General features: G+C 37.5%; 3 protein-coding genes, 3 long non-coding RNA genes and 1 other non-coding gene across 46 annotated transcripts; 4 read left to right on the plus strand and 3 right to left on the minus strand.

Moving 5' to 3' along the window:
• Nucleotides 1-2,357: 2,357 nt before the first annotated feature.
• Nucleotides 2,358-5,891, plus strand: LOC131016618 (rop guanine nucleotide exchange factor 7-like). The gene is made up of 7 exons (XM_057945325.1): nt 2,358-3,177; nt 3,277-3,393; nt 3,486-3,640; nt 4,268-4,342; nt 4,428-4,718; nt 4,793-5,152; nt 5,246-5,891. The coding sequence occupies exons 1-7, from the start codon at nt 2,907-2,909 to the stop codon at nt 5,669-5,671; spliced, it is 1,695 nt and encodes a 564-aa protein (XP_057801308.1). The 5' UTR covers nt 2,358-2,906; the 3' UTR covers nt 5,672-5,891.
• Nucleotides 5,892-6,253: 362 nt separating this feature from the next.
• Nucleotides 6,254-6,325, plus strand: TRNAD-GUC (transfer RNA aspartic acid (anticodon GUC)). The gene has a single exon. It is a non-coding gene; the product is annotated as a tRNA-Asp (tRNA).
• Nucleotides 6,326-14,385: 8,060 nt separating this feature from the next.
• Nucleotides 14,386-16,947, minus strand: LOC131016626 (uncharacterized). Of its 3 annotated transcripts, none has more exons than XM_057945337.1 (5): nt 16,528-16,947; nt 16,363-16,426; nt 16,090-16,211; nt 14,592-14,652; nt 14,386-14,513 (listed from the first exon to the last, which is right to left on the minus strand). In XM_057945337.1, the coding sequence occupies exons 1-5, from the start codon at nt 16,636-16,638 to the stop codon at nt 14,497-14,499; spliced, it is 375 nt and encodes a 124-aa protein (XP_057801320.1). In that variant the 5' UTR covers nt 16,639-16,947; the 3' UTR covers nt 14,386-14,496. The 3 variants fall into 3 exon arrangements, with proteins under 3 accessions (XP_057801320.1, XP_057801319.1, XP_057801318.1); XM_057945336.1 differs by having other exon boundaries at nt 14,592-14,661; nt 16,528-16,889; XM_057945335.1 differs by having other exon boundaries at nt 14,386-14,652; nt 16,528-16,839.
• A 9,061-nt stretch (nt 16,948-26,008) lies between these two features.
• On the minus strand, nt 26,009-29,194 carry LOC131016629 (uncharacterized). The gene is made up of 2 exons (XR_009099143.1): nt 28,812-29,194; nt 26,009-26,878 (listed from the first exon to the last, which is right to left on the minus strand). It is a non-coding gene; the product is annotated as an uncharacterized LOC131016629 (long non-coding RNA).
• A 23,397-nt stretch (nt 29,195-52,591) lies between these two features.
• Nucleotides 52,592-67,579, plus strand: LOC131016641 (uncharacterized). The gene is made up of 2 exons (XR_009099155.1): nt 52,592-52,821; nt 67,121-67,579. It is a non-coding gene; the product is annotated as an uncharacterized LOC131016641 (long non-coding RNA).
• LOC131016627 (uncharacterized) lies at nt 57,817-66,108 on the minus strand. Of its 38 annotated transcripts, none has more exons than XR_009099135.1 (7): nt 65,436-66,033; nt 65,199-65,346; nt 64,854-64,950; nt 64,646-64,733; nt 64,486-64,545; nt 58,555-58,653; nt 57,817-58,074 (listed from the first exon to the last, which is right to left on the minus strand). XR_009099135.1 is itself a non-coding variant. In XM_057945338.1 (3 exons), the coding sequence occupies exons 1-3, from the start codon at nt 65,570-65,572 to the stop codon at nt 64,897-64,899; spliced, it is 339 nt and encodes a 112-aa protein (XP_057801321.1). In that variant the 5' UTR covers nt 65,573-66,031; the 3' UTR covers nt 64,552-64,896. The 38 variants fall into 38 exon arrangements, 1 of the variants encoding a protein (XP_057801321.1); XR_009099132.1 differs by having other exon boundaries at nt 58,555-58,684; nt 64,646-64,745; XR_009099133.1 differs by having other exon boundaries at nt 64,643-64,745.
• On the plus strand, nt 59,340-61,380 carry LOC131016635 (uncharacterized). Its single transcript, XR_009099149.1, has 3 exons — nt 59,340-60,025; nt 60,146-60,287; nt 60,431-61,380. It is a non-coding gene; the product is annotated as an uncharacterized LOC131016635 (long non-coding RNA).
• Nucleotides 67,580-72,089: the final 4,510 nt, after the last annotated feature.

The raw sequence follows: 72,089 nt of genomic DNA on the forward strand, positions 1-72,089 counted from the left end.
GAAATTAGAAATCTGTAAAAAAAAAAAAAAAACAGAAGAAGAAATAGAAGAAGAAGAAAAAGAAGAAGAAGAAGAAGAAGAATACATGTTGTGCTGTCGGAGCTCGGTTGCGGCGCAGTGACCGGTGGAGGCATGGAGTGCTGCTGGCTTCTGCGCGGTGCAATTTGACAGAAAACGGCGACGGGAAGTGGGAGGCGCGCGGAGGGACAGCCGAACAGGGGGGAGGCCGAGTGGAGGCGCGGGAGGGCGACGGTGGGCGGGCGAAGGGCGCTGGCGCGCCGCTGGGTGGTAGGCCGGAGGCAGGAGTTGGGAGTTTGGGATGATTTGGGAGGTCCCGAACAGAACAGGGAGGGGGGTGGGTGAGGGTTTAGGTTTAGTTTTCATTAAATAGTTTAAAATTTATTAATTAAAATATCGGGTAATTCGGGTATACCCGATACTCGATTATTTCGCACCCTAAATACCCGATCACGTACCCGATCCCGAATTAATCGGGTATAGGGTACCCGATACCCGATACCCGATTTTTTCGGGTCGGATAATCGGGTACCCGATACCCGATCCCGAACTTCCCAGGCCTAGTTACGCTATAGTAGTTGCAAGTACCATGCATATTCTATTTCTTACACGACAATATTAGTTTCTTATCATAAATAACACGAGATTTAAATACGAAATAAGATAAAGGGATTCAAACTGGTTTCTCTTTAGTTTGAACTTGATAAGATACGCTGATAAAAGCCTTCGTCTCCATATCCCCTTTTTGAAATGCTTCTAAACCCAATTCAAAATTTGAAAAGAAACTGCCTAACTTTATACACCTCAACGGTTATGAAAAGTAAAGTTTAGAAAATATTATATTTATTTATTATTTATTTTTCTGTAAATTTCATCTTTCAAGAATATTTAAAAAAAATACAAGATGCATACATAATGCCTGTATTTTATTTTATTCCGATCATATTTTTAATGATATATTGGTATTTAAATACACAAATTTTTATTCAATTTATGAATTGCACATAAATTTCAATTTTGGTATTGACAATACATAACTCTCAATTTGTTATGATTTTACCACAAAACTAAAATCATATCGCCACATTTAAATATATTTCAAAGTTAATCAAGCTAAAAAATAATCTAAAATCCATGAGTTTGAAAAAAAAAACAAGCTTAAACATTCCACAAATTCAAACTAAAATGATACAAAAAAATGAAAATTTATGCACCACTCCCTTCAAAAATTATTAAAATTTGGAGATTTTAAGTTTGTAGTAAAATCATAAGAAATAAAAAATTTATATATTATCATTATCAAAATTAAAATTTATGTATAATTCACAAGTGGACTAAAAATTTATACATTTATATGCCTATAACCCTACTTTAAATCAATAAAATTTCCCGATCTCCCAATTTTGTTTAGTTGTTGGGAAGCTGTTGTCACAATTTCTTTTTCTGTTAGAACTACCAGCACTATATTTTAAAGACGACACTAATTTGGTAAAGTAGAGCATAAATTCTTATAAGGCAAGTCTTGAAATACAATTGGAGGGTTGTGGTTAGAAAAAATAAAATAAAATAATCATAATAATTATATGAATCCTCAATGCGACAGCACTAAGTTATTTACCTCGATCCAATTATCATTTTTTTATTATTATTATTATATGTTCTTTCGAGGCATTTGAGGGGTAAGATCTCTTCGGTTTAGGTTTCTCTTTCCACAATTAAAACAAACGATTTTGTTTTATAGGATGGAAATTTTCAAATTTCATAATATATATTCGACGTAGTTCGTAAAATCAAACTCTGCGAATGGAACATTGAGACCCTAGTAGATGGGGTTGAATCGTTGGTGAGAATTTTGGCAAAATGTTTTTATTTATTTATTTGTTTGATACGATGAATATGGAATGAAAAGGGCCACTGAACATGATTTTTGTCACCTAGCATTGATAGAAATGTCTTTGGCTTCATGCTGCGAATTCTTTTGTCTCAACTGAGAAGGTTTAACCGAATCAAGAATTAATCAATAAATAGGCTCAATTCTAGAGTATTATTCTAGAGAAATTATATTGGGTTAATTGTTAGAAAATTTACAAATTGTCAAATATTTTTTATTTTCGACACCTTTTATGATAAATAAAAACATACGCTGCGTGTTCTTCTGGACTTTTAAAAAAAAATCTAATCTTACCCGTATTAAATTTGAAATGAAGTTTCCTCACAAAAAATAAATTAAAATGAAGTTGTCGAAATATATAAATAATTATTTTACTACAAATTAAAAAGTAATATTATTAATATATACAATAAGAATTAAAGTTGGTGAACCCTATGATTTATTATGTGTGGGAGTAATTCTTTTACAAGGAGAAAAGAAGGTGGTTTTGATATCCGGTGGCTACGTGTGGCTTATTTCAAGCAAAGGACCACCATTAGCATTTTCCTCACTCCAATTTCTTAGCTTCTTCTATTTCTACTTCTTTGCAATGCCTAAAGCCTCTCTCTCTCTCTCACACACTCACACGAGTTGCATCATTATGTGCTCGAGTAGTTGAGCAGCTAGCTCTATAGCCTCGAATAATTATTACTCCCATTTTTAAAAAATTTGAACCACCTGAAATCTTTGCCTCTTGTCTCCATTTAAGAAAAAAAATTAGCCCTCAGAAGCAGACATGGGTGAAGTCGAAGTTAAGGCTTATGGATAGAGGGAGAGAGAGAGAGGGCATTCTGCTGCTGCACAACCAACCACAATCTGAGCCTTTCTTTCCATTAACCAAACCCCACATTTTCAAGAAAATCAAAAGCCCCTTGTGCATTTCTCATTAGGTTCCCAAATCATTCAAACAATTGACATATAGTCATTTTACGGAGCAAATTATTAGCTTGAGGCTACAATGGCGGCGGTTTTGTTGGTTGAAAACGAAATATCTGAAGGGGGGAAAGAAGGGGATTGCGAGAATGAGTGTGGAGTTAGAAAAGACATGGATTTGAATGGAGAAAGCAGCATTTCAAGCTCTGATTTTTTGGCTTCTGAGATTATGTCCAACGATGAAAGTAGTAGCAGTTTTCAAGATTCATCTTCGCCGCCTTCAACTTCTGAGGAAGTTGTTGACAAAGTCCACGTGGACAAGATGAAGTTTGAGAAGCAAAGATCATCTCTATCAGGTGCGTGTGTGTGTGTCTGTGTTTGTGTGTTTCCTATGACTGTGTTGTGAAAGAGAAAGAGTAGCTATTAATGGTTGTGTGCATTTTGATGGTAAGTAGAATTAGAGATGATGAGAGAGAGATTCTCCAAACTGCTGCTTGGTGAAGACATGTCTGGATGTGGGAATGGCGTTTGCACTGCTTTGGCTATTTCTAATGCTATTACCAATCTTTGTGGTATGTAACAACAAATGCTGTTTATCTTGCTTAATATACATGAATTTTATCATGGTTTCTTCTTTTTTGTCTGACTTGTTTACTCTTTTTAGCCACTCTTTTTGGACAAGTTTGGAGGTTGGAGCCTCTGCAGGTGGACAAGAAGCTAATGTGGAGAAGGGAGATGGATTGGATTCTCTCTGTTAGTGATCACATTGTCGAATTGATACCTTCTTGGCAGACATTCCCCGATGGAAGTAAACTCGAGGTGACCATCATTTCACCTTACTCCTAATTTGGATGTCTCATTTTCATCTGTTTGAGCAATGCACCAAGATACTGCAAAATATTAAGGCGAATAACCTTTGCATAGTCTTTGTGGGCATGATATTTGAGCATTAGGTGAGGTCTAGAATCTTGCGCGATTTTTTTGAAATTGTTTGATCTGTCTATGCTTGTAATTGAACTCCATGTTCCCCTTCTCCGTTCGAGGTGAGTATGTCTTCACCATAGAGCTTATAATCTTGCTCATAATTTGGATTATCATTTTGATCTATTTGAACAATGCATAAAACTTCTGCAAAAGTTCAAGGAAATTACCTTTTGTAGTCTTTGTTGGCCTAATATTTGAGCATTAGGATTATAATCTGACACAATTTTCTTGAAGTTGTTTGACATTGAATTTGTAATTTTGCAGCAGTCTGCATGTATCAGTTTGATCTATTTGAGCAAAGCAAGAAAAAAATGCAAGAACTGAGTTGAAATACCTTTGGATAGTCTTTGTTTGGGTTACATACATACATTTGAGCATCAAGACTCTATCTTGGCGTTTTGCTTGAAAATATAGTGCTGGTTTATGATTTTGTTGAACCTTATCTTCTCTGTCTCGACTCAGGTCATGACAACCAGACCGCGATCAGATCTGTACATTAACCTCCCTGCACTGCGCAAGTTAGACAACATGCTTCTCGTAAGGCTTTCATGTCTTTCTCATTGAATTTTTCTATATTTACTTATGTAATGGTTTCTGAGATTTTAGCCCCATTTTGTTATAGGAAATATTGGACAGATTTGAAGATTCCGAGTTCTGGTATGTTGATCAAGGGATAGTAACTCCGAATGTCAAAGGCACGTGCTCCATCCGAAAACCTCTCCCTCATCAAGAAGACAAATGGTGGCTTCCGGTTCCTCGTGTCCCGCCCGGTGGCATCAGTGAAGATGGCAGGAAGATGCTGCAGCACAGGCGCGATTGCACAAACCAAATCCTCAAAGCTGCAATGGCTATCAACAACGCGACTCTAGCAGACATGGACATCCCCGATTCATATCTAGAATCACTCCCAAAGGTATTGGGCTTCACCAAGAAACTTCTCACTTCTACATATGATTGTGATGATTCAAAACTAGTTACCTCTTGCAGAACGGGAGAGCGAGTTTGGGAGATCTTATCCATAGATATATAAACTCGGACCAATTTTCACCCGAGTGCTTGCTCGACTGCCTCGATTTGTCTTCTGATCATCATGCTCTGGAGATTGCCAACAGAGTGGAGGCCACCATGTACGTTTGGAGGCGAAGAAACGCCTCAAAAACCTTGTCACATGGCACACACAAGTCCAGCTCTAAGACGTCGTGGGAAATGGTTAAGGATTTCGTGGGTGATGGAGATAAACGGGAGCTACTCGCGGATAGAGCAGAGAGCCTTCTCCTCTGCCTGAAGCAACGGTTTCCCGGTCTACCTCAGACCACCTTAGACATGAGCAAGATCCAATATAACAAGGTGATCATCTCTCGCCACACGCTCTCTCTCGTGTTATTGCATTACTCGCGACTGTTTCTGTATGTTACTAACACACATGATATGGATGGTTAGGATGTGGGAAAATCAATACTAGAGAGCTACTCAAGAGTCCTGGAAAGCTTGGCATTCAACATTGTGGCGCGTATTGATGACTTGCTCTACGTGGATGACTTGTCGAAGCACTCGGATCAGGTCGTGCCGTTCTCAAAGGTTGGCACGATCAGTAGTCCATACAGGACAGCCTTGTCGACTCCTAGCTTCACGCCTCTGCAGATGGTTAGCTCCGCAAGGGGGGATAGATCACCGTACATTGAGAGCAGCAAGCATCACCTTCACGGATTCGGTTTCAAGAGGATTCTGACTGATTATGTGAGTGTGGATGGCAAAGGGAAGATTCTGAGCAGGAATATTATGGGTTCGTTTTCGAGTACGACGGCGTCTCCATCCCTTGAATCTTGCAGCACTTCTAAAGGAATCATCAGCCCTCAATCAGATTAGTTTGTGGAAGATGATTGAACAAAATGGATCAGTTTGTTTGTTGATTTGATTCTTGATTTCTTGTTGTTGTTCTTGTGCTATGTATGTGTTTGTCTCCATGTACATGCAGAGCGAGTGTTTGATGTTGTGTTGAGGGATATCATATATCGAAGATTCCCATGAGCTGAGAATGTTCCAAACACTCAGAAATTTGAATGAAATAAACTAGCGCGTGTAACAATTATGTTGTATTGTATATAAACATAGAAAATACTGATTTATTAGGAGAATCTCTAATTTTGGCAATGGGGTTTAATTTTGCTACATATTCTTGTATGCTTTCACTTTCTTTTCTTTAAAAAAATGGATAAATCAATTAAACGAGTGCATTGACCGACAATCCACATTCTTGGTCTTCAGTATCTCTGCCAATTTCGTAATCCGTGATTTGAGGCATAAATTGCAAAGCCTAAACTACATGAATATCACATCCAATTACTTTGTCTTCGGAAAATTAAAAGTTAGTTAAAAGCTCGAGAGCTTTCAAACGATTCTCATATTTATCTTGGTTATAAAGCGAACAAACAAATATTTGTACATCAAGTCGTTGTAGTATAGTGGTAAGTATTCCCGCCTGTCACGCGGGTGACCCGGGTTCGATCCCCGGCAACGGCGTTTTCATCCCTTGTTTTTATATTTTTTGTTTTCTTCTTCTCCCATATATTTATTTACACACATCCCCTCTAATTTCATAATTATAATAGAGGCAAAATGGAAAGTACCCCTTTTCAAAGATAAAAACCAAAATGTACCCACCCTTTACCAAACATATAAAATCTACCCATCTAGGACAATAATACCCTTATGCCTATTTTAGTATTCTGCTCGCCAACAGTTTGTCGAGCATGTCGAGTATTTCATCGAGCATGTCGAGCGCGTCGAGCATTATACCAAAATACCCTTAAGCAAACGATTCTCTATAATTCATTATAATCATTTATGTATTAAACAGTAACCAGGCCCAACATGCTTCCGTAAACACTTCGAAATAATTCTTAAATTAAACCAACATTATACCTTTGTCGACTGGTCTTCTTCAGGAGTCGGTCTTGTTGCGTTTTACGGCTCGTCTGCCTCCCCGGCACGCACCAACCACACACTCGCAAGAGATGGTTGCAACCCTTCTCCTTCACTAAGTGCCGACTAAATAATATGTTGGAAAAATAAAGAAAATATTTTTACTCAACCCGGAATAGTTGGACAAAAACTAGCGTTTATAGAGGAATTATGTAATAATTAATTTATTTCATAAAAATTCCCCCCAAGGGAGGAGACTAACTTGTTTAGCTACTCATAGTAGCTAACTCTTGTGTACATAAAATTTAAAAGAACTAAAACTAAAAACTTAAAAACTTTTAAAAAAAATACAAAGATAATTTTTCTAGAGAGAAGATGTGTGTTGTGTGAAATGGGTGTGAATTTTCTGATGATCTCTTCTCTCCAGCACTTGTGAATTTATAGAGGTCTGATACCCTCTATTATTGCTTGGTGGTTGGCCTCGGATGCTATCCTCGTGGCCAGCTTGCTTGAAATTGACAGCCACCTTCTTTTGTTGGCCATTATTGCCGACACTTGTTGGTGTTGTCACTTGTGCTGGGCCCTTGCTTTATCGCTTTGTGATAATGCTGGTAGGGGCCGGTTACTTTTCTTTCCACTCACTTTTGTCCTGAAGCTTTTGGTGAGTGGTCCTCCTGTTCTTCCACCCACTTTTGTCGTTTCTTTTGTGGGTGCGATCCTTGCTGTGAATCACATGATTCACTCTGTTTTGTCGGCCACCTTACTTTTTTGGTGCCCGAGGTGTTCTTCCCTTTGGTGTCTGACGTTCGTCATGTTCATCAGACCGGAACCTCCTTCTATCAGGTTTCGGGAGGAAACCTTTGCCGAATTCTGGCTCCTTCTGCGACGAACATTGGTCGCAGATTCTCTCGATCCAATGGCTAACATGAGCCATATTGCAGAATTTGCGACGAGTCTCTTTGCTCCCCGCGATCTTGTTTCCCCAAATAGTTTGCCTCTTATTCTCGAAAGAATTTTCAGCAAACTGGGTTGTGGTTTCTGTCATTGTGTTGACCAGGAACGTTCCCAGATCTGAGCTCTGAAAGAACTTGAATCTGGACTTCATTTTGTCCATCTCTGTAAGACAGACCCAAAGACCCCATGCTCGTCTCGTGGAGATTTGATCTTCCGTAAATGTTGAGACGATTGCGGCATTAAACTCAGGAACTTTGATCCGGTTCAAGGCTCCTGTATCTGGTCTCCGAAGCTTGATGAAATGGAAGGCTTCGTAGACTCCTTTGCCAACTGGCTCTGGAGCTGCACTGAAGAAGTACAATTCCAGAACGTCTCCCCTTTTGAGGGACTCGTTGTTCTCCCATGCGTCGAACACCGTTTTCTGGATCCATTTGGGTAGACCCTTGATTTCGGTGAATGCCGGGGAAGTGGTATAAACTGAAGCTAATGCCCCAAATTCATACCATTCTTTAACATCGTTTGGATTAGCTCCTGGCGTGAACCAAACCCTTGGATATTTTCCTGCAACATCAACCCGGCAATTTCCCGGATTAATGCCCCTTCTCGTAAGAAGTTTCTCCCACCTGTCTTGATAATTCTGCCAAGAAGGAGAAGAAATAATAAGATTAGTATCAACCTTAACTTGGCCTGTCATGGGCCTAAGGCTGATCTCTCCCTCTTTTTCCCCAGAGGTGGAGGGTTGACATGTTGATTCAGGGAGTGACCCCTTAACAACATCTTTTCCTCGAGCGTCCGGCTGTGAAGCCATTCTCTCAGGACTTGGGCTAGGGGTACTTGAATCCCCTGCTACAGGTAATCCGCCCTGTACGGAAAGCATTGCTTTAGCCCGATTTTCACGGACTGCGCGCAAGAGCGGCTTTTCAGTTGCTTCCTGAAGATTGAACATCTTCATGAAACAGACATCAATTTGGCTAGATACTTTGGCTTCGTCAGCCGCTTGTATCTTTCCTGCTTGTTTAGTATGCAGCACACATCTGTGCCACTCTTGTTGTAGCAGTTCTAGACTTTCAAAGAGCTGCCCCTGTATTACCTCGATGGCCTCCGCTTCAGGGAGCTCCATCCCTTGTAAGGAAATCTGCAAGAACATTCTGATCAGATTTCAAAACGACAATATCATAATTATAATATTGGCATTCTGCTTGCCACCTAATCAATCTAGCCTTTTCAGGTTTAGATTCAAACTTTTTTGTTAAGAAAGCTTTAACGTTAGTGTTATCAACTTTCAAAACGAATTTTTTAGCAAGTAAGAAAAACGGCCATTTTTTAAACGCCTTTCGCACTGCAAAGAATTCCTTCTCGTTGATGTGCCATCGCACAGCTTCGTTGTTGGAGAAAAGACCGCTACAGTATCTGCAAGGTTCTTCTCCATATGGGGTGATCTTTGTAAGCACTGCTGCCCACCAGAAATCACTTGCGTCCGTGTAGAGGACCAAATCATCCTCGTCTTGTGGTATTGAAAGCTTTGGGAGATTTTTGCAAATCTCTTTCAACTTTTTCATACCCTCTCGATGTTCTTCCTTCCAAATGAATGGAACATCTTTCTTCAGTAATGGACTGAAGACCTTTCTGTGTTCCGCAAGGTTTTTGATGAACATCCCCGCGAAGTTGACAACTCCTAGAAAGCTTTGGAGCTGTTTTTTCTCTTTGAGATTCTCCGGAAATCCCTGGACTTTTTCCACAATATGATCTTGTAGAATTATCCCAGATTCATCGATCTCGATCCCCAGAAACTCCATTTTCTGAGTGGCTATGACTGCCTTCTTTTCAGACAGCACAAGTCCTTCTTGTTGACAAACATCCGCAAAGATCTCCAGATGCCTGACATGTTCATGAATGTTTTTTGATGCAATGAGGATGTCATCAATATAAACAAACATAAACGAAGAATAATCTTTGAAGAGATTATCCATTTTCCTTTGGAATATCTGAGGCGCGTTGGCTAACCCCATTGGCATGACATTCCAAACATAATGTCCTTGTGGAGTTGAGAAGGCTGTGAACTTCTTACTCCCTTCCTCCATGCGAATCTGGTAAAACCCTGACTTGCAATCGAACTTTGAGAATACCCTTGCACTTCTGATGCAGTTGATAAGGTGTTCTCGGCTTGGGATAAAATATCCGTCAAACTCAAGAATATCATTAATTCCTTTGTAATTAATGACCAGTCTTGGTTTTCCTCGCTTGATCTCCCCATGATTTCTCACCAGAAATCCAGGACTGCTGTAGGGTGATCTTCCTGGTTCGATCAGCTTCAAATCAAGGTGTTCCTTGATTATGCTCCTCATATCCTGTTGATCTTGAGGGTTCATCAGGATAGGTCTAACGAACTCATGCTCCTTTCCAGTTTTAACTTTCAAGGATGCTCTGAGCTGGTTCTTGTCCCACCATGCCAAAGGATTCTCATGGTAACTCTTCTGAATCCTCCTTTTGACGTCGGCAATGGACACCTGTTCTTCTTCCTTGATATCTTTGTATGATATCAGGGACACTTTGAGGATTTGGATTTCCTCCTCAGAGAGATCTGGGAATCCCTCAGTTCTGCATTTGAGCAAAACTTCTCCGAATCTCCGTTGATCCTTCATCTGGGGTCCTTCATCTGGGGTCGCCGGAGTCTGCCATCATCACCACGCTTGCTGCGGAATTTGATTGGCATAGAACGATGAAAAGCTCCTTGGAGCCTTTGCACAATGATTTTGTGGTCACAGTTGGTTGTGAACACAAGCCTCCTGGCTTCATTGTCTTGTATAAATCTCTTGAAGCTTTGCAGAAAATTTTTTTTTTTTTTTTTTTTCAATAATATATCCGCTCCGGTATCATGGAAATAAATAGGTGGAGTTTTGACCTTGTACCAAGGTGTCTGTCCTGCTCCGCCGATCAATATTTCCGTTTGCTTTACTCCCTTTGATAAGAGCAAAATCTTTTTGGAGAAATCCCTTCTTGCAATTCGAGGTAGATCTTCTTCCACTTCTGCTGGAAAGACTCCTCGTTTTGCTGTACAGATTCCTGCTCCCGAATCCACATAAGCAGCAAAATAGATCAGGACATCTGCTTCTTGTCCGGCTTGGCCTTCGGTCTGGATTTCAAAACCTCCAACCTCCAGAGTTCCGATGTATCGGTTGTCACCTGGATTTGCCAAATAATACAACGAACTACAAGGAAACTGATTTTCCCTGCTTGTTGTATCAAATTTTGTAGAAACTTGTCTCCATCCTTCGGGACATTTGAGTTTAACCCTCATGTCTGGAGCTGGTGTTTCCTGGATCGTCATTCTCTCATATGATTGAGAGAAACTTCTTGTAATAGACCCTGAAGTCAGTCTATTTCCCTGGAATGATAGCCTCGGTGCTCCTAGTCTGAGACTTTGAGTATGGCTTAGCACCGTCTTGTCTCCAATATCGATGTCGATTTCTCCGATCTGAGGAATCTCCACTCGGTTTGGTTTGACTGCCTTGGCTACCTCCTTGAATATTTCTGGAATCTCAATAAATTCTTTTCCCAGAAATAATTCCGTGTGATGAGAATTTGATAGGGCATACGAGACTTGATAAGTCAGTGAGTATGGCCTATTCCCATCTGTCAACAGCTCCTTCTTTTTGTAGTCCTGATAGAGGGTCAGGGTTCTGCTGAAGGATGAATCCTGTAGATTATAAGCGATCTGTGGATAGAACTCGGTTATAATCGTCTTGGCATAGAGATTGCCTGAAAAGGCTCCCAGAACTGATGCTCTAGTATCTCTAATTCTTTTGTCGCAAAGTGCAACATCAATTGGTTGGTCTGTCCCTGGGGATAGGGATGATATGAACACCAACTGAATTGCTCCAATATGAATCCATTTCATCGTACTTGCGACTTCTGGCTTCATTTTCTTGAGATCCTGCCTAATATCTTCAGCAGGAACCAGCTGGATTTCCACCTGATTACTTGTAATCTCCATTGGAAGCGCCATTTCTCGGTTTGTAACACCAAAATAGACATGATGCTTCCTCTTGGATGGTATCAGGCTTATTAAAAACCCGATTCAATCTTCCATTGGAAAACCCTTGGTATGTTTGTACCTCTCCAGTTTCCCGGTTGAGTCTTCTTACGAGCTTCTTCACTACTTCTTCATGTGGAATCAAAAAATGGCTAATGAATCCATTCTGATCCTCCTTCTGGATGTGGTGGACCTCGTGATCCTCTTTAGTCTGACTCGTCTCCGGTTGATCCATCGGTCATCCCCGAATCTTCAGAACTAAAGATTTCTTCTTGCTCATATATACTCTCATCAGAGGATATATCTTCGAATTGATACGCGGGTATCAATTTCTGGTGGTAGATCGCGTCTTCGATATCCGGTGTGGATTCGAATCTCCTTATCTGCCTTTTCTCGTTGTCTGGGCAATTGGTTGAAATATGCCCCTGTGCACCACACGTCCAGCAGTTGCAATCTTTGAAACTTTCATTTGCTTTGGTCTGGGTGCGCCTGAAAGTTTTCTTCGCCGGGATTCTCTTTTGATTTGAGAATCGGTTTCTTGATGGTCCGCTCCGTTGGCCTGATTTGTAGGAGCGTGCCTTCTGTCTGGTCCACATAGTTCTCGGCTTCCAAGAACTCCTTCTGGACTTTCTTTCATAGGGTTGATACCTATGTTTCTTTCGGCTCCTCCTTTGATACAGCAACTCAGCACCGATCTCAGTTGGAAGATCTATGTTGTCGCACATCAATGGAGATTTCTTATTGAGTCTTCTCAATCTCTTGAGATTCCTCTGGTCCGCTGCCTTCTGGCACCATTCGGACAGCTTCTTGTGAACATAAGACATCCTCCTCGAAGCACTGTCAAGTGGATACCCTCCTGGTGAAACATACTCATTGATGAGCATTTCCCTCCATGGACTTGGAAGCTTTGGAAAGAAAAGGTCCATGGCCGTCTGATCTTCCACTTCCCCCATATGGACATATAGGGTATACAGACGCAGAAATTCATTGAGAGCTTTAGGCTCTAGCACCATCAATCTTAGATTGTAAAGTGCCTGTTGATATTTCTTGCGCTTCTCCTCTGCTGATCCTTCGAAAAAACCCATTCCCAAGAAATGGATTTTAATTTGTTTAGTAATCTCCTTAATGACGTCATATAAGGATGTGCCACTAAACATCTCTTCCCTGGTTGGAACTTTAAGTCCTTCCCAGTATAGTTTTGCCATGCCTGCTAAGCTTGCTTCGAAGACTCTGGCAAATTCCTTTTTGTCGTAATCGATTGTAGCAATCACGACTTTCAATGATGAAGCCCATTCGTCGATGAGATCCTCCCATTCTTTGAAACTGGCTTCGTCGAGGTTGAGAATCAATCCGTATGGATGGATTGGTTCTAGTGTGACCTTTCCAACAGGAGTATCCTGCATCTGAGGCCTCCGTCGCCTGGTTCGTTGGAACTGGCTTGCATCGTCTTGAGCTGAGCCCTTCTTTGACGATTCTTCTTGAGGCTCTCTTTTGGGGACCTCATTTCCTTGGTTCATCTTTAGATCAACCATATTGAGGTTAGCAAAAGATTCTGCTAACTCTTGTAGATCTTCTAATCCGATTCTGTCAAGGCTATCCATGATATTTGCCTTTCATGATTCGGATTATGTCCTCCGGCTGCAACTCCTTAGGAGCTGCATCGAACAGAGATGTAGACGTCGGGTCTTTGGACCATTGATTCCGAATTTTTCCGGAACATGGTTTTCGCCTTTCGATCTCCTCCATTCTTTTCTGGATATCACGCAAGAGGGTAAGTATTTCCTCTTGTTTGAGTGATATTCTGCTTAGCTCCATCGGTAGATCATACAGCTTGACGCCATAATATTCCACCGTCTTTTGGATCTCCCGCAAGTTGACGTTGTCGGAAGAACTTGGCTCGATCTTTTGGTAGCCTGGATAGACTACTCCTGCTTTATCTTTTGGTTCCATTAGTCGTGTGACCAATGGGCCTCCTCCATATTTTGTTCAATCCTCGTTCTGGCTGCCGCCATTCTCATGAGATGCTCATGATAATTTTGGATACTCGCGATGATATCGCGAATAAGCTCGATATCTCCTCCTCGTCGTAGGTTGGTCACGAGGGCTCGATTGTTCCATCTGAGATCATTTATAAAATGACCCATTTCTATCTCCAGATTTTGGAGAGAATTCCTGTAGTGTACACATCTCGGACATTCGTCCGGATCCATAAACTTAAATGGGATCTCCTCCCACATGGGTTAATTATAAAATAAATTAAAAATTACATAAATCCTCTATAAAAACCCGCTCTGATACCATTTTGAACTAGGATCTTTTTCACTGTTTTTTGCTTAAAGGTACGTGGCGTTGTCTCACAGTCCAGACCCAGATTACCAGGTAATCTATCGGGCACGAGGAAAGTTTCCAGCCGATATACCTTTCAAGCCCAATTTTAATGCATATAAAGAATTAAAGAGAATTCTTGGACATAGCAAAACAAAGGGTGGAAATAGCTAGAGGGCAAAATTGTCCAAAGTGGATACATTTTGTATATTTTAAAATAGGTGGGTACATTTTAGGTTTTAACTATGAAAAAGGGTATTTTCAACCATTAACCCATTATAATATATGCTTAAAACAAACATTACCTCCAAAACCCCAAAAAGAAAAAAGAAAAAAAATACAAAAGTTCAGAAACTCTGAGACCATATATATTTATTGATAGGTGGTATTAAAAAATGCAAGAGAAATGATGGAAGTGCATAGAAGAAGTAAAGGCGATGCTGTCTGAAATCAGATATTAGTAGTAAAGCGATCCTGCAATAAGAAATTGAAGTTGTTAATTAAATATGGAAAACACAGATTGATGAATGAATGGTGCATGAGAGAACGCACCCTGCCACCAATTCCCTCTTGAAGCACTGTCTGACTCGTCTTCTCCCACATCCTTATTTAACTGCATCTCCTAAACAAATATACACTTACTCATCTATCTCTCCAAAATCTTAAGCCTCAAAATCATAAAACAAGGAACCTTCTCTGTTTGTCTTTTTTCTTTTTTTGGGAACACTTATGTTTTACTTGTTTCTCTAAAGGTTATGTATGAGATGTTCCGTTGCCTTTTTGTGTTATAGGACCTTAAGACTCGTATAAAGAACAAGGCAGCTAACCAGATCAAATTAATGGGATGCATAGTTGAAGAATTCTATTTTTTTTTAAATAAATTACATAAGTAAATAAAGAAATTCAAAGACCGCGCAACGGAAGACTCGGATCCAGGACCTTAGGTCTTGGATATTAACCTTCTACCACTAGGCCAACACACGCACACGGGAAGAATTCTGTTTACTTCTCTAAAGGTTGGTTAAATACCACAATCAAATTACATGTATGCTCTCTTACATTTTATTATTAGGTTAATTGCATGTAAAAGAACTTTCATCAGATTCTAGTTTTACATATACAAAATTTAAAAAATAGCGTGATAATTATTAAAATTTCATCAAATTCTTATTTTGCATACAAACTTTAACAAGCAGCCTGAAAACTTTAAATGTAGTGTGGTAAATGATCCGATTTTGCATAATTTCGAATAGTGGTTAAAACGTGTCATCACATGCGTCGTTTTATTCCTTCGCCGATTATGCCACGTCAATTATTCAGCTAGCCATATTAGTATTAAAGTTGACCGAAATCTTGATTGGTAATAAATCAGATTAAACCAATAGTTCAATAATTATCATGCTACATTTTAAAGTTTGTATGCAAAATCACAATGTGATGAAAGTTCAATAATTACCACGCTAGTGTGTGTGTGTTGGTCTAGTGGTAGGAGGTTAATTCCCAAGGCTTGTGGTCCTGGGTTCAAATCCTCCATTGCACGGTCTATAAATTTCTTTATTTAGTTATATAATAATAATAATAATAATAATAATAATAATAATAATAATAATAATAATAATAATTACCACGCTACCTTTTAAAGTTTATATGCAAAATCAGAATTGATAAAAGTTCGATAATTACTATGCTACTATTTACGGCTTATATGCAAAATCAGAATTGATAAAAGTTCGTTATTATTTACGGTTTGTATGCAAAATCAAAATTCGATAAAAGTTCAATATTTTAATGACAATTAACCCTTTATTGTTTTAGGCTGCACATCACTTTCTAACACAAAGTGTGAACATTTTTGGGATAATGACATAATAGGTTAAATTTCAAATTTAAAACGGGCCTACTTTTTGGGTACCTTAATTTTGGCACCGAAAAAGTGTCCATCCTAAATTTTAAAACAAAGTTAATTATTTGATTATAAAAAGTGATATTTAGGCTTTCTTTTACATAAGTAATGAATGTGAGAAGTGTAAATAAGAAAACGATGACTCACAGTAGTGAGGCTGGAACTGTGGGGTTGAGAATAGACATCTTGCCCACCGTAGTATATCGACGAGCTGTAGTGAAACGGCGTCGTTTTCTCCTCCTCCAAATACGATCTTTTCTCCTTCTCACCTGCAATTAATATTTTCATCCCAAAAATAATTAATTTCTCCTAAACCAACTCTCAACAAATATCTATTCGTCCATATTTAGTAAGTAGTAACAACATCACTAATTAATCAAAACTAAAATATGAAGAAAGATAATTTAAATTCAGGCATACCTGTTTTTGCAGTAGACGCTTGAGTTACAGAACCATTCTTCTTCTCATTTTCCAGTCCACTCACCTAAGTTTGCAGACATCACATCTTAGGTTTATTTGTAGAAAATACTAAACATGCAGTTATGCAGAGAGAGAGAGAGAGAGAGAGAGAGAGAGAGAGAGTACCTTAGCAGGTGGGGCAAAAATGGAGCTCAAAATCTGAGAAGATGAAGAAGAATCCTTGGCCCCAAAAAGATCAGAAGTGAATGAAGAAGACGATTGCTTCCCTGTTTCCATCTCTCTTGTTGCTCTTGGCTTAAAGAGAAGGCGATTGCCCACCGTCAACAAACAAACCTAACCGCCCAGAATCTTCCAAACATCAAACCAACGTCTAGGATTAAATGATGTTATTTAAAAACACCAGATATGTGTGATTCTTGTATATTCAGACGCACGGGGTAAGAGAGAGTTGCATGTGTATATATATATATATTGTCTCGGTCAACATTTTTTTTTTTGGTGTGGAAAGAGAGAAAATAAAATGGACATATCTGGTTGGTTTTGGTGTTTTCACTTTCGGTTAACAGACGTCGTTTGCTCAAACTGTACTTACCTGTCTGAGATCTCACACAACGCCACCTGTAATGACCGGTTTTCGGTGTGGGCCCACGCTTCAACTCACGACCACCACCAACAATAATGGATAATGTCGTCTTCATCCTTCGCACTTTGATGGCTTTTTCGTTTCCGTTTAATTTAATTAATCGGTGTAATTTAGGAATTAATGCCTAAGGAAAAATGGATGACGGAGTTTTAATAATTAAATTACCAATTTTCTTTATTATGATTTTTTTTTCTTTATTTATTTTCTGTAAAGTGTGACAGCAAATTTAGTAAATTAGGAAAATCAGTTAAATTAGTTAGTTACGAAGATCAGATCACTTGACGAAAATAGAAAAGCTACTAAGTTTAGCTCTCGGCGGAAAATCAACTAAAGAGTTGGCTCATGGAGATAGTTGACTGGTTTAATTGGTTGATGGAATCAGTTGGATCAACTTATGATAGTTAGTTGATGAGTCAGCTGATGAGTTAGTTTATCACAGATGATTATTTAGCCGATGAAAGTTAAATTAGTTGAGTTGTTAAATTGATGAATTTTGTTAGCTGGTCAAGAGTTTCTCTTACATTTATTTTTCATAATTGTGCTTTATCTTTGGTTGTAAATTTATCATGAGAAAAGAAAGGATAAACAAAATTTTATCATTTAAATCCTTCATTTCTTTTCTCACATTTAATATTTGACCATCACTCATTCCTCATTTATACTATAAAGAAAGGATAATATTATCACAACATTTTTGGAGGGATAATATTATCTCTTATTTGTAGTGTAAATGAGGAATGAGTAAAGGTCAAGTAGGATATGTGAAAAAAGAAATGAATGATTTAAAGGGTGAAATTTTATTTATCCTTAATTTTTCCATGATAAATTTACAATAAAAGAGAACGCACCCTAAATCGTCATACCCTATTTTTCATTGTGTGTGAGAAGCTCATGTAAAGTAGCTAGGTAGATTCAGAGAGAAGTGAATAGTGATTTTTTGAATTGAGAGTTTATTCTGGTTTGATTTTGTAACTATTTTCATCGATATTAATAGATTTTTTCTCTTCATATTTTGTGGACGTAGTTTTTAAGATCAAATCACGTAAATTTCACATGTATTATTTTTAGGGGTGAGCAAACTCAGACTGAATCTGAAACCACCAAATCAAACCAAATTAAACCGTAATTGTTGGTTTGGTTTGATTTTTTTTTGACTCAGTATGAGTTTGAATTTTTTGGGTTCGATTCTATTTCAGATCAAACCTCTCGAATGCTCATCCCTAATTGTTCTTTAGGGTTAAGTTTAATTTTGAGGATTAATACTAATCTTTTATTTACTTAAATGGCTCACTTAAGTGAAGTGACCCGGGTTCGATCCCTCTTGGGAACGAATTGGTGATTGGAGATATAAGGTGGAGTTTGGTGAATGGAGAGATTAGGTGGTTCTTGGAGTGGATGGGGAACTAACTACTAACATCTAACATGACTTTGACCGATCAAAAAAAAAAAAAAATTGGAACTTTGAGATATCTCAATGCGGTTGATTATTTATATACTTCAAGGTAGTTTTGCTTGATTCTTATTTTATTGAAAGAGTGAGATTAGAAAAATATTATTATTAAGATAAAAATATCCAATTATATAATATTTGTCTAAGAAATTTTAAATTCGTCCGCCCCATTATCATGTTTGAATCATGTAGCATCTTATCATCATTATCAGTTCTATGGACAAATCAAATAGAAAATGATATGGAAAAAAGACACTTTCATTAATCAACAAAAACAATGTCAGACAAGAATTGTGGAAAGTGGAAAGTGGAAAGTGGAATTTTCAGAGTGTTCTATCTTTACAAATTTGATGTAAATTGAGTAAGCTTATAAGCGGTTAAAGTTGCACTACAAGCTTCAGACTTTCGGTATTTAATTTACTTAGATATCGAAATCTATTTTTTCTTTGCTGCTAAACACACATAATATGTGCGCACATAATTGGACTTTTTGGTCATTTTATATATTTTCAAACTCTAAAAAAATTAATTTTATTTATTTGAATTTATGTTTTACATGAATATCCATGATACTATAAAGGAAAAGATTACCCATAATCTTTCCATAATAATTTAAACCTTACTTTCTTCAATTATATCAATCAATCCCACAAATTGTTTAACTATACTTTTTTAGGTGCAATTAATGTTTAACTATTCAACATGATTATATAGCTAAAATAGAATCACTGTTATAACTAGCATAATTTGTTTATCAAATCGTTATCAAACTCCATCATCATAAAAACTCCATTCTCATAAATTTGAAGTTTTCGATTTTCTTATTTATTTTTTTATTTCTTATTTTCTATAATAATGATATATTTATATATTTTTATAAGATATCAATTTTATTGTTTTTATTTGCATATTTGTTTTTACGATAACTATTATGCCATTAAGAAGAATGCGATTAATCCACTTTAGGACTCTTTATTTTCTTTTTTAAATTGCAAAACTAGATTTTGTATTAATATTAATTTAAAGATGAATAATTAGCTATATATTTAAAGTATATAATTTTTGGAATAGCTTAACGAAAAAATCATAGCAAATTAGGGAAGTAGAAATAAAAATTAGAAAATAAAAGTGAATGACAATATGAGCACATTGATGGACAACTCAATAGAAATATACTATCCAATAATATATAATAAATTAGTGAAATTGAAATAATAGAAATAAATGAGTAAAATTATAAAATAATGTCTTACTTTGAGCACATCGATCGATTGCTCAATGGAATTATAATATAGGACATTATATTATAATGAATTAGTGAATATAAAATATAAAATATGAAAGTACTGTAATAATAGTTCAAATGATAACACAGTACTCTTAACTACTTTCTTTGATTAATTATTTTATAAAGGTATATATTAACGAAAAAATCATAACAAATTAGGGAAAATAAATAAAAAATTAGAAAAAAAAAATGAATGACTATAATTATTTTGGAATAGTGTCATTCGTTGTCATATGCATCTACAATTCAATACAATCGAGTGAATAATAGAAAAGATAACAACAAATGCAGTGAATCACTATTCACTCCTTTATCTAACTACCTATATTTCCTTAAACGACTGTATCTAACTCATATACAATCGTTCTTCCTTTATCGAAGTACTTCATGTACCTTTGAGGATGTAGGAAATCCCATTCATTTATTTATCTAATATAAATAAAGAATAATTCTAATATGTAATTAAAAGAAATAATAATTAAATATCGGAATCACTATAATAATCTCAAGTAATAATTAAATATGCAAAAGAAATATCGTAATTAATGCAACTATTTATTCTAATATGTAATTAAAAGAGCGGGGCATTACAATATATATATATATATATATATATATGTGTGTGTGTGTGTGTGTGTGTGTGTGTGTGAAAAAATAAATGATTATATCTATGAAAGTAATGTCATATGTGGAGTACATTGATCAATTATTTTCATAAAATTAAATTATAAGATATTCTTGAAAAAGCAATTAAGGAATGTCCTATATTATTAGTGGTGAAGTATAATCGAACGGATACAGATTTAATCGGTGATTTGTTATAGAATTACGAATTATACCTAGTTTTCTTTAGAAAAGAGAGAAAAGCAAAGTTGAGAGGTTGCTGTAGTATTGCAAGTGAAGTAAGCGTAAATTACAAATGGTGTATGCATGGCTATTTATAGATTACAAGCTAAGGGCAAAATAGTAAATTCGGTGCTGAAACATGCGCCTCGCATGGTCGAGGGCATAGTAGTAAATTTGCTTCCAAGCGAGAGACTTCTCCGCTCTTTCGGTGATTTCTCTGGCGGGTGTGGCTTCTCTGGCAGAGGCCATTTCTCTGGCGGGTATGGCTTTTTCTGACGGAAGCCATTTCTCTGGTAAGGCTCATTTCTCTGACGACACTCGTTCCTCTGGCAAAGTCCGTTCCTCTGGCGAGGTCCGTTCCTCTGATAAAGCCCATTCCCTTACTCTGCATATATTACTCCTCATCAATTAGATATTACATTATATTATAAAGTATTACATATCATTTCCAAAACAAAGTGACCATATTTAAAATAAAAATAATAATAGTTAGATGACAAAATAAAGTGACCATATAAAATTGTATGTCAAATAAAATAAAGAAAAAATTAATAATATTGATACATACTATATCATTTTCCAAAAAAAAGTGGAGAATTTTTTTTAAAAAAACAGATGACAAAATAAACTGACCGTATAAAATTGTATGTTAAATAAAATAAAGAAAGAATTAATAATATTTATACAGTATCATTTTTAAAAAAGTGGTCATATTTAAAAATAAAATAAAAAAAGAAAGAAAAAATTAATAGTTAGAGTCCAAATGATAATATTAAATAAAATAAAGAAAAAATAATAATATTAATACACATCATTTGCAAACAAAAGTGGCCATATTTCAAAAAAAGATAAAGAAAAAATCTAGTTAGAGTCCAAAATAAAATGAAAAAAAGAAAAGAAAAGAAAAAGGTGACCATATACCTAGTGCGTTTACTTCTAGGGCATTTATTTACAAAGCTTAAATTAAGGAAGGTTTATTTTTAATGATTAATCTTTATAGATAAATATAAAAAATAAATCTTTAAAAACTTTCCAATTTGAAAAAAAATTAACAATATTGTTACATATCATTTACAAAAAAAGGTGGCCATATTTTAGGAAATAAATCAATAACTTTCCAAAATTATCAAAGTTGAAAAAAGAAATAAAATCTGTAAAAACTTTCTCATATAAATTAAGGGTAATTTAGTCATGATTATAATTTAATTTAGGTAATAAAATTTTAAGGGTATTATGTGTGCACATATTATGTGTGTCTAGCATTATTCTTTTTCTTTTTGTTCTTTTTTAAGGGGATCGAATCTATAATTTATAAGATTACATCATGATTGCAGTAAAAGATAACTTAGATACGTGAATATCCTGATTTAAAAAAAAAATATTAATAAAATTTGAATATATGATCTATTATCATTGAGCTGACTCGAATAGACCGACAAATCAAGAAGATTAGAATTGAAAATAGTTCAAGTTTTATATGGCTGACCAAAAAGTAATGTGTTCGTCCGATTATATGTAATTTTTCTCATTATTTTATTTTTCAACTTAATTACTTTACTTATAAAAATTAGCATAATAAGTCTTTTTTTCTAAAGATTTGTGAAATGTATTTTGATTTAATATTTAAAGGTTATACTCATCATTTCAGATCTATATCATCTTATACTTAATATAAATATTTAGATATAAAAATAAAAAACGATAATCATGTAAGAAAAATATGTGCATCTTTGTCCTTCTAAGAGTTGCATATTAGTAGTTATTATATAAATGTTACATTGAAATTGAATATTATTTATTTATATATGTATTAATTTTTTAAAAGAAATTTTCGAGCTCGATTGGTTCGACTAGCTGAGATTGAGAATCTATAACCCAAAAAAATTTGATCCTTACTAGCCGTCACAACCCAATACAATTCTCACATACATCATATATGATCTAAACTCCATCAATAAGGTCATTCGTAAAACCGGGCTAGCTAGCCCTTATTTTGCGTTCGATTTTTATGGTGTGGTATCCATTGGAATAGTGTTTGGATGAGGATTTGATGAATCAAATATCGTGAAATGAAATAGATAAAGATTGAATTAGTTGGGGGTGGGGTGCCGTGAATCAATATAAGAGCTAGAGCGGTGTTAAGGATAAGGGGGCCAAGTTGGCTGCGCCACCACTAAGAGTCGCCGCATGCGGAGGATGTGTCAACTCCTCCGCCACACGGTGTGTCACTGTCGCTATCTCCATCTTCTTCAACCCAACCACTAATTATTAGCCATCATTACTACATTTGAATATCTCTCTCTACTCTATCTTATCCACCCCATCACTCCAATAACTTAATCAAAAACTATTCTCGTGGGTGCTCATATTTATCTCGATCGTATGAATTATCTTTAGGAATTAGAAGTTAATTTGATCTATATATTTTAACTTAATGGATGATCATGATTGATTTGTATGTTGAATAATGCATTTGTATATATATTAATTAGAATAATGTATATTTTATGATAAAACACTTTACATATTACAATAATGCATCTACTGTAATAATAAAATTATATGAAGATTAATGATTCAAATTGATTCCTAAGATAAGGTTTTTTTTTTCCCCTTATAATATCCTATCCAATATATTTATATATGTGCTTGCATGTTGGTGGGGTTTCATCTCGATTTTGATGGCATCCGGCCTACACGTTTGAACTTGTTCGTGTTAGAGTACCATTTTGAGATAGTTATTTTGAACAGTAAAATATAATATTTGATCACCAATTTAAAAAATACAAATTTTGACAATTTTTCACATTTTAAGACTGTTTTGCCTTTAATTAAGACGGATCGGATTCGAATTTACGTGCAAAAGTGCAAACGGAAAAAAAAAATCTAAGTAAATTGATACTTTTGGCACTATTAGTGCCAATAGTACCATGTACGAATGATGTTGGTAATCATAAGAGAGAGTATATGACACTAATATGACCATAAGTATCATTCGTCCAACACCCTAAATAGAGAATCTAAACTCTGAATTATTAATCTAAACCCTAAATGGGGAATCAAAATCCTAAATGATAATCTAAACCCTACGGGGAAGTGTTCAAAATGACCGTATAATTGCACTCATCTATATAAGACAAGACAGTGTATCAGCACATACAAGTATATGACACTAGTGACACTATTATGATCACTAGTACCATTCGTGCATGGAACTATTGGCACTAATAATAGTGTCAAGTGGTTACTAGTACAATTCGTGCATCGCACTATTGGCATTAATGGTGCCAAAAGTACCAATTTTTTTAGATTTTTTTTTCGGTTGGTACTTTTGGCATTGATCTGCCTAACCCGCGCGCAAACCCGAATCCGATCCTGCCTAATTAAGGGTAAAATAGTCCTAAAATGTAAAAAAAATGGTCAGATTTTGTGTTTTTCAAATCAGTGGCCAAAATTTGTGTTTCATTCTTCAAAATGGCCACACGAATGTATTGTTTATGGGATCATTATTAATTAGAATTATCCATATCCACTAAATTATAGATAATCAGAAGTAAACAAGCCTTTTAAGGTAGTACTAAATATTTTTTAGGGTAAAATGAATAAATGATATACTCTTATGATTGTGTTGATGGTAATGATTAATGTACGTGGGAGAATAGTGTTTCTGGGATCATTTCATCTTTTCAAATCTAATAGCATACTCTTTAATTTCTAATTATCTTAGCTAAGTTCTTTGTTTAAGGGCATCTTTTAGTTGGGGGAGGAGGATGAGATGGGGGTGATGTGGAGGGTAGAAATGAGGTAGAAGGAATGTGGGTTGATGGGTAAACCGTAAATGTAGAGAAAATGGTACTCCCTCCGTCCCGCGAAGCGTGACCCACTTTCTTTTTTGGGTTGTCCCACGAAGTTTGACCTGTTTCTAAAAATAGTAAAAAATTTACCCTTTATTCACCTTTTCACTTTTTCACTTTTTCACCTACCACACTTAACACATAAAATACCAATTTCTTAATTTCCGTACCGAAAAGAAATGGGTCACGCTTCATGGGACGGAGGAAGTACTTAGGTAAAAGTTGAAAAAGTGAAACCCATGAACGTGTAAAACTTATTTTTAATTTATTAAATATCTATTTCATGGATTATTTATAATTAATATAATTTATTTTTAATTAATTTTCTTTTATTTTGTTATTAAAATTGTCATCTGCACTACTGTAAAAGCATTTTTTTAGAAAAAGGTAATACATATGGGTATTCAACTCACTCCCAAATTAGGTGGATGCGTACTACATGAACATTAAATTTCACATGAATTTGTATTAAAAAATTAGACTTGAGTCCTATACAAGGAGGTATTTGGGAATGAGAAACACAAACTCAAAAACTTATATTTACGTGATTTGAGAGAACAAATTGAATAATTAAATTAGAATTTTATTAAAAGGAGAAAGAAGAAAAAACTTAGAAAGAACCCTTGAAAGCACAAGAGAGCAGACTAAGGGCCGAGCCTCATTAAAACCTCTTTAAGTAAAACCCAACAAGGGAAACCTTAAAGAGGAAAAAGAGTGCTCGTCTAAAGGACCCAACGTTCATAAGCGGAGTTAGGATTATTTCAGAAGTTCCGGCCTCACCATCACCCCTAAATAATCCCGGCTCACAAACGCAGAAAAAACAAACAACGTCAACAAGAAGACAAAGACCAGAACAAATTGAATAATAAAAACCTTAAAATTTTCAAAAATCCTTTTATGTGAGAAGTGGAGCAATTTGTCTCTTCAATTTCATATGGAAAATGTAATTCTCTCATATTCTTCCTAAAAGGTTATTGTTTATAACTCGGTATGTTTGTTTATATTTTATTATTAATTAAAATAAATGCATTGAACATGTTCCTAAAATATTAAATGAGTTAATTGCATATAATATCACGAACTTTGCTCGAAATTCATTTTCCCCACGATCTTTAAAAATTTCATTTTTAATCAAATACTTGACATTTGTTCAATTTCCCCACAATTTTTTTTACCCTTAAATCGGAATCGATGTAGCACTGATGTGGCTCGCCGGCACACGTCATTCCAATAAATTAAACGATGCGTTTCAGTTTAAACATTAAAATCTTCATTTCAGCAATCAGCGCCACTAATGGGTGAAGCATCGGCGCGAACAATCGGTGCCAGCAATCGGCGCATTGGTTTGGAAGACTGGAAACACGAAGCAATCGGCGTCATCAATCAACCAGTAATCGGCGCCACTGGTTTGGAAGACCTCGTGTCGCAGCCCGACGTCTAGCCAGTGATAGCGTAGACCAGGTATCGATACGACTAAATAAAATAATGAAGTAAAGAAGGAAGAACTAGATCAAACAACAAGCGAAAGCTCACAACAAAACATGCAAAGATGAACAACAATAACATCATCTCAAAGACACAAATATTATCGGCTTCATAAGTTCAAAAGTACAGGGATTCTCGACAAAGTTTACAAAGCGAACATAGTTAAAAATTTACAAAGGTTTATAATTTACAGAGTCTCGCAGCAAAACGTGATCAGACTATATGTATGAAGACATATAGCCGAGAGTGTATTTCCTGATTAAGTTCAAAATATAAACATCCAACGTCAAAAGGCTACCGTATGAAGTAGAGATATGGTAAAAGAAACAATGTCGTCCAAAATAAGTCCCTGCCAGCACCAGACCGATCTTTTCTCTTCTCGCTAATCCTGCACATTTAGAAATACATGCAGGGCTGAGTACAAAGTACAAAGTACTCAGTGGACATATGCCGAAAAATAAATAAAAGCTTGCTCTTAGAGCTATAAATTGAACTTGCCACATAAGCAATAAACATGGATTTAGTTGGAAAGAACCTGTGTAAGTAGTTGTAAATCATAAGCATCATAAATAAGCGACTGCAGTCAAAATACTTAGCATGTATGTACCACATTTACAACTCATCATTAAAGGTATTGAGAAGTAGGCCTCCCTCTCAAGTACCGTGATCGGCCGACCCGATAGACAGCTCACAGTCACCTCTGTGCACAAAATCTCGTTTGTGGCAGGACCGAATTCGTCTCATCAGTAGAGGGTAACACACAAATCATTAACAACAAAACTCGGCAAGTCAATTAGTTTCAAGCATAACATTAACTCAAATCATAATCATAAATATCATATCATTTGAGAAAGCTCGTATAATATGTATACTCAAAATAATGCCCACCTGACAAACTTAGCTTACTCTCGTAGTACTTGGGCGATCTTACTTTCGTCCTCTGCTCGTATCTTCAGATGTCACAACGTCGGAGTGGTTCATGAGATAAGATAAATAAAACTAGTCAGGAACTCCCTCACTATGTATATCATTCCTATCTCAATGTTATCCCATCACTCATCTTCTATATACTCCAACTATCTCAATCTCCTCAGTATATACATATATCCTAAGAAATCACAAATCTTACTCTTGACTTGTCACTCAAGTAGGGCTAGACTAATAACAATCAAGCACATAGACATACATAGACACATAAGGCACATAGAAACACATATACATATCACATACAAACATCATTCTGCATTTTCTCAAATTAAAAACTTAACCGGTTTCACTTCGGAACTCCACTGCGGTCGAGACTTATATCATTGGAAACCTCTTTGGGTCTAGTTTTATTTTAAAAAAAAGTAGGATGAAAAAATCCAAGTAGTTCAAAAGATATGGCTGTTCTCCTACAGTCTACCACATTCGGCCGTTTTGAGCAATCGCACGTTTCGATTTTTGAAAAATAGTAAGAGTTTCCGAAAAGGTTTGAAATTTGGTGGGTTGTTAGCTAACACACTAATTTCTTCACCATAAAACTTTGGAAATCAAAACGTTAGGGGAAGCTACTGAAAAAGGTGACTCTCGGCTGCTCTTCGACATTTTCGGTAGAATATTGCAGTTGGGGTTTTATATTTTAGAAAAATAGTAAACGAGGTCAAAATGACTTGAAATTTTACCGGTATGTTAAAGATTCTCATATATACTTACCATAAAATTTTCATGGTCTTTGGGTATCAATAACCCAACGAAACAGTAGGTAGAAAAGGTCATAAAATGACTCCAAACTTGAACATAAAACAATTGTGCCGAAACTCCGGACTTCTTTGATGAAAACTCATTAAAAATTCATATCAAGCTCTTATAACACTCAAGAACATAAATACATAATCATATAACATAAGAAAAATCAAACATCGACTTCCCTTTATACTCGTCAAGCATGTCACATTTTGGGGATGATTCATTTCGAGTATTTGATTCATTCGGCTTTCTCCTTGCTAGTAGTCTAACTAACACATAAACATCATCAATTCAAGTATTTATCTCATTAATCAAAAGTTCTCAATTATTAGTAAACTAAACTTAACCAATTTTAGTTATTCTTAACAATTAACAAAAATGATCCCTAATTATCATTTCTATCATGCTTAATAACAATTAAACTTAGCCAATTTGCATAATTAACACATAAATCAAAAAGCCTTAATTTATATCAAACTAAATTTTTTGAAAATGTATAAACATGCATAAATCATTAATCCAACCTTTGATTAATCAAATTGAATCACCTAATTGCATTATTAACCAATCAATTAATCAATTAAATCATAGAATAAGTTTTACCCAAATCACATCAAACTAACTCTCACCAAAATTTGCAAATCACTTACAATCTTCAATCTCACTCATAATTCATCATATTAGACATCTCAATAGCATATATAAATCATCAATTTATATAATGAAGCTCATAACCAAATATCCCTAATTTCTAACAAACTAACTCACATCAAGTTCCATCCATCCATCCATCTCAATCATCAATCCAATCCATCTAATATCGTATTAATATCCTTGATAGCAATTATCAATCATCAATTCATCACTTAAGCCATAAAATCAAATTATCCCAAATTTAGGTAAACTAACCTAAGTGAAAATTTGCATCACATGACATAGCTTTTCAACACACATAGCAATCATCTTAAATCACCTTGGTAAGCATAAATCTCATCTTAATTTAAGAAAAGAATAAGAATTTTTTTTGAAGGGGAAACCCTCTTGATTTTCGAAAATTAGGGGAAAAAGAGAGGGGGTGTTTTTCTTGCTTCAATCATGCATAAATACACATATCTAACTCAAATATGGTTAGATCTAGAGATATCTAACACTTACTCAAATTTTTTAAGGAAAAGTAGAATTTATTCTCTCTAAACTTCAAGCTCAAACCTTCTAAAATCTCTTTGAAATCAAGTGTAGAAAGTGTTTAGGGCTTGATTTAGTGAAGGATTATGCCATAGATGTGATTTTGGGAAGCTTGGAAGGTCTCTCTAATGGAGGTTCATGGAGGAAAGAGAGATGAGGGAGAGAGAAAGAGAGAGGGGCGAGAGGTTGAGGGTGAGAGATGAGAGAAAATTTTGTTTTGTTTTGATACACTTTGATCCTTAAGATCAAATGAAATCTTCTTCATTAATTGCTTGTCTCCCAAAATCTCTACACTTAATCCACTTGCCCACTTGGCTAATTAGGCACATGCCTTATGAAATAAAATATTAAGTGTGAGAGTGGTAGTGTGTAGTAACTTTTAATCATGTAATATTACTCATTAATTAAAGTAAAGACTATAATATATGTACTTATGTGGCCAAAGATAAAAATAATAACACTAATCATTAGTGCAAATGTGCAATCACTCAATCAATTTTTTTTAACATCATCTCTGGAAAAATAAATAATAAATTTGAAACATATTGTTAGAAAATTTCTTTATAAATCGGCACTTCACTTTTCTCAATGAAAGTAAATCTCGTTGTTTAAAAATCTCAAAATAAAACTCACGTGCTATCATCCTCAAGAAAAATCATAATCACTCAATCATAAATGCACACGTAACAAAAAGCCACATAATCGGTCAAACAAATAGTCTCACATAACGTCATGTAAAAAACAATCGACATTCATAGACAAACGAATCATCTCTCAAATCGACTCTTCTCTACGGGGGTTCTCACTCTTTTTCCTCAACTCTATTTCTAACTCGTTGTTCCTATTAACATAATAGGACAGTCAGTCTCACCGATAGTTCTATATCCGCTATCGGAAATAAAATATATCTCTTCTCAATTTCAATCAGCATCTCTAACTCAACTTGTTTTCTCAAAGCTATTCAATTTCTAACTCCGTCATTAGTTCTAACAACTTATATTTCTATCTATAAAGAAACTCTGTTTCATCTAGAATAATAAAAAATCTAATATATCTCACTACCGAAATACGATCAGTAGTGTCTCGACACTATTGCTAATAAGAAAAAGTACGGGGTGTTACACCTTGACACGAAGGCTTCCACACTAGATTGGAGAGGAACCCTTCACAGAGGTGGTGGAAAGGAAAACAATCATTATTTTTTTCTAGCGCTAAAAGCAATCTTTGATTTCCTTTTGCCCGATAAAAATGAGAAATTAGGACTTTTTTATTATGATTTAATAATTATGTGTAATTTAAAATTCATATATATTCCACGTCAGTGTTACGTGTAAAAGTAAATCCACGTCACTGCTATGTCATTTTTTCGATCATCGGAAAAAAAATCGTGGGAAAATTGAACAAATGTCTAAGTATTTGTTGAAAAATAGAATTTTTAAAGATCGTGGGGAAAATGAATTTCGGGCAAAATTCTTGATATTATATGCAATTAACCCAAATTTAATTATGAAATAAATGCATTATTTAAATTTTCGAGCATTTTAGGAATACATTGTCTTAATCTTAATCAAGATTATGCGGCAGCTGGAAACCAGAATATGCAGTCGAAAACAAAATTCACAAATGCAACAAAAAACGACTCAAGATTTACGTGATTCAGTTCACGAATGAACCTACATCCACGGGGGTCAACTGGAAACACTTTATTCAATCGAGAAGAAGAATCAATCGCTACAGAATTAGGCAAGAACACACACACTAAATCTCACAGTATATCACTTTTCTCTCCTCATCTTTTCACTCTTAATTAGTTTTCTCTCCAAACAATTACAAAGATGAATAAGAAAACTTTGAGCAGCTCAACAATCTGCACGCCCAACACTATATGTGGCCAATAGGAACTAAATCATAGTTATTAATGGTGAGGACCAAATCTGATAAGAAATCCATGGAAACCCGCTGCCCATAACAGAAACTCCCAGACTTTGCAAATAAGTCCTTTAGTTAAAACCGCATTTTCACTAAAGCCCCTTTGGTAAAACGTGCTTATGAAGAACATGATTTTAACAATTCTCCACCTTGATTGAATAAGCACTCACAACACCAGCTTTCCACCAAATCAGCCCCACCACAGGGCATCCACCTTGCTTACTGCATTTCAAACAACTGAACTAACTTCAAACAATGCCTGAACTTAGCTGATGGCAATGCATTTGTTAGCATATCTGTAGCATTCTCCTACCATACCTTTATTTACTATATCCCTTATGAAATGAAGCCTAACATCAATATGTTTACTTCTTTCATGAAAAACCTGGTGCTTGACCAAGTGAATAGCACTTTGGCTATCACACCTAACAGTCACACATTTTTGTTTAATCCCAAACTCAGAAAGTATACCTTTCAACTAGATGGCTTCTTTAATGGCCTCTGTCAAAGCCATATATTATGCCTCAGTGGTAGACAGGGCAACCACTGATTGCAAGGCAAACTTCCAGCTTATTGCAGCACCATATAGAGTAAATATGTATGCATATTGAGACTTCCTAGTATAAACATTGGCAGCAAAATCAGAATCAACATATCCAAGCAGAACTTCTTTGTCATTTGACTCATTTTTCTCAAATAGAATACCAAACCTCTGATTTTCCTTCAAATATCTGAGAATCCATTTCAACCCTGACCAATGCTCTCTTCCTAGATTTGAGAAGAATATGCTAGTGAGAATAATAGCATGTGCTATATCTGGTCTGGTACATATCATGGTATACATGATACTACCAACAATACTTGCATATGGAATTTTCTCCATATAAGCTTTATTTGCTTCAGACTTTGGTTCCTGAGACTTTGACAGTTTGAACTGTTGTCCCAAGGGTGTGTTGACTCCCCATTTGAATCAAATATATTGAACTTCTTAAGAACCTTTTGGATATAGTCATGCTGAACCAACCACAACTGATTGCACTCTTTAATTCTGATCAAATCCATTCCTAAGATCCTCTTTACACTCCCCAAGTACTTCATCTCAAATTTCTGCCTCAAATCTTCTTTGAGCTTCTCAATTTCAGAGATATCCTTGCTTGCTACAAGCATGTCATCAACATAAAGTAGCAAGTAAGTCGCTGCTCCATCCTTTCCTTTTTTGATATAGACACAATTATCATAATTGGACCTACTGAATCCAATATCTGTCATATGATTATCAAACTTGAGATACCATTGCCTAGAGCTTTGTTTCAGTCCATATAATGACTTTTTTAACAAGCATACCTTTTTCTCACTTCCAGGCAACATAGAACCCTCAGACTGATACATATAAATGTTCTCTTTGAGGTCTCCATGCAGGAATGTAGTCTTCACATCAAGTTGATGAAGCTGTAAACCTTGTTGTATCACAATGGCTAACAGTAACATGATGGAACAATGCTTAACCACAGGGAAAAACACCTCATTGAAATCAATCCCCTGCTTCTAAGTAAAACCCTTTGCCACCAACCTTGCCTTGAACCTTATTGTTCCATCAACTTCAATCTTCTTCTTGAATATCCATTTACAACTCACACATTTGTGTTTCTTGGGTGCATCTACCAGAATCCAAGTCTCATTCCTCAAAAGAGAATCCAATTCTTCCTTCATGGCTTGAATCCACTGCTCATTTTCTTTACAGGTTATAGCCTCTTTGTAGTTCTTAGGCTCACTGAAGTCAATCTCTTCAGCCGTGGCAAGAGCATATGCAATAAGATCTGCATGCCCGTATCTGTCAGGAGGGTGTACTGCTCTTCTTACTCTATCTCTTGCTAGAAGGTAGTTGTTGAGCTCATCTTCAGGTTCCTGATTCTCATGTACTTCATCAGATGGTGTATTGTCAGTATACTCCTGGACATGAGGCTCCACCCGCAGTGGAACACTCTCATTTTCAGCAGATCTTTCTTCAACCTTGTCTCTAAAAGGCATTATGTCTTCTCTGAATATGACATCCCTACTGATGATAGGTTTTTGATTTCCTGGCTCAGTGCACCAAAACTTATAACCTTTAACACTTTTTGGATATCCCAAGAATACGCACTTTAAAGCTCTTGGGTCAAGTTTATCCTGTTTAATGTGTGCATATGCTTGGCATCCAAACCTTCTTAGATATGAGTAATCTGAGACTTTTCCACTCCACATCTCATCTGGAGTTTTGAAGTTTATTGCAGAGGAGGGACTTTTGTTGATAAGATGACAAGCTGTGACAACTGCTTCTCCCCAAAATTTCTTGGGAAACCCACTTTCAGCTAGCATGGCTCTCACTCTTTCTAGAATAGTTCTATTCATTCTTTCTATTAATCCATTCTGTTGAGGATTCCCTGGGACATTCTTGTGTCATTTGATGCCCTTTGCTTTGCAAAACTGATGGAATTCAGCTGATAAGAACTCTAATCCGTTGTCAGTCCTTAAAGTACTTCAATTTCAAACCAGTTTCATTCTGCACTTCTTTGTACCATTCCTCAAAAGCTTTGAAAGTGTCAGAGATTTATTCTTTAGTATATAGATCCAAAGCTTCCTTGAATAATGATCTACTAAAGAAAAATAATATCTGCCACCACCCATGGTTTTAGTTCTAGCTTTCCCCCAGATATCACAATGAACATACTCGAGTGGGGAATTACATGTCATTTTTCCTATTGGAAAATGGAGCTTCTTGCTTTTGGCAAGTATACACTCCTCACAAGTCTCCACCTTGAAACTTGAAGAATGTTTCAGAATAACTTGCTTAAGTAGCTCATTTAACCCTTTTTCACCCACATGACCAAGCCTTGAATGCCATAACATTGACTCATCAGAGGTATTAACTTCTGCCTCACCTATCATAGTTATAACATCAAGATAATAGAGCTTATTTTGTCTTAATCCTTTCATCACAGTAACAGAATTCTTAGTAACCAACAGCTCTCCATTTTCATATCTAAACTCACATCCTTTAGTTTATAACATTCCCAAAGAAACCAAATTCCTTTTTAGTGAAGGAATGTACCTGACTCCCTGCAGAACTCTGATCACTCCATCATACATTCTGAGCTTTATGTTGCCTATCCCCTTCACAGGGCATAATTGCTCATTTCCCAGCATCAAAGATCCAGAACTCTGATCTTTAAGATCAAGAAACCATTCCTTATGTGGATACATATGGAATGAACATGCTGAGTCCATGATCCATTTATTCTCTGGTTCATGACTGACAACATTAAGCATTTTAGCATCCTCAATGTGTTCGGTGACTTCTGTTGATTCATGGTTTTGGCCAGTCTTCTTTTGCTTTCTTGTCCATGAAAATTAATTTTTCTTCAAGTGACCTGCCTTTTTACAATAATGGCACTTCCTGGTCTCCTCTACATCTTTTGATTTATTCCGACCATCCTTCTAGTGATCTGTATTTGATTTCTTTTGTTTCTTCTTGGGCTTGCTTTTGACATTCAGTCCTTCTGCAACAGTCTCTTGTTTGTTGTCAAAAATCTTTTGCTGCTCCTTTGATTTCAAAGCTTTTATCACTTCATCTGCATCAATGCTAGTGGTCTACCATACAACATTGTGTCTTTGAAATTCTCGAGGGACTTTGGAAGAGCATTGAGGAGAATTATAGCTTTGTCTTCCTGATCAATTTTTTGCATCAACACTCTCTAGATCATCCAAGATCTTGTTAAAATCATCCAATTGATCAGATTTTTCCTTTTCATCCAAAATATTGAATGAAAATAATCTCTGCTTGAGATATAATATGCTTGCTAAAGACTTCTGCAGATACAAATCCTCCAATTTCTTCCACACATCTGCCGCACTCTTTTCTCTAGCCACTTCTCTTAAGACCTTATCACCAAGGCACAGAATGATGGTTGAGTGCGCCTTCTCAAGCATGTCCATTTTATCAATCTTCTTCCTTTCTTCGCCGCAACTTTCAGCCTTTTGAGGATTCAATGCAGCAACCAACCCCTGCTGGGTTAATATGGCCTTCATCTTGATTTGCCATAATCCGAAGTCATTTTTTCCATTGAATTTCTCAATCTCGTACTTCGCCATTCGTGAAATCTGCAGAATTCTGATCCGAACACCTCTTTCCCACAGTCGAAAACCAGAATATGCAATCGAAAACAAAATTCACAAATGAAATAAAAAACGACTCAAGATTTACGTGGTTCAGTTAACGAATGAACCTACATCCACGGGGGTCAACTGGAAACACTTTATTCAATCGAGAAGAAGAATCAATCGTTACAGAATTAGGCAAGAACACACACACTGAATCTCACAGTGTATCACTCTCCTCTCCAAATTTTTTCACTCTTAGTTTTCTCTCCAAACAATTTACAAAGATGAATAAGAAAACTTTCAGCAGCTCAACAATCTGCACGCCCAACACTATATGTGGCCAACAGAAACTAAATCACAGTTGTTAATGGTGAGGACCAAATCTGATAAGAGATCCATGGAAACCCGTTGCCCATAACAGAAACTCCCAGACTTTGCAAATAAGTCCTTTAGTTAAAACCGCATTTTCACTAAAGCCCCTTTGGTAAAACGTGCTTATGAAGAACACGATTTTAACAAATTGAATATGTTCCTAATATATTAGAATATGATATTCTGTAAAAAATTCGTCAACTAATGATTTTCCAACGGCACTAGCCGTCGACTATGATTTTTTGGTGACTAATCACTTTTTTCAGTTATTTTTAACTTATTATGTATAAAATTATATTTTAATAGCATTTTATCTTGTTTTATAGATGAAATTCACTAAAAACATATAGATAGTTTTTTTAAATATTTATTAGTAACTGGGTTGGAGATATTACACTCTCACTGTTGGAGATTCGATCGGGGGCATTGAATATTTTACAATCCTATTAGCCTCCAACGAGAAAAGTGTATGTTTTTTAGGTTGGAAGTCTAGCCGGAGTGATTGATAGCTTACATCGGTGTGATCAAGTACAAATATAACTTAGATGTGCTTATCTTCTGGAGTTGGACTCCTGTACGCTCCAAGGGCATTGACCGCAACTCCAAATTTCCACCTCTTGCCTTTGGCCTTCAGCTTTTGCCCCCATTACTATAAAATGCGATATTATATAAAAAAAAAGACCTACGAAACCCTTGAAAGCACAAAAAAGCAGACTAAGGGCCGAGCCTCGTTAAAACCTTTTTACGGAAAACCAGAGGGAAAAACCGTAAAAAGGAAAAAAAGTACCCGTCTAAGCAACCGAGAAAGAGGGGATGAGAGCGGCAGGGTAAGTTTCCAGAACTCCGGCCTATCCATCGTCCCCAAACCAACCCGGCTCTCATCCCACAGAAAAGAAAGGAAAAAAACCAAACCGGGGCAAAAGGCCGGTTAGACGCCGTCGCCGGTAGCACAGACAAACAAAACAAAAGAACGGAAGCAGCACAGCCGGTAATACGCCGTCGCCGTGAGCTAACCACGCAACTCGACTTCCAACCAAAGGGGTAAAAAATCGGCCGGTTATACTCCGTCGCCGAGATTACCGCACAAACAAAAACAAAGGAAGAAAAGTCACTAGTTTCGGCCGGTGAGACGCCGTCGCCGAAAACTAAACAACCATGTGCACTCTCGAAAAAGCCCGCTATCCAACCATCCTCCTCCGCACGAAACCAGCAACAGTTCAACCGAGAACAAGGAATAAGCACCACATGCCCACCAAGTGTACGACCCAAAAGGCCGAGACCATCCACCACCGCACCCTAGGTGTTCGACAAAACAGCTGCAAAGAAACCCACCATCTGCTCGATCAAAGTGATGTGCCGCCATCTCCCAACAGCCCGCACTACACGAAAAAACTCATCCATCAAAGAAGACCGCAAGTTCCCAGCACCAGCAACCCAAGCTCTCGACCTCATCAAATGCGTCTGGTGTGGCTGTGCGAGGCCATATCCCGGATGACAGCAGAATTAATGGCGTCGATGCTATGTGGCCACCAACCCTCTTGACGCGAGTTATGAGCCATGATATCCGCCGCCGCATTTCCCTCCCTGTATATGTGGGAAATTCGGAGCTCAAAGTTGTTGAGACTAGCAATCGTCGCTTTCCAACTAGTCAGAAATCTCCAAGGCACCTCCATTGATTTCTTACGAAGCAAATCTACGACATAAGTCGAGTCCGATTCCAACCAAAGTTTGCGCCACCCTCGACTCTCCGCAATGGCAATGGCCTTGATAACCGCGAGTAGCTCAGCCTCCAACGCAAAGCCCGAGCCCCCCTTCACATGAAAACACCCACGAACCTCAGCTTGGTGATCCCGAAAAACGCCCCCTGCAAAAATCCTTCCCGGCGCCCCCAGCGCCGAACCATCCGTGTTTACTTTCATCCAATTCAAGTCCGGAGGCCACCAGTGAATGTCAATGTAATCAGGAGGAGGAGCAGATCGCGACCTCACTCCAAGCTCACGCAACGTAAGATACTCTTTCCAGTCATTCGCCATGTGCCCAAGCTTCTGCCCCCATTACTCATATTAAAAATATAATATAATTAAAATTGTCATTTTCTTAGTAAAAAAAATGTATATATAAATTACACTTTTACTCACACTAAATGATATTTTTATTACGATAAATGATACTCAACATAATATTAACTTATTTCTTAATTTAATTAAAAATAAAAACTTTTTTGTGTATTATAAATGATTATTTTAATGCTCACAAATGACACTTTTAATGTATGCAAAGGATACTTCGTAATGATAGTTTTTTATAAAATCAAATGATGTTTTGCATAAAAATAAATGATATATTAGAAATAACAATTTTAATGAACACAAATGACACTTTACTCACGATAAATGACATTTTTATTTACGGTAAATGATATTCAATACAATATTACTTATTTCTTAATTAAATTAAATGATACTATTTTTATGTAAATGATAATTTTAATAAATACTACTTTTTATATATGTAAATGACACTTTCAATATATAAAAATGACACTATTTTTATGTCAAACAAAAAAATAATAAATGATATTATTTAACTTCGTAAATGATACTTCCTTCGTCCCAATAGAAGTGGCCACATTTCCACTTTTATTTATCCCTTTATAAATGGCTCAAACCCAAAATATTTTGAGCTTAATTAAGCCCATTTTAGTTGTTTAATTAACATCCTAATTAAAACCTAGTTCTATTGTTTCTACCTAATCCTAGCCGCACTCAACCCAATTCTCACGCGGTCCTTCCCCCTCACCACGCGACACTCGTCCCTCACGCGGTCGCTGACCCTTTCAATTCCGGTGCTGTCACGACCGCACTTGCTAAGGATAGCAAATTCGGGGAAACCGCGACTAAGGGAGGGGATTTAGGAGCGGGAGTAAGAAAGGGGCATATTCGGTTTCTTGATGACTCGACTTGTATAAGGAAAACAATCGAAATATCTAGATATCAATGAAGGCCACAAGGGGACCGTACATAATATTATCCCAAAACGGGGTACTCAATGGTTTTAGTACATTATTAAATAATACATATTGTTTGACAAATGACATAATATCTTAACATAATCAGTGTTCGCAGCGGAATAACAATTTGAGTATATGTATGAAGACATATACTCTACTCTGAGGTAATTATCCTAGATCGACAAAAGCTCCGCTTGCACACTACATCCTCGATCACAGCTCAACCTGCACATTTATAAATACATGCAGGGCTAAGTACAAAAGTACTTAGTGGACACTTGCCGAAATTTACATACATGCATAATATTTTATTGTCAAGCCTTTCAATAGTAGTAATATACGAGGGTTTTCCTTTAAAGACTCGTATTTACCAAACATAATATCATTTCTTTCATCAATAACCCGCGCAGGTATTTTATATCATTAATCACCATATCAGTAACTCGTGCCGAGAGGGAGGCCTCCCTCTACGGACACTATGATCGGCCAACCCGCTAGATGACTCACGATCACAAGGTGTACACTAATTCCGAAGGGATTTGCGGTCCCATCCAGAATCCGAATTCGATTAACATCAGATAGGCAATTAATAATAAAACATAAAGCATTTAGGCATTGACAATATCATTTAAATTCATAAGCATAAAGTCTTAACAATTCTAATATATAATTTTAGTTTATACGTAGAAAGCCTACCTGAATAGCAGACTCACGGTTTAGCTCTAACTCTGGTGCTTGACCTTTAATCCGAGAAAATAAAATAAGATTCTAATTCTCGAAAAATCTCAATAAATGAGGATGCGTGAAATGATTATGCATGACTCATATTCCTTTAATTAAATTATGAGATGCTAATCCTATTTAAGGAAATAAAGCTCGTCTTATGAGGTCGGATTATTAATATTTAATAATCTACTCATCTTAAAATAATCTAATTCACTTACTAATTAATAATTAGTAAGTCTTAAAATTTCTCTAATTAAACTTAATAGAATAATTATGAAGGCCCAATTAAAATAAAATAATCAAGGCCCAATAGGAATTTAATTCGAGCCCAAAAGAATAAATTCGAAGCCCAATGCATAAATAATATTAAGCCCAACATCAATTAAATGAACTAGGCCCAATAAGAGAGCCCAAAAATTCAGCCCAAACCACTCTTGTATACTATTCATCATCACCATTCGCCAACAACATTTCATTTTCTTCTCAGGTAATTAATGTATCTTAATTTTTTTTTATTATCTCAATATATATCTAATATATAATGCAGATTCATATATATATAATTTCTGGGAAGATTCTTTATACATAGTAAGCTTTGATCCACAGATTTCCATCTCTCTCTCAGATCCAAATCTTGAAATTTGTGCAGTTAAGGATAGATTAAAGATTAATATTTTCGAACACAAACATCTCGGTCCCTCTCTTTTTTTTATAACACAAATCACTCCACTACCTCTTCCTTTATCAAAATTAAACGCCACTCAACATCATCTCTCTCAATCTTTATTAAAGCAAGATTCTTCCTATCTCTCACAATTCAATAAAACCGAATCTCTCTCTTTTTTTTTTAAAAGCATAACCCACCATCCCTCTCATTCTCACAATTAAAAAAAAATGCTGCTCACATCTCTCTCTCTTCCCTTCTCTATCCGTCGCCTCTCTCTTCCTCCCACATGAAGCACGCCGTCGCCCCTCTTCTCTTCAACGGCGAGGAGCGCCGCTTCCTGCTGCTCCGGCGACTCACGGCGAGGTCGCCGCGTGGAGCTGCTGCCGCTGACTTCTGCTGTTCTGCTCTGGGCCGCGACCAGCGGCGCTTGGCCTTCGGCCGCGCCGCCCCGCTCAGCTGCCTGGAACTGCTGCTGCTCGCCCGGAGTCGCGGCTGCTGCTTCTCCTGTTGCAGAGCTCCGACAGCCACCACCGTCGTCGGCTGCCGCTGTCTCGCCCAAGGCCGACTTCTGTTTCCAAGCACCGAACGCCGCTGTTGTAGGGAGGCCGACGATCAGCCGGGTGTTCGCCGTTTCCAGTTCTTCTCCGAGTTCCAAAGCCGGTGAGAGCTCTATCATTGCGTCGTCTCGTTCGTCTCTCGGCCCGACTGAAGAGGTCGTGGAGCAACAAGGCGAGCTTCTCGCCTGAAACCGCCGCTGCCTCTTCAGTGTTCGGCCTCTCTTTTCCTGCTCCGTCGAGCTCCGACAAGAAGCAGGGTTCTGCCTCGTCGTCCTCCATGGTTCGCCGTCATCTGTGAGTTGCCAGCTAGCGCGATGTAGCCGTCCTGTTTTGTCGACGAAGTTCTCGCCGTCGTCGTTTCGATCCTGGTGTCCAGCCCGTTCGAAGCTAAGTCTAAACTACTCTACCGTAACCTTGGTTTTCTTTAAAAATTTGTTCAAGTGATATAGTAGAGCTATATACTAAGTCCATTGATGTGTGCATATGATTCATTCCATCTCTTAAACATTTCATAATCAACGTGTGAGGTCCGTGGTTCTGCTTAAAGGTATGATACTTACATGCCTCTTGCTGTGGATCTAAATTAATGTTATAGCATGATGACAACATGTGTGGTTTGAAAAAGTAGAGGAAAACTGAGGTAGCAGTAGGTACCTTGAATGATGCTTGGTGTTTATGGGCTGCTCGTTGGTGTTGAATGAAACCGAGATAATCTGGCAGTTTGGCAGAGTAATGAATAAACGATCTCTCTCTCACTTCTTCAAGTGTTAAGGTGTTACTGGAATGGCTTGAGGATACTTGGCAGAGCACCGAATGAAGAGCAGTGCAGTGTGGAATGGGAATGAAATGAAGATTAATAGCTGCTGAAATCTGAAACCACATGAAGGTGTTCGGGTGTGAAAATTTTGCAAATATGCTGCTGGAGTTGGAGTCAAAAAAAGAATATCACATAGGCGTGGAGCTGGAGTCAAAAAAATGTCCAGAATAGATGGCTGAGCATGCGCTTAAGGGATAGCTGCAGATTTTTTTTTCACACACATACACTATTCCTTTTTTTTTTTAAGTATTGGTAGATAGATAGAAAAATAGGGGTTTGTAAAGTGAAGTATAAACAGAAGCAATAATTCTTGTCTTGGAATTTCTATATCTGTAATATTGTATTGCGTTTTTTAAAAAAAAAAAAAACAACTCCCGGGTTTTGTTAATATCGCGTGTTTATAAAACTACTCGATATCATGCTTCCTTGCTTAGCTAAAATAATTCTAAATTAAATCCGTAGATTTAATTCTTCATAAGCCGGAATAAATTCACGACTCAAGAAATAATAATAAAAATAGAAAAATAATTCTATTGTGATTAATAAATAACATGACTTAGCTAAGTCATTTATGAATCTGAAATGAATAATTATTGGTTTATCCAATAATTTTTATCGCGGTTTTATTTACGCGAAGCTAACTGGCTTAGAAATAAAATAATAACCATGCTTCAATTAGAAAATAATTCAGTGTCATAAGCTGAATTTAAATCATAAATAATTACTGGGCCTGATTTACTGAAAGATGAAATAATAATTATCGTATTACTGGATTTAAATATAATAAAAGAGCGGGTTGTTACATACTACCCCTCTTAACAAAAATTTCGTCCCGAAATTTGCATACCTATGTGAAAAGTTCTGGGTATTTTTCTTTCATCTGGTCCTCAAGTTCCCACGTTGCTTCTTCCGGTCCATGGTGTCTCCACAGTATTTTGACTGACGCGATCGATTTATTCCTTAACTCTTGCACCTTTCGGTCCAAAATGGCTTCAGGTTTTTCCTCGTACGTCAAGTCTGGGTTAAGAATCATTTCATCTTGGTGAATCACGTGTTTGGGGTCAAACACGTACCGTCTCAGCTGTGACACGTGGAACACATTGTGGACGTTTCCAAAGCTAGGTGGCAGTGCCAACCTATATGCTACGGGACCTATTCTTTCAAGGATCTCATAAGGTCCTACAAAACGGGGTCTCAACTTACCCTTAACACCGAATCTAACGATCCCTTTCGAGGGTGATATTTTAAGGAAAACCTTGTCTCCAATCTTAAATTGTAGTTCAGTTCGTCGGGTATCAGCATAAGGCTTCTGTCTGTCCTGGGCCTCTTTAATTCTTGCTCTAATCTGGCGGATGGTCTCGATCATCTCGCTTACTGCATCTGGCCCAAGGATTTTTCTTTCACCCACTTCATCCCAGTAAAGTGGTGATCTACACTTCCTTCCATACAGCGCCTCATAAGGTGCCATATCAATGGTTGCCTGGTAACTATTGTTGTAGGCGAATTCGATCAATGGCAGTACTGATTCCCAATTTCCTCCTCGGTCTAGCACCACTGTCCTCAACATATCTTCAAGGGTCTGAATTGTCCTTTCTGATTGTCCATCTGTTTGAGGGTGAAAGGCGGTGCTAAAGTTTAATCTCGTTCCCAACTCTTTCTGCAAACTGATCCAAAATCTAGAAGTAAATTTTGAATCTCTATCTGAAGTAATGGATATTGGTATTCCATGTAGCCGTACAATCTCACGAATGTACAGTTGGGCTAGTTTCTCCGATCCATGGGTAATTGGAATCGGTATAAAATGAGCGCTCTTTGTGAGACGGTCTACTATTACCCAAATAGATGTGTTGCCCCTATTTGTCTTGGGTAAACCCGTCACGAAATCCATCGCTATGTGCTCCCACTTCCATTCTGGGATTTCCAATGGCTGTAATTTCCCATATGGTCGTTGATGTAAAGCTTTCACTTGCTGGCATGCAAGGCAACGCTCTACAAACGAGGCTATATCTCGTTTCATCCCGTTCCACCAAAACTTCTATTTTAGATCTTGGTACATTTTGGTACTTCCGGGATGAGCGGTATAGGGCGTGTCATGAGCTTCACTCATGATCTCGTTTCTGAGTTCCTCGTTATGGGGAACACACAATCTTCCTTCAAAAAGAACTGCGTTATCCGTTGTCTCTTGGTAGCCTCCTGGCGTGCCTGTTCGGATCTTGAGACGAACTTTTTCCAAGCTCTCATCCGCTCTCTGGGCACTGACGATCCTTTCTCTGAGGTCTGGGACGGCTACTAGAGTTGCAATAATTGCTCTTGTCGTTGCCGGTGGCTGAACCACTTCTATCTTCAATTTGTCAAAATCCCTTACAAGCGTGTCCTCTTGAGTGAGAAGAAGTCCTAACTCGGATTGAGTTTTACGACTTAAAGCATCAGCTACTACATTAGCTTTTCCCGGGTGGTAGTTGATACCGCAGTCGTAATCCTTCACGAGCTCGAGCCATCTCCTCTGTCTCATATTCAAGTCTTTCTGCTCGAAAAAGTACTTAAGGCTTTTGTGATCAGTGAAGATTTCACATCTAACTCCGTATAGATGGTGTCTCCAAATTTTCAAAGCGTGCACAATTGCTGCCAGTTCCAGATCATGAGTGGGGTAGTTCAATTCATGTGGCCTTAGTTGTCGCGAGGCGTAGGCAATGACCTTTCCTTCTTGCATCAACACACAACCTAGCCCATTTTTGGACGCGTCCGTGAAGATCACGTATTCTTTATCGGCTGCTGGAACTGCTAGCACTGGTGCAGTTGTCAATTTCTTCTTCAGCTCTTGGAAGCTGGCTTCACACTCTTCGTTCCACTTATACTTGATTCCTTTGCGAAGTAATTGCGTCATTGGTCTCGCTATTTTAGAGAATCCTTCGATGAATCTCCGGTAGTATCCCGCCAAACCTAAGAAACTCCGGATTTCATTAGGTGTGGTTGGTGATTTCCACTCGCGCACGGCTTGCACCTTGGCGGGGTCCACCTTGATTCCATCTACTGATACGATGTGTCCTAGAAACATTACTTCTTTCAGCCAAAATTCGCACTTGCTGAATTTGGCGAACAACTTCTCCGTCTTTAATGTCTCCAGAATGATTCTCAAATGATTTTCATGCTCTTGGTCATTCTTAGAATAGATGAGGATATCATCTATAAACACTAAGACAAATTTGTCTAAGTATGGATGGAAAACTCGATTCATGAGGTCCATGAATACTGCCGGTGCATTGGTTAGACCAAAAGGCATGACAACGAATTCATAGTGACCATATCTTGTGCGGAAAGCGGTCTTGGGTATATCCTCTGGTCTGATCTTCAGCTGGTGATACCCAGACCTTAAATCTATTTTTGAGAATACACTGGCTCCCTTGAGTTGATCGAACAAATCATCTATCCTTGGAAGAGGGTATTTGTTTTTAAGCGTCAGTTTGTTCAATTCTCGATAATCAATGCACATCCTCATGGTTCCATCTTTCTTCTTGACAAAGAGTACAGGCGCTCCCCAAGGCGAGACACTGGGCCTGATGAAACCCAAGTCCAAGAGTTCCTGTAGTTGCACCTTCAATTCTTGTAGTTCCTTTGGGGCCATCCTGTACGGTGCCTTTGATACTGGGGCAGATCCAGGTTCTAGATCAATGGTGAAATCTAGTTGCCTGTCTGGAGGTAGTCCCGGCAATATTTCAGGAAAAACTTCTGGAAAGTCTCGTACTATTGCCACATCTTCCACTTTTTTGTCTTCACTAGCTTCCCCGTTTAGGTAGACGAGATAAGCTGTGCTTCCTTCCTTCATCATCTCTTTTCTGGCTTGTAATGCGGATATCACTGGTACTCTTTTCTTCATACCTATGCCGTGAAATTCCGTCGGTTCCTTTCCAGGTGGTCGAAGAGAAATTTTTCGTTCACTACAAAGGATGGTGGCGTGATTCTCAGCTAGCCAGTCCATTCCTAAGATCATATCTACGTCCCACATGAGCAGAATATTAAGATTGTTCGCTACCATCTTAAGTTCTCCTATTTCAAATTCTACGTTCGAGCAAACATGTGTGGTGGTAGATCTTCCTCCTGAGGGTGTAGTGATTTTTAAGGCACACTTAGCTCGTTCTGATTTGATTTCTAAAGTATCTACGCAAGGGGCAGATATAAAAGAATGCGAGGCACCAGTATCGAACAGAATCATTATGGAAAAACCTTTAAGCTTGCCCATACCTGCCAGGTTTCCCTGGTTTTTCTCGGGCTGGTTTTGGGTGAGAGCAAAGGCTCTCGCCTGCTGCGGCAATGGTTGCTGCCGCCTCTGTTGCTGTTGGCGCTGTTGGTGCTTGTGTTGGTATTGCTGCTGGTATGGCTGTTGTTGGCGGGGCTGGTATTGGTATTGCTGCTGGTATGGCTGTTGTTGGCGGGGCTGGTATTGCCCTTGAACTGCTTGCAGGGGCTGGGCATAAGTGGCCCTGATTGCCGCGCCCTGCTGTTTGTTGGGGCATTGTGAGGAGTAGTGGCCCTTCTGGCCACACGTGTAGCAACTGTCAGTTCCAGCCTTACAGACACCACGATGTGGTTTGTGGCATTTTGGACAAAGGGGAACTTCATTTTGTCTTTGGCTGCCTCCAGCCGGGGCAGGACCCTGTTGCTTCCCTTGTCCTTGTTGCTGATATTGTCTCAACGGCGCATTTCCTTGCCATGGCCTCTTGTTAGTCTGGTTTTCATTTCCTCCATGGTCGTTCCAGTTGCGCTTTCCTTTAAAGTTCTGAGGGCGTGTAGGTGGGTTGGCTGGCGCTGAGGTCTGTGGCGGAGCCAACCTTTCTACTGGCATCGCAGCTTCGATGTCCAGTGCCCTGTTCAAAGACTCAGTGTATGAGAGTCCACCATGACTAGCTAGAGTCATCCGAATCTCGTGCCTCAGACCGGCACAAAATTTCTCCGCCATTTTCTCATCAGTATCCACCTGTTGTGGAGCATAACGCGATAGATCGCAGAACTCTCTGTCATACTCGGTCACCGTCCTTTTCCCTTGTTTCAGGCTATAGAACTCAGCCTCCTTCTTCTTTCTGTAGCTTTTGGGAATATACTTATCATATAATCCCGTCTTAAAGTCTTCCCAAGTGTATGCTGCCCATTGTTCGGGAGTCAGAGTCTTTCGGCGGGCTTCCCACCAAAAGTCAGCCGATCCGGCTAGTTGGAAAGACATGCACGAGAGTCGCTCCTCTTCTGTGCAGTGTAGGAAGGTGAAGATACGCTCCAAGGCGCGTATCCAAGCTTCGGCCTCGGCTGGGTCGCCTGTCCCAGTGAACGTGGGCGGATTCTGTCGAAGAAAAAGTTCTTCAGTCCTTCTAGCAGGGGGTGGAGGGGGTGGGGTAGGTTCCCTGTCGTTTCGCCGTCCCTCAGGTATTTCATCACGATTTCCATTGTTGTTAATGTTCCTCCTAGCGGGGCGACCTCGTTTAGGCGGCATTCTGTACAATACAAACACCCATTTTAACGCATTCTATACAGGAGTCTCTAAGGCAATTAATAAAGAACTGTTTGTCAATTTTAACTTATCATAACTCCAAAACTAAAATATAACAGGAACCGTTGCATGTACAAGTCACATTATTCAAAGTTACTACATTCTTAATCGACTCGTGAAGAATAAAACCCGTAGAGAAACATAAAATATACACGAGATCGTCGTAGAAAACCCATGCTAGGGTCATTTATATCTCATGGAAAATTGTCTCATCGAGGGCTTTTACATTGTCAACCCAAAATGTAAGTAAAGTCTATCCAGTACTCCCTATGATGTACCGGCTTACTAGTTAAGCAATCACAAAAGGGTTTTTATTCACGGAACGTCCTAGAGATCAACATTTCCGTACTAATGCTAGCTAGAAACAACATAATAAAATCATAGTCATTGGAACGAATCATCGTTTCCGGAGTACATCCACAAGCTAAAATTATCAAATCTGTGAACTCTGAGTCGCGGTACGACTGTTCCTTGGTGACGCCAGGGGGTCCTCTTCTGGATCCTCCTCGGGGTCCTCCTCAGGATCCTCCTCGGGGTCCTCCTCCTCATCCTCGCCCGGCTCCCAGCTGGGCAACGGAGTCTCCCCCTGGCCCTCGCCTGTCTCCTGCATGATCTGGGCTGAGCGGAAGATATCGTCCACAATCTCACGGATCGGATCGTCTCTGGTGCTGATCCTGGCCGTGGCACGAGGCTTGATCGGAGCTGGAGTTGGCACGGGCTCGGGATGAGTACTCCTCATCGTACCGTACGGTACTGTACCATCATCCTCCTGCATAGGGGCTTTGCCCCTATCTATGAACTCCCTCAGGTTGGACATGACCCTGTCAGCGTTGGCCATGGCAGTCGAAAGCCTTGCTTCTGCCGTAGGTATCATTGGTGGTGGAGGAGTAGCAGCCCGGGTTGCTGAGTCAGGAGGCGATGGGAAATCCCTGCTAGCCCGTGGACGAGAAGGGCCTGCCTCGTCATCGTGCCTACCACGGCGCCCTAGAACTGAGGCTCGTGGTGGAGGATCTCGGGGCAAGGCCATCGAGGGCTCGGGAGCAGTAGTGGGTGCTTCCGCTGGCAAAGGCGTCCCCACCTGTACGTAGTCTCCCGGAAGGATGTAGGGCCCTAGAGGGGCACGGCCCCACAAAGTGAAACAGATCTGAAGCTCCGCAATAAAGCTAGGGAAGTCTCCCATGAGGTCGTGATAATCCTCCCGGCGAAAGATGTAATGGGCAGAGATCTGCCTAGCCCATCCTTGCCACTCGAAAGGTAACAGTAAGATCAACCTCTGGATACCGTCATACCCTGATACTCCATGTGCACTCGCCTCGACCCAGTGTCTATGAAAACCTGCGAGGAACTGTCCGAGGTTATCCCCGTGACATGGAGCATAGGTGCGGTAGGACCGTTCGACCTCTTCTGGACTAGCCCATGGGGGCAGTGGTCGTCGTCGGGTGAAAACAGTCCTCGCCATCTAACAAAGGAAGTTCTATCGTCAAAAGTAGCACACGACAAGTAACTTAAGGCGATAAGGTTCTAAATATCTAAAATCGGAAAACAAGTTCGGTTTAATAACCATAACGTGCAAAAACACCTCATCATCTAAATCTAGCATTTACACAAGCCATACAGGTTCTTAATACTTAATCACAGATTACCTAATTCGACTATCATATAGTTCTAGTGTCGTTGTTTACCGAACTTAGGGCTTGTTATGTGATGATGATATTTTCTTAAATCTAGCAACGAGCACTAAAAGTTTCAACAAAATAAGTTCAAAAGGCCAAGCTAATTCGAGATCTCATCGTAGAAAAACACTCGAATATTTAAGTTATGCCCATGCCATCAACGTACTATTGGCGTTCGTTATGCTGCTCAATCTTCATGCTCGTGGTTTCATCATGCGACCCTTCGTGTGATTCTTCTTTCTCTATTTCAACCGTCATTGTTGATGTCATCATAACATGAAGAAAAGTTAAGGCATCTCCCTAAGTTCTCTTCTATGTTCCGTCGTGAGAGTGAGCATATATAACTTAACAGTTCTAAGTTCTTGTGATTCATACAATAGTCATACTTATTCATGCTTCATACATTTCAAGAAATTAACTTAATTAAAACTTGAAAGTACTTACCATAACCTCCGTTGAGCGTGACGAGATGTAGTGCCAAGCTTTTGTCAACTAGTTCAAAAGTGTATTAACTTACTTAATCTAGACTCAACTTAGAAGGAATGAGTAGTACTCAGAGCAAAAGAAATGCTCTGATACCATTCTGTCACGACCGCACTTGCTAAGGATAGCAAATTCGGGGAAACCGCGACTAAGGGAGGGGATTTAGGAGCGGGAGTAAGAAAGGGGCATATTCGGTTTCTTGATGACTCGACTTGTATAAGGAAAACAATCGAAATATCTAGATATCAATGAAGGCCACAAGGGGACCGTACATAATATTATCCCAAAACGGGGTACTCAATGGTTTTAGTACATTATTAAATAATACATATTGTTTGACAAATGACATAATATCTTAACATAATCAGTGTTCGCAGCGGAATAACAATTTGAGTATATGTATGAAGACATATACTCTACTCTGAGGTAATCATCCTAGATCGACAAAAGCTCCGCTTGCACACTACATCCTCGATCACAGCTCAACCTGCACATTTATAAATACATGCAGGGCTAAGTACAAAAGTACTTAGTGGACACTTGCCGAAATTTACATACATGCATAATATTTTATTGTCAAGCCTTTCAATAGTAGTAATATACGAGGGTTTTCCTTTAAAGACTCGTATTTACCAAACATAATATCATTTCTTTCATCAATAACCCGCGCAGGTATTTTATATCATTAATCACCATATCAGTAACTCGTGCCGAGAGGGAGGCCTCCCTCTACGGACACTATGATCGGCCAACCCGCTAGATGACTCACGATCACAAGGTGTACACTAATTCCGAAGGGATTTGCGGTCCCATCCAGAATCCGAATTCGATTAACATCAGATAGGCAATTAATAATAAAACATAAAGCATTTAGGCATTGACAATATCATTTAAATTCATAAGCATAAAGTCTTAACAATTCTAATATATAATTTTAGTTTATACGTAGAAAGCCTACCTGAATAGCAGACTCACGGTTTAGCTCTAACTCTGGTGCTTGACCTTTAATCCGAGAAAATAAAATAAGATTCTAATTCTCGAAAAATCTCAATAAATGAGGATGCGTGAAATGATTATGCATGACTCATATTCCTTTAATTAAATTATGAGATGCTAATCCTATTTAAGGAAATAAAGCTCGTCTTATGAGGTCGGATTATTAATATTTAATAATCTACTCATCTTAAAATAATCTAATTCACTTACTAATTAATAATTAGTAAGTCTTAAAATTTCTCTAATTAAACTTAATAGAATAATTATGAAGGCCCAATTAAAATAAAATAATCAAGGCCCAATAGGAATTTAATTCGAGCCCAAAATAATAAATTCGAAGCCCAATGCATAAATAATATTAAGCCCAACATCAATTAAATGAACTAGGCCCAATAAGAGAGCCCAAAAATTCAGCCCAAACCACTCTTGTATACTATTCATCATCACCATTCGCCAACAACATTTCATTTTCTTCTCAGGTAATTAATGTATCTTAATTTTTTTTTTATTATCTCAATATATATCTAATATATAATGCAGATTCATATATATATAATTTCTGGGAAGATTCTTTATACATAGTAAGCTTTGATCCACAGATTTCCATCTCTCTCTCAGATCCAAATCTTGAAATTTGTGCAGTTAAGGATAGATTAAAGATTAATATTTTCGAACACAAACATCTCGGTCCCTCTCTTTTTTTTATAACACAAATCACTCCACTACCTCTTCCTTTATCAAAATTAAACGCCACTCAACATCATCTCTCTCAATCTTTATTAAAGCAAGATTCTTCCTATCTCTCACAATTCAATAAAACCGAATCTCTCTCTTTTTTTTTTAAAAGCATAACCCACCATCCCTCTCATTCTCACAATTAAAAAAAAATGCTGCTCACATCTCTCTCTCTTCCCTTCTCTATCCGTCGCCTCTCTCTTCCTCCCACATGAAGCACGTCGTCGCCCCTCTTCTCTTCAACGGCGAGGAGCGCCGCTTCCTGCTGCTCCGGCGACTCACGGCGAGGTCGCCGCGTGGAGCTGCTGCCGCTGACTTCTGCTGTTCTGCTCTGGGCCGCGACCAGCGGCGCTTGGCCTTCGGCCGCGCCGCCCCGCTCAGCTGCCTGGAACTGCTGCTGCTCGCCCGGAGTCGCGGCTGCTGCTTCTCCTGTTGCAGAGCTCCGACAGCCACCACCGTCGTCGGCTGCCGCTGTCTCGCCCAAGGCCGACTTCTGTTTCCAAGCACCGAACGCCGCTGTTGTAGGGAGGCCGACGATCAGCCGGGTGTTCGCCGTTTCCAGTTCTTCTCCGAGTTCCAAAGCCGGTGAGAGCTCTATCATTGCGTCGTCTCGTTCGTCTCTCGGCCCGACTGAAGAGGTCGTGGAGCAACAAGGCGAGCTTCTCGCCTGAAACCGCCGCTGCCTCTTCGGTGTTCGGCCTCTCTTTTCCTGCTCCGTCGAGCTCCGACAAGAAGCAGGGTTCTGCCTCGTCGTCCTCCATGGTTCGCCGTCATCTGTGAGTTGCCAGCTAGCGCGATGTAGCCGTCCTGTTTTGTCGACGAAGTTCTCGCCGTCGTCGTTTCGATCCTGGTGTCCAGCCCGTTCGAAGCTAAGTCTAAACTACTCTACCGTAACCTTGGTTTTCTTTAAAAATTTGTTCAAGTGATATAGTAGAGCTATATACTAAGTCCATTGATGTGTGCATATGATTCATTCCATCTCTTAAACATTTCATAATCAACGTGTGAGGTCCGTGGTTCTGCTTAAAGGTATGATACTTACATGCCTCTTGCTGTGGATCTAAATTAATGTTATAGCATGATGACAACATGTGTGGTTTGAAAAAGTAGAGGAAAACTGAGGTAGCAGTAGGTACCTTGAATGATGCTTGGTGTTTATGGGCTGCTCGTTGGTGTTGAATGAAACCGAGATAATCTGGCAGTTTGGCAGAGTAATGAATAAACGATCTCTCTCTCACTTCTTCAAGTGTTAAGGTGTTACTGGAATGGCTTGAGGATACTTGGCAGAGCACCGAATGAAGAGCAGTGCAGTGTGGAATGGGAATGAAATGAAGATTAATAGCTGCTGAAATCTGAAACCACATGAAGGTGTTCGGGTGTGAAAATTTTGCAAATATGCTGCTGGAGCTGGAGTCAAAAAAAGAATATCACATAGGCGTGGAGCTGGAGTCAAAAAAATGTCCAGAATAGATGGCTGAGCATGCGCTTAAGGGATAGCTGCAGATTTTTTTTTCACACACATACACTATTCCTTTTTTTTTTTTAAGTATTGGTAGATAGATAGAAAAATAGGGGTTTGTAAAGTGAAGTATAAACAGAAGCAATAATTCTTGTCTTGGAATTTCTATATCTGTAATATTGTATTGCGTTTTTAAAATAAAAAAAAAAAACAACTCCCGGGTTTTGTTAATATCGCGTGTTTATAAAACTACTCGATATCATGCTTCCTTGCTTAGCTAAAATAATTCTAAATTAAATCCGTAGATTTAATTCTTCATAAGCCGGAATAAATTCACGACTCAAGAAATAATAATAAAAATAGAAAAATAATTCTATTGTGATTAATAAATAACATGACTTAGCTAAGTCATTTATGAATCTGAAATGAATAATTATTGGTTTATCCAATAATTTTTATCGCGGTTTTATTTACGCGAAGCTAACTGGCTTAGAAATAAAATAATAACCATGCTTCAATTAGAAAATAATTCAGTGTCATAAGCTGAATTTAAATCATAAATAATTACTGGGCCTGATTTACTGAAAGATGAAATAATAATTATCGTATTACTGGATTTAAATATAATAAAAGAGCGGGTTGTTACAGGTGCCGCTCATCCCTCATGCTATCGTGATCCTTCCGTGGCACCACTGCTACAGTTCCTCAGTCTGCAGGTGTTCCTCACGTCGTCGCTAATTCTTTCCTTGCGCCGTTCACCGCCCGTCATTCAATCTACAAGTGAATTTTTTTCCTAGCGCCGTCGTCCCAAAGTCTGCAGGTGTCCCTCATATCGTCGTCGATTCTTTCCCGACGCCATCGCCGCTCGTCCCTCAGTCTGCAGGTGAAATTCTTACCCGGCGCCGCCCCCTGTTCTTCCCTTAGTTCTGGATTTTCAAGAAATTTGATTGAAAACCTTAAATAGTCTCAAAATCATGGCTTGAAGATAGGACAGGCTCACGAACAAGACAACATGCCGAAGAAGGATGTCTTAATTAACTCATTAATTAAGATAAAAATGATATTTAATAACATTAAATTTTAATGGGCCACACTAAATTAAAGCATAATAATAAACTCCTTAATCTCTGTGTCCATAAGAAAATGACTACTTTTATTGTCTTTTTGTATATGTAAATTAAATGGCACTTTCAAAATATATAAATGATACTTCGTCCGTCCTCATAAAATGTAGTTTTCCACTCATAATAAAGTATGACCCTTACTCCACTCACAACATATTCAACTACTTTATTAAAATTCGTGTCATTTACAAATGAATACTTTTTATAAGAGCGGAGGAAGTACTTTGTAGAAAAATAAATGATATATGTAAATGACACTTTGTAGAAAAACAAATGATATACTACAAATGACACTTTTAATTTCTTCAAATAATAATTTTTTAATATATACAAATGGTACTTTTGAATATAACCGAGAAGGCCCTACAGAAAATAATTTATGAAGTATCATTTGCAATAATTAAAAATATCATTTTATGTTATTAAAAATATCATTTGTAATGCATAGTTAAATAATATCAATTATGATGAGGAGTAATATATGTGGAGCGGAGGAATCTCTTCGTCAGTGGAGTCACGGGGAGCAGTGAGGTAGAGTTCATCAAAAGAATCGTACTCGCTGGAAGAACCATCCTCGCCAGAGGAATCATATTCGCCAGAGGAACCATCCTCGCCAGAGGAACCATCCTCATCAGAGGAATCATACTCACCAGAGGAACCATCCTCACCAGAGGAGTCTCGTCCACCAGAGGAGTCATTTTCGCCAGAGGAGTCTCGCCCACCAGAGAAGTCATTTTCGCCAGAGGAGTCTCGCCCACCAGAGAAGTCATTTTCGCCAGAGGGAAACAATAAAAGCGCGGTGAAATCTCCCGCGTAGAGACGAATTTCCTATAATACCCTCGACCACGCAGGGCGCATGTGTATATGCCGATTTTACTATTTTGCCCTCCATGTAATCTATAAATAAGCCTTGAGCTCGTGCATTGTAAGCTACGTTATCTCAAATTCTCAATACAGCAGCAGTTTTCTCTTGAGTTTCTGCATTCCGATTGTGTTCTTTGTCTCTTTCGTTCAAACCACACTAGGTATAGTCTACGTTCATTACTCTTTAGTCTAGGTGTTGGTTCCTTGTTTCACCAAATTACATATTTTAAAAGTGAATTTACTTATATAAAATCGTTTCACCAAATTACATATTTTAAAAGTGAATTTACTTATATAAAATCGTACTATGATTCACAAGGTCAAATAATGTCATTTATTATATATATATTTTTAACATAAAAATAGTGTCATTTACATATATAAAAAGTATATCGTTTATTAAAGTAAATAGTACTATGATTTACATTAAAAAAAATAGTATCATTTAATTAAATTAGGAAATAAGCAATACTCCCTCCCCCGTAAAAATAGTCATAGGATGGAGTGAAACGTGTTTTAATAAGTGGTTAAGTATGTTATGAGTGGAGAAATGGTCCCACTATAAAGATAGCGTTACTAATGATAGTTAATGAGTGAAAATTTAAAATGCCTTATTCCTTAAGTTATATGTGAAAAATGTCTTCTTTTATAAACATAAACATTTTATGCCATATTCTTTAAATACCCTTTGATTTGATGGATTTGCTTGATTTTTTGTGCAAGTCTTACATATTTGACTGATTTCTTGACCGATTTGACAGCTATCAATCATAAAAGTCAACGATTTAATAGCTATCAGTCAACAGTACATATGACCGGTGGATGGCTAGATCATGTGTACGCACGGGCGGGCATATAATTTTACCGGGCAGACACATGATTTAACCGAGCGAACACATGATTTTATCGGTCGGACACATGATTTGGGTACTAGATCATGTGTCCGGCCGGTGAAATCATATGTCCGCCCGGGCGGACACATGATCTAGCCACTCACCGGTCATATGTACCCTTGACTGATAGTTGTCAAATCGTTGACTTTTGTGACTGATAGCTGTTAAATTGGTCAAATGTGTAAGACTTTCACAAAAAACCAAGCAAACCTATCAACATCAAAGGGTAAAATAGGTACTTCACATAATTAGGGGCATAAAATGCTTAAGTTTATAAAGTAGTGCATTTTTCATATAGAACATAAGGAATAGGGCATTTTTGCCTATTAACACATAATTAATTGTATTGTGATTTAAGAAAGGGTCCCACCATGTGGTAATAATATGTAAATAAGTTAATATATGGAGGGTAATCTAATGTGGGTTAGTGTCCACAAATAGAATATAAAATTATTTTTTTTGGACACCCCAAAAAGAAAAATTAGGACTATTTTAACAGGATGTAGGAAGTATTATGTTGAGTATCATTTACCGTAAATAAAAATGTCATTTACTGTGAGTAAAACTGTCATTCACGTCCATTAAAAGTTTTATTTTTAATGTATCATTTATTTTTATGCAAGATTTTATAAAAAAAAATCATTTATGAAATATCATTTACATATATTAAAAGTATTATTTTATGTTATGAAAAGTATGATCATTTACGAAATATCATATATCATTTCATTCGAAAGCATCATTTGCATAAATTAAAAGTGTCATTTATAATACAAATAAATATTAAGAAATAAGTCAATATTATATTAAGTATCATTTACCATATATAAAAATGTCATTTAGTATAAGTAAAAGTGTCATTTACATATTAAAAAATCTTTTAACTAAGAAAATGACATTCTAAATGAGGCTTTTTAATGTAAAAAAGAATTATTTTTTTATTAAAATCGGCACTGAGAAATTTATTTTATAAAACCTTTATAAACTTTGGTTTAATTAATAAAATAAATAAATATTTAAAGATTTCATTTTCTTATGGGGATTCAGCTCAATGTTTAATTTAAAATCAGGCTCAAATTATAATAGCAGATCAAGCTCGAACTTAATTAAAATTAAAAGCCCAATCTAAAGTGAATAATAATAGCCCAATTGGTTAAATAAAATAAACAAAGCCCAAAGCAGCCTATTTACCTCTTTTTCTCTAAAAAATCTCGCTCCCTCTCTTTGAAAAATCAGAAAATCAAGCAAACAAGAGCTTCACGAAGGTGCTCCGTATGATGCGCCCATTCCCCAAGGAGAACACCAAATTTTTGTGAAGCTTCTGATACTATTTAAATTTCGGACCCTGTCTTTATGATCTTATAATATGCTAAACTAAATACTCCCTCCGTCCCGATCCAATAGTCCCATTTCATTTAGGCACAGAGATTAAGAAATTTGTTTTTTGAGTGTAAAAGTGAATAAAAGTGTGTGAGACCACATTGTTTGTAGTATAAAATTATTATCAAAAATAGAATTGAGACTATTGGAGTGGGACGTCCCGAAAAGAAAAATAAGACTATTGGAGTTGGACGGAGGGAGTACATGTTACTTTCCATTTACATAAAAGAATTTACAACCACTATCTAAAACTGTGATTATTAAACTCTATTTTATTTAGAGTTAATTATAGTTTATAGTCTTAATTTTTAGTAAATTTTAGTTTATAGCCTCAACTTTGATTTATTTTTTATATAGCCTAAACTTTGAAAAATTGTTTAATTATAGCCACAATCACAACAAAACTATGACATTAGCTCTTTTTTATTGAAATTACATATGAAACGATGACCGATTGCCACTAAATCAGATCCTAATATATTCTACACTAATTAAATGAGATTTTCAACGATAGATAGCCCATCGTCATCGAACCACCGGTGAAGTCGGATTGCGCTAACAAGTTAGTGCAATGATGCCAACTCTTCCATGCGCTTCAGACTTCACCGGTGGTTCAATGACGATGGACTACCTATTGTTGAAAATCTCATTTAGTTTAGAATACATTAGGATTTAATTTTGTGGCAGCCAGTCATCGTTTCATATGTAATTTCGATAAAGAAGACTTAATGTCATAGTTTTAATGTGATTGTGGCTATAATTAAATATTTTTTCAAAGTTCAGGCTATATAAAAAATAAATCAAAGTTGGGGCTATACACTACTAGAAAAACGCTCATAGATAACGGATTTTATCCGTTATCTATGAGCAAAAAAACCGTTGTGTATAATGGTGTTATCTATTCTATACGTCATACACAACGGTTTCAAAACCGTTATGTATAGTAGCATAGATAACGGTACGATGCGTCATACATAACGGTACGAATCCGTTATCTATAAAGGTTATACATAACGGTTTTTCACCGTTATGTATTAAGATTTTTCCGTTATGTATTAATTTTTTTTTTATTTTTTTTATCATAGTTAACAGTTTTTTGCACTTTTTATAACGGTTTTAACCGTTATCTTTGATAGAATACATAACGGTTTTTCACCGTTATGTATTAAGATTTTTCCGTTATGTATTAATTTTTTTTTTTTTTTTTTTTTATCATAGTTAACAGTTTTTTGCACTTTTTATAACGGTTTTAACCGTTATCTTTGATAGAATACATAACGGATGTTCACCGTTATGTAATAAGATTTTTCTGTTATGTATTAATTTTTTTTTTATCATAGTTAACAGTTTTTTGCACTTTTTATAACGGTTTTAACCGTTATCTTTGATAGAATACATAACAGTTTTTTGCACTTTTTATAACGATTTTTTGCACTTTTTATAACGATTTTTGCAGTTTTAATAACGATTTTAACCGTTATCTTTAATTAGAATACATAACAATTTTTTGCACTTTTTATAACAGTTTTTTGCACTTTATATAATTGTAGTATATTTTTAAATTTTGCAATTTTTATAAAACGACAAAATGATAAAATCAACGATAACAATATTATATATCATCCAAAAAATTCATACATTATTATACAAATGAACCAAATATCAAGTATACATCATCATTGCATATTTCGATTCAAAATTGAAAATACCAACTACCTTATAGCTAATGATTGGCCTGGGAACTTGAACATTAATATCAAGTATGCAAATGATTCACAAATTCTTCTTGTATCTTACTCAAAGGCATGCTAGATAGAGCACTTGTATCTTCTTGAATCCACAATGAGATGAATTGATCTAGCGCCATCTTGTCACCTAGCAAAAAGATGAGAGAATCAACAAAAATCAAATCAGGATTGTTCTCTGCAAATTGTCTGTGTTTGAATAATTAATCATTAGACGGACACAAGGTTCCTCAGAGTTGCACACATAACTAGGTTCCATATATCAAGTTGTTGTTTCTGAAAGAAAATTATGCTTTGATCGATTGCACTAGTACAGGAATCGAACTGAACAACAGAAAAAATAAGGATATCCAAATGTGAAGACAAGATCATAATATAACATGTATGGTTCGAGATAATGATGCACTGAGTACTTGGTACAAAGAAAAGAGATCTCAAATAGACATTTAAGATCCATACATAACAGGAGGTTGACAAAATAAATTAACTATGGAAAACAAGGCAGATGACATGTTCCAGCGATACCATGGTGAGAAACTAGTCTAGGTGGAGAGGTTAGCATCAGTTGTAGTCATAAACACTTACCAAATATGCAGCACAAATTATTTACCTGATGTTGGGTCTGAGAAAGCACCAGGAGCACCAACTTTAAATGGTATCTCATCAGAATAGCTCAAAAATCTTCAAAACAGTGGACTTTGAAAACGCACTTCAAAAATCATTCTTAATCAGTGAAGCAGCTACAATATCTCAAATTAAGACAAAACATTCACATTAGCTACTAATTTTTAAATCAGAAATTGATTTAAAATAAAGCAGAGTAACATAAGTGAAGGTAATTAAACACATAGAAAACACGCACTACTACAAAAGTTTACATACATAACAGTGCATAGATAACGGTTTTTTTCAAAAACCGTTATGTATGAGCGCACTTTTAGGAATAGATAACGGTTTTGGAAAAATCCGTTATCTATGTAGTGTTGTCTATATGCATAGATAACGGTTTTTCAAAAACCGTTATGTTTTTGCGTTATCTATTAGTTGCATACATAACGGTATTAGAAAACCGTTAAGCCACCGTTATCTATGACCATCTTTTATAACGATTATTCATAACGGTAAAGAACCGTTATGTATAAGACTCATTTACAACGGTTTTTGAACCGTTATATATGAGCGTTTATAAAAACTGTTATGTATAATTTTTTTTATTATTTTTTTAAAAATAATATTATATTATATTAAAAATAACAAATAAATTATTTATCCTAAAATCTGAATTTATTCCTAAATATAGACTTTGAAAAATAAAAAAATCATAACATTTTTTTATTTTATCATTAAGTAACACTTATATAAAATCTAAATTAGAAATTTAAATATCAAAAATTGAATATTAAAAGTGAAAAAAAAGAAAAGAAAAAAGGAATGGATTTTATTTAGGAAATTTAGAAATTAACCCCCAAAACTACAAGCCCTAGTTTTTGTTCGTCTGTCTCTCGACTCTCTCTCTTCCCTCTCGACTCCGCCGCCGGCGCCGCTGCCCCGCGCCGGCCCGTCGCCGCCCACCCTCGCTGCTGCCTCGCGCCGCTGCCGCCCACCCTCGCTGCGTCTCATCTCCTCCCCAAATCTCTCTCTCTCTTCGCGATCTCTCCCTCTTTGAGAGATAGTCGCCGCCACTGCCGAGGCTAGTTCTGGCCATAGAAGCGCGCCCCCCCCTCTGTCCTCCACGGCCGCAGCAACGTCAGCCACCAAGCTCGTCGCACTTCCCTCGTCTCCCTTTTAATCTCCTCTCTCTCTGACTCAAATGCACGCACACCACACCGCCCCTGAAATCCTAGATCTATAATCTACAGCCACCTCCCTGTCGATTCCCGTCGACCACACGGCGGGAAGGCCGCCGACTCCGAGCGCAGCCCAAAGCCCCCTCTTCTCTCCATACTCCGGCGACAACAGCGGCTCCTTGTCGCCGCCGTGCCCTAGCTTCAATTTTCGGCAGCGACACCGTCTGGCGAACGACCCTGTATACGGATGCTTTTGGGCGAATCGATGTTTTGATTGAAATGCCAGCATCAGAGGTAAAACCGAGTTTCCTTCAGCAAAAATGTGATTCCGGTATTTCTCTTTTTTAATCTCTTTGTTTTGCGCTGGATTTCTTTTAATTTTTTGTTTGGAAATTTGATGAGATTCGTTGCCAGGGTTAGATAATTTGAAGGAGAAGAGGCATTTCTTCTGCAAGAGAATGAAGAATTTGATGAATAAATGCAGCACTGATTGTGGGTACTGGAAATTAAGTGGCAAATGCAAGCAAATTATGGCTGCGTTCAACCAATGTTGTAGGTTACGTTATCAGGAAGCCCTGATTCTCTTGATGCAGAATCTAATTTCTTCATTTTAATTTCCAAGGGACATTCTTTTGTTACCCCACCTATAACCCAAGTCATTTGCTATCGTCATTGATACCATCTGTATGTTAATTGCAGCATCCTGAGCATGTTCAACATTTGATTTTAGTAGGGCCTGCTGGATTCACATCTGAAACAGAACACAGGTCTGAGTGGCTTACTCGATTTTGAGCAACATGGAAAGGTGCCATTTTAAATCATCTCTGGGAGTTTAATTTTACACCTCAGAAGATAGTAAGGAATTTGTTATTTTCCTTATAAACTCTGTAAAAGTAAAACTAATACGCTAGAACTATGATAAGCTCTATGCTTCTCTCCCTCTTGAATTGTTTTGTTTGTTACACCTTTGCTAAGTTCTTTAAACTTGCTTTGAGCCATGATTTACAATCACAACATCTAGCCCTAGAAACTATTTAATTTTCTAGTGATGTGGGCCGCAATTAAATGTAATGGAACCTAGCTGCTCTACATGTGCCGATGTGCGTGTACTTATTGGGTATACCTTGCAAATCGAGATCATAGAACATGTCATATTTCACTTTAATCAAGTGTACACTTGGCAACCAAGAATACCAAGGTTCAAATATTGAGAGGTGAAATTTGTAGCATGCCTGTTTCTTTGGGATATCATGAGTCATCATGTCTGATAATATCAGAATATTCATGTGGCTGTGAAAAGTAATTTCTTTTGTCTATACACGTGTTCCTTGTTAATCTTGCCAAGGCTTATTTTAAGAGTTTGAGTACTCATAGCCCCACTTATGTGAAGGATGATTTCCCTGCCTATTATGCTTCCTATTTCGTTTAGAAATCTCTTCATTGACTGTCACTGCAATTTAGAATTTGTTAGATACTGATATTATATCTTTAGATTGGAGTATATTTTAATAAATGTACTAAATAGTGTGCTCCACATGTTTTTTATTTTTATGTGATGACATGTTGCTACTGTGTAAATGTTATTGAAGGTGGAGGTTAGGTTTCTTATGTTTAGTTAATTGCTCTTAGTTTTGGGTTTTCATGGTTTCTTGATTTGTTTTGGTGTTGATGGTGTTGATTCATTTGGCTGCTTTTAGATGCTATATATATCAATACTTTAAAACAAATTTGTGGATTATTGGTTGCAAAATTGAGATGATGGGTTGGATAATAATTTGTCCATAGCATAAGATGATATACAAAGGGCAATAATCATGCTTTGGTTTCATTATTATCTTGTGCATAATAATTTGTCCAGTAGCTTAGTGCAAACTCTTATGCTGGGTACTAAAGGTATGCATGCATTTATGTTTTGGGCATGGCTCAAACTCTTATGCTGGGTACTAAAGGTGGAACTACAGTGCTTAGTAATTGCTTTCTCTTCACTTGGTCATTCTTGCATCTTTTCCTGCTCTATTGACTTGTATACATTATTTTTTTCTGGATGAAGTTGTTTGCTGATATTTTATTGTTTAGGTATTGGAAGTTGTCTCTAATGGTTCATCCTGACAAATCTTCTCATCCTCAAGCTCACCAAGCTTTTGTTAAGTTGAATAAAGCATTTAAAGATTTACAGGATCCTGAGAAGGTGAGGTTTGTTAAACGTTTATGGCTTTGTAATAACATTTTGATTTTTATTTTATTTTATTTTATTTATTTCTGCTTCTATCTGTGCTGTGCTTGTGAATAGTTTGGTACATGCGTTGAACCGCTGGAAATTTAATTGATTCGGAAATAAAATGCTTCTTATTCGTTGTCACTTGCCTAAACCTCTGGACAAAGTGGAAGACTTTTTGTGCTTATATGCTTCTAACTACACAGGAAATGAGAGAAGTACTTTAGTGTTGCAGAATCTCATAAATTAATGCATTGTATAAAGCTAGTTTTTGCCTCTTTGCTTACGAATAACTAAAACCATATGCATGTTTCTTGATGTTTTAAGTATATGATTTTTAATTAATCTTTGTATCTTAATCTATTACCATTTTTTGTAGCGAAAGCACTAGATGACAAGTTAAAGGAAAAGGAGGAACGAGAAGCATTTCAGGTACCAATATCTCCATGATATGATAGTCTGTTAGACACCTCCTGTTGTTTATACTTGCAGAAAAATGTTCTATATTTGCAGATAGAGCTGAAAGCAATGCGTGAAGCTGCTCAATGGAGACGTCTTCAAGGTTTAGCATCTTCTGTAAATTCCTTGGTGTTGCTTGCATGTGATGGGCTTGAAGCTCTGAACAGACTGAAGTAATATGCAATTATTCATTAATTGCTTGGCGTCTATATTGTTTGTTTGCTAGGGGAGCAGGTGGGAACTCAGATTTCAGTGATGAAATGAGCAATGAACTTAGCCAAATGAGTGCGGAATATGCAATGATGATGTATACTTGATATTTGGTTCATTTGTATAATAATGTATGAATTTTTTGGATGATATATAATATTGTTATCGTTGATTTTATCATTTTGTCGTTTTATAAAAATTGCAAAATTTAAAAATATACTACAATTATATAAAGTGCAAAAAACTGTTATAAAAGGTGCAAAAAATCGTTATGTATTCTAATTAAAGATAACGATTAAAATCGTTATAAAAAGTGCAAAAATCGTTATAAAAAGTGCAAAAAATCGTTATAAAAAGTGCAAAAAACCGTTATGTATTCTATCAAAGATAACGGTTAAAACCGTTATAAAAAGTGCAAAAAACTGTTAACTATGATAAAAAAAAATTAATACATAACGGAAAAATCTTAATACATAACGGTGAAAAACCGTTATGTATTCTATCAAAGATAACGGTTAAAACCGTTATAAAAAGTGTAAAAAAACTGTTAACTATGATAAAAAAAAAAAAAAAATTAATACATAACGAAAAAATCTTAATACATAACGGTGAAAAACCGTTATGTATTCTATCAAAGATAACGGTTAAAACCGTTATAAAAAGTGCAAAAAACTGTTAACTATGATAAAAAAAAAATAATTTAATACATAACGGAAAAATCTTAATACATAACGGTGAAAAACCGTTATGTATAACCTTTATAGATAACGGATGTGTACTGTTATGTATGACGCATCGTACCGTTATCTATGCTACTATACATAACAGTTTTGAAACCGTTGTGTATGACGTATAGAATAGATAACACCACTATACACAACGGTTTTTTTGCTCATAGATAACGGATAAAATCCGTTATCTATGAGCGTTTTTCTAGTAGTGACGGAGTCACAAAAGTGCAAGACCATTTCCCATTAACTGTTGTTTCCATATGTATAAAGCAAAACATTCACATTAGCCTCAAGTTTTTCACTTATCCGCAGGAGGCCTCACAAATATCTATCAACGAAGCCAAGACTAGTGATGGGGCTTACTATTTAGAGCTGAAACTCCCTTCGAAATCAAGACCTAAACACGGATGCTGGAATTTTTTGGAAAAATATGGATTCCGTTACGGAGATATGAATTCTCGGCCATTGCTTGCTTCTGAGGTATTGCGTAATAAACTTTATTTAAAAGTTGTCACATACTAGAGTTGTGATTTTGAACTCTTAAAAAATGTATCATTGAATGACTGTACTTGGTATAATACTTTGCCAAACAACTGGCATTTCAAGATGATTAGAAGCATCTTTTGCGGAAACTGAGAAAAGCTTTATCAAGACGTGTTCTAATTTGGGAACAAGATAGCTGCTAGTTTTGATTAAGAATTTCAAATATTTAGCAGATTTACATGAATTTATGGGGTATCTGATCAGGAGAATAGTACAAACCAAACAAAAGGTTAAGATATATTTTCCATTAATAAATCAATCTTCTAGTAAAATAAATCAATTGCAGATGCACCTGAAACTTAGTTTGACTTGTATGAGATCAGATAAGTATTACATTTTCAAATTTTAAGGCATCCAATGGTTGATCCAATAGGAAAAGGAAATGGTTATTAATCCATGAGAAAAGCATTCAATTCAACTGCAAAGAGTAGCAAATGTAACATAAAATTATGTCATAGGAATTATTGATCATAACACACGTGTCTAGTTCTATCACAACATTTTCCCCTATATTTTCGGATCAATCAAACTATTTGACTTTTCTTCATAACTCACTTCAAATTTTATAAAGCAAAATAAGATATATATATATATACCAAAAGCTTATTCTCCCATTGTGTTTATGGAAATCCGAAGCTATTATCTTGTATATACACCTGTTAAATCACACAAAACGCATAAATCATATTTTTTTTAAAATACACATGATAAATAAATTATACTTGAAAAACACACAATATAAGTAAATCATACTACTTGAAACATAAGGGATAATATAGTTGCCTCGATTTCCATCTCTCCAACCGCTTCTTCCATGCTATTAAACAAAGTGCAGAGGAGCAAGCTGGAACAGTACCTACAAGGCTTGAATCAGTCCATGGAAGTGGAGGAGGAGTATGCTCAAAATGTCGCTGCACATGCAAACATGGATATGTATGAAAAAAGTTGAATGCTGAAAGCAAACTCATTGTAAAGGTCATCGAAGCCATCCTCATCGTCATCACCAGCTACTCTAGCAGAGCCCTTGAGGCGTTTGAACCAGCTAATACTAAAATTAACAACTGAAAACAAATCAAACAAAAAACAAAAGCACAAATCAGATCAGCTCAGGATCATCTATCTAAGCACACACACAACTCTCTATCTAAATTGCATTTAGAAAATCCAACACCATCCATAAACATTGTTTTTACAGAAAATCAAACCCAAAAAGATAAAACAAATCTGTGATAAAATTGTCATTAAGACAATTCATCTAACTCATGGAGGGCAGCATATAGAAATCAATTTTCGCAAAAAAACAAAAGACCTGTTGGAATGTAGTGAGGGCTTCCACGAGGGAGGGAAGGGCAGAAGTTAGAGGATATAGCGAGGAGGGGAGGGCTGATCGATATTGCCGCGCGCTGGAGTTTTCTGCCCTAGCTCTGTCAGAGGCGCGAGCGCGAGGAAGGAGAGGCCTGGGAGTCGGAGGATACAGCAAGGGAAGGGAGGCACCAGCCGCAGATCGTAAACCACAAAAAAAAGGGGGAAAGGCAGATATAGGTACCTGAACAAGGTAGATAGCGGCGGTGCCGGCGGCGCCGCCCCACAGAGCGGCGGCCTGTATGTTGGTGAACTGGAGGCGGAGGCGGGCGGCGAGACCGGATCGTGCTGCAGCTGGTGGCGCCAATCTACAATCAACATGAAGAAATTACAACAACAAAAACAATACGCCAATTACTCAAACGAGACCGCAAGCTCGACGAAGAAACTAAATCTAAAAGGAGAAAATTGAGACGCGGCGGTCTGAAAAGGAAGCGGTGCGGCAGATCGTGGAGACGCGGCGAAGACTGGAGTCTGGAAAATCCTAGCCCATCTTTCTGACCCGTTTCTTCTCTTCATCACAGCAAGGGTTTCAAAACCCTAGCCCGCCGCCGCCGCATAGTCGGCCAATAAAACACGCCGGAGCAAGAACGAGGGCGCGACGGAGGCAGACGGAGGCAGACCGAGGGCGCGATGGACTGGGGGAGCTGGATGAAGGCGCGGTAGATCGGGGGCGCGGCGGACTCGGGGAAGGCGCGACAAATTGAGATTTGGTGGGAGGCGAACTAGAGAGAGAAGTGTTAGGGCTGATAATATTTTCAAATTTTAGGAATGGAAATCTTTTTCTTTTTTCTTTTATTTAATTTTTATTATTCAATTTTGGGTATTTAGGTTTCTAATAATATTTTCAGATTTTATTTAAGTGTTATTTAATAAAAAAAATATTATGAGTTTTTTATGAATAAATTCAGATTTTAGGCTAAACAATTTATTTGTTATTTTTAATATAATATAATATAATATAATATAATATTATTTTAAAAAATTTAAAAAAAAATTATACATAACAGTTTTTAGAGACGCTCATACATAACGGTTCAAAAACCGTTGTAAATGACTCTTATACATAACGGTTCTTTAACGTTATAAAATAACTGTTATAAAAGATGGTCATAGATAACGGTGGCTTAACGGTTTTGTAATACCGTTATGTATGCAACTAATAGATAACGCAAAAACATAACGCATTTGTTCAAACCGTTATCTATGCATTTAGACAACACTACATAGATAACGGATTTTCGCAAAACCGTTATCTATTCCTAAAAGTGCGCTCATACATAACGGTTTTTGAAAAAAACCGTTATCTATTCACTGTTATGTATGTAAACTTTTGTAGTAGTGATAAACTGAAATTTAATGAAAGTTAAGGCTATAAACTATAATTAACCCTTTTATTTATAATAAACTCTAATTATTAAACTCTTTTTCATTTATAATACTCCCTTCGTCCTATCCCTTCGTCCTAGCGTATCTATAATTTTATTTTTAAATGGCCCACATTTTTGTATTTATTTCTATTTTTAGTGGGACACCAAACTATTTCATTCACAAAGTTGTGTACTTTTAGGTATTAAAAAAAAAAAGAAGAAAAGAAAAGAAGAAGAAGCTAATGATTGTCCATGCAATGGATCCATTTTGCGGACAAATTACCATCAAGATATGATCGAATCCACATGCAAACTAAATACCTAATTTAGAAATATAACAGCAAGACAATTATTCAGAAATTGCTTTATATTCACATTTGTACATAAATTTGCCTAATAACACAATGACTGAATGATGGCAATATTTTTATATCCCAAAAGGCTAAAAGAGTAAATAAAAGAGATAATCTAATTTCGTGTATGTTTATTTATTAAACAGGAGAAGCATGGTTGATCGGGGAAGAGGGATCCGCTGCTTTTCTCCGCGTGGCGCGCATATAACAGAAAATAGCCACCAAAAAGGTAGTGGCCAGACCGCCGACAATCACTCCGCCGCCGGCGACCGACTTATCGGCGGAGCGTCGGCGGTGGTTGGTTTTCATCTCCTCTTCTTGTCCAACAGGTGCAGTTTCCTCGCCGGTGGCGCTCACTTCCGTTGAAGCATCGCTGCTTTCGTCGGCTCTTGGCGCCTCAGGCTCAGCCGAGCTCAGCCGTGAAGCCACGTGCTTGTCGTCTACTACATTTTGCTTTCCAACTTTTCTCGGCGCCGCAGTCGGTGCTTCCGACATTGCTAAAATTAAATGGCTTTTCGTTAAGACCAAACACATGAACAAAACAACAAACTTAACCATTTTTTTATATGTGATGTGACAATTTCTAGTTTCTTGAATGAACTTAAATTATGAGATTCTCATTCATTCTTGATCCCTATATATACATACATGTGTGTGTGTGTGAGAGAGAGAGAGAGAGAATGGATGCTGGGTGGAAAGTTCCGATTTGTTGGATTTAAGACAATAATTTAAGAATTGCATAAATGGGGTTGTCTGCAAAATAGGGGAAATGATCAAGAAATACAGATGTGTAAGCATTAGAGTACTAATTAGAAAAATAACTGGATATTTTAACATCAAGGGAACATGATCTGCGCCTGTGTTTATTTGTAAAACTGTTCTTAATAAATTTTTGAATTATTAATCATGTGATAACTCTCTAATTCTCTGTTATATATGTATTTATTTCAATAATATCGTTACGCATCGTATGAATATTATATATGATGTCACATATTATGTACACAGTGTATATGAATAAGAATTCCGAAGATCAAACATAAAATTTAGGACTCGATTGATTGTCTGGATATATCTATACTATATTAAAAAGGGAGTTTTCAATTTCAAATTGATTTCAAAATTGAGTGGCAATTTTGAAGTTACAAAAAAATTGAAGGTTTATTTATAAATTATACATCTTTTTTTTTCTTTTTCTTTAACTTCTTATTTTTCTATTTTATTTCTTTTTTAAAATTATGAAATTTGACTAATTATAAAATATTTGATACGCATATCAAATTAAAGATCATGACAAGAGCTTTAATTTGGAGTATATGTTATGTAAATATTTAATTTAAAATATAAAAATTATATTTATTTAAAGATTAAAACTTAAGAAAATTCTCTCTCCTCTCTTCTCTTTTTTTTGAATAAAACTATTTTTTTTCAATTATCTTTTAACTTATATTGTTTTATTTTTTCACAATATCATTTTTTATTAATATGAATTATTCTTTATTATTTTTATTTAAACTAAAATATATTTATATTAAATTATACTCCCTCCGTCCACAATAAGTGTGGTTAGGGGTGTAAAATCGGGTACCCTACCCGCGGAACGAAAACTGCCGAAAACCCCACCCTCACCCGACCCTCCTCCCCGATGCGGGTACCCGAATTCCCGCAGCGGATACCCGCTGCGGGTATGAGGGTACCCTCACAGTCCCGCAATTTTTTTTTTAATTGTAATTTTGCGGGTTTTTGGTCCCGCTGGAGGGTATTTTGTCCCGCATTTCACAAAAAAATTGAAATTTTCCTTTCTATTTTTTTTAAATTGTAATAAAATGTTTGGAGAGAAATTCAAGAAGAATCAACACACAAAATGATAGCCAGAGACAGAGAGATTAGATGAAACTAGGGCTTGAAATTTTTGGTTTAATTCCTATTTCCTAATATTGTTAAATAAAATTATTTAATTTTAATTTTTAAATATTTATTGCGGGTATGCGGGTACCCGCGGGTATACCCGCGGATACCCTCTACCCGCGATTTTTGAGAATTTGATACCCTCACCCGACCCTCCTCTTCAAATTTGCGGGTATCGGGTACCCGATACCCGCGCGGGTATCGGGACGGGTGAGGGTATACCCGATACCCGCAACCCGAATTTACAGCCCTAAGTGTGGTGTGGATGGGGGCATGGGTTTTAAGAAAATAGTGGGAGATGTGTATAAAGTAGAGAGATGGTCCCACCAAAGTTGAATTGATAGTTAATTAATAAATAGTACTCCCTCCGTCCCGTTAATCAAGTCCCCTTTCTTTTGGGCACGGGTATTTAGGAGACTAAAATTAAAAGTTAAATGGTACTCCCTCCGTCCCGCTATTCAAGTCCCATTTTCCTTTTTGGGTTGTCCCACCGATAATGTCCCGTTTCCTAAAAAGGAAATAATAAGGGGATGCTTAACATTAAATGAGATCACTAATTGTTCAACTAATAAACCCTTAATTAATTCATTTCCCCTATTTTCTCTCTCTCTCTCTCTTTCTGTCTCTCTCTCTCGTCTCTCTCTCTCTCTCTGCGCCGGAGTCTCCACCGCCCGCTGTCTGCTCGTCGGAGGAAGCCTTTCTCCGCCCTCACCTTCTCCTCCGCCGCCTTCTATCTGTTGGACGACGATCTGGCGAGAGGCTACTGACTCACCTTCTCCTCCCTCACCTTCTCCTCCGGCTCACCATTTAAAAGGGAGCAGTCGCCTTAGCCGCCCTAGGCTTTTCAGCAACGGCTACGGCGGGTTTCTTTGCAGCGGCCGCCTTCTCCTTCTTTCCGGCATCATATAACTTGTAGGAGGCCTTGATTTTGTTAAGTTTCCCCTTCGCAGCAGAGTTTTTGATTTGGAGCCCTAGAATCTTCCTGAAATTCGCCGGATCTGTCACTTCTCTCATTGGTGACCGCAACGCTTTGCCGCCCATTTTCTGTCAACCAGGGCACTCGGCTCTCTCTCTCTCTCTGCGCCTCCACCATCGCCTTCTCCTCCAGCACAGAGCCGCCACCATCGTCACCAACAGCAGCTCCCTCTCCACACTCCTTGGCTGAGCGACAGTAGTTCTCGTCGCCGCCCTCGGTCGCCCTTTTCCTTCCTCTGATCTCCTCCTCCTCCGCCTCTCACCTCTGATCTCCCCTAACCCTCGGCAAAACCATAACCCCTAATTTGGGTTGCAGATTTGGTTGGGGGAAATCGTTTGATTTCTGAGTTCGATTTGGGTGGGTTGCAGGTTTATGAGCTCGATTTGGGTGGGGTTGTGGTGATTTACCGGCGGTGGTGCGGTGGTGGTGTCGGTGGTGATTTATCGGCGGTGGTGCAGTGGTGGGCGGTGGTGCAGTGGTGATTTACAAGTGGGCAGAGAGAACATTAAGTTTTTTGTAGACATAATTTAACTCTTAATTTTAGTCTCCTTAATCTCCGTGCCGAAAAGAAACGGGACATGAATAGCGGGACGGAGGGAGTATATTTAAAAAGTTGTTGTTACTTTAATTAAGGGTCTCAGGCTCTAATACCCTGCCGCACCACCACCTGTACACCACCGCCTGTGCACCACCACACCACCGCACCACCGCACCACCGCCTGTGCACCACCGCACCACCGCCAGAACAGTGAACGGAAATCAAAAAACGGAGGCGTCTTAATTTCAAAAAATGGAAATCACCAAAACACTGGAAATCAAAAAACAGAAATCGCCAAAACACTGGGCCTCAATTTCAATTTCTGAGCCGGAACACCAAAACACCACCACAGAGAAATCAAAAAATGGAAATCTTTCAATTTCTGAAATTAAAACAACAAAAATAATTGAAAGGGTGGAGGCGAGCCCTGATCGTTTTGGGCGAAACAACAAAAAATGGAAATCTTTCAATTTCCTCTCTGCAGCGGCCGACGGCAAGAGGTGGTGGGCGTTGGAGCCCGCGGAGGCGGAGGGCAGAGGCGGCGTTGAAGCCCGCGGAGACGCGAGGCGGCGGAGGCGTTGGAAGCGGAGCAGGAGGATGGTGGAGGCGGCGCAGGAAGATGGTGGCGAAGGCGCGAGGCGCCGGAGGTGCCAGGCGGTGGAAGGAGGCGGAGGGCAGCGGCTGTTGCGGCAGAGGCGGCGCTGGAGCCCGCGGAGGCGCGAGGAGGCGGAGGCGTTGGAGGCGGAGCAGGAGGAAGGTGGAGGCGGCTCAGGAGGATGGTGGCGGAGGCGTGAGGATGGTGGCAAAGGCGCGAGGTGCCGGAGGTGCGAGGCGGATGGACGGTGGAAGGTGTTGGAGGCAGTGAAACAAGAGGAGAGAGTGGGGATGATTTAGAGAGGAGAGAGAGAGAGAGAGAGAGAGAGAGAGAGAGAGAGAGAGAGAGAGAGAGTGGCAGAATCGAGATGAGTAGGGAGTAATTAAGTTACTAATCCATCCCTAATTTTAGCCAAAAAAGGAAAGGGGACTTGTTACATGGGACGGCTCAAAAAGGAATACGTGACTTGAATATTGGGACGGAGGGAGTATGTGAGATGGGCTTTTTGTAAATATTGTGTGTGAATGGAATAAAAGTATAAATGTATATATCCTAAAATGGAAAGACCACACTTATTTTTATATTTAGAATTTTTATATAATAATCAAATGATAATCAATTTTATATATAATAAAATATAAAAATATTTTTCGTGCGTTGCACACACGAGTGCAAATGCTGGTAGTATTTTTATAGGGAGGTTAATTATTTGGAGTTAGAATTACTTTCTAAAGAAATATGCTTACGGAAGAGATTAATTAGGGTTTTATTGTTTCAATTCCTCATGCTCGTATAGGGCTGTAAACGAGCCAAGCTACTCGTGAGCTATTCGACATTCGACTCGATAAAAGCTCGTTCGGTAATTTAATGAACAGCTCGTTTAGCTAAACAAGCCAAGCTTGAGCATGACGATGCTCGGCTCGTTAGCTCGTGAACAAGCTCGTGAAGTGATTTATCTTAAAAACATAAGATTATTCATTAAATGTCTTACTATATTTTATACTATATGTAGTAATATTTGGATTAAGTATCTAATTAACATCATTTATTTACAAGAAAATAGTAAATATATTATATTTTTGTGAATAAAATAACTTA

Source organism: Salvia miltiorrhiza, chromosome 3, assembly GCF_028751815.1.
Source record: "Salvia miltiorrhiza cultivar Shanhuang (shh) chromosome 3, IMPLAD_Smil_shh, whole genome shotgun sequence".
Classification (NCBI taxonomy): Eukaryota; Viridiplantae; Streptophyta; class Magnoliopsida; order Lamiales; family Lamiaceae; genus Salvia; species Salvia miltiorrhiza.

Excerpts from the sequence above, each read along its gene's own strand:
- LOC131016618 (XM_057945325.1), top strand. The coding sequence starts at position 2,907 with ATGGCGGCGGTTTTGTTGGTTGAAAACGAAATATCTGAAGGGGGGAAA. Across the intron at positions 4,719-4,792 it reads ATCTAGAATCACTCCCAAAG|AACGGGAGAGCGAGTTTGGG; the intron begins GTATTGGGCTTC and ends TACCTCTTGCAG. Across the intron at positions 5,153-5,245 it reads GCAAGATCCAATATAACAAG|GATGTGGGAAAATCAATACT; the intron begins GTGATCATCTCT and ends ATGGATGGTTAG.
- LOC131016626 (XM_057945335.1), bottom strand. The coding sequence starts at position 16,638 with ATGGAAACAGGGAAGCAATCGTCTTCTTCATTCACTTCTGATCTTTTT. Across the intron at positions 16,427-16,527 it reads TTTTTGCCCCACCTGCTAAG|GTGAGTGGACTGGAAAATGA; the intron begins GTACTCTCTCTC and ends CTGCAAACTTAG. Across the intron at positions 14,653-16,089 it reads ACAGTTCCAGCCTCACTACT|TTAAATAAGGATGTGGGAGA; the intron begins GTGAGTCATCGT and ends TAGGAGATGCAG.
- LOC131016627 (XM_057945338.1), bottom strand. The coding sequence starts at position 65,572 with ATGTTGATTGTAGATTGGCGCCACCAGCTGCAGCACGATCCGGTCTCG. Across the intron at positions 65,347-65,435 it reads CCGCTATCTACCTTGTTCAG|GCCTCTCCTTCCTCGCGCTC; the intron begins GTACCTATATCT and ends TCCGACTCCCAG. Across the intron at positions 64,951-65,198 it reads CCCTCACTACATTCCAACAG|TTGTTAATTTTAGTATTAGC; the intron begins GTCTTTTGTTTT and ends ATTTGTTTTCAG.